General features: G+C 38.7%; 1 protein-coding gene across 1 annotated transcript; it reads left to right on the top strand.

The window, feature by feature from the left end:
* Positions 1-17,560: 17,560 nt before the first annotated feature.
* On the top strand, positions 17,561-46,151 carry LOC124711328 (ankyrin-3-like). Its single transcript, XM_047241351.1, has 8 exons — positions 17,561-17,629; positions 30,222-30,494; positions 37,015-37,140; positions 39,343-39,538; positions 40,397-40,640; positions 42,044-42,282; positions 42,827-43,036; positions 44,740-46,151. Exons 2-8 carry the CDS (start codon positions 30,241-30,243, stop codon positions 44,845-44,847), a joined length of 1,377 nt encoding a protein of 458 aa, XP_047097307.1. The 5' UTR covers positions 17,561-17,629; positions 30,222-30,240; the 3' UTR covers positions 44,848-46,151.
* The last annotated feature ends 25,938 nt before the right edge of the window (positions 46,152-72,089 follow it).

Genomic DNA, 72,089 nt, shown 5'->3' with positions numbered 1-72,089 from the left:
TAAACGAAACCATGCTCTCTTTTCCCCATACAGCATTCCTTGGCCATCACCAGTGCCTATTATTTTATTTTTCCTGTCACTAACACTTGAATTTCCAACTACTGAGATGGCATTGGTTGGAGGAGTTGATCTGATAGTCATTGTCTGTGGCAGTTTGCATGGTATATCTGTATTTAGCGCTGTGTTATTTGCTTGTTGTTCTGCAGAAGTTGTTGGGGTTTTCTTGTCCCTATGGCGAAAACGTCTTTTCCTAGAACTTACTACACGCCACTCTGTATTGGGTGAGAGTTTATTTTCTGAGGAATCTGCAGAGTTGTAGAGACTATTTTCGACTTTATTAACGCCAGATCCTGTTTTGTTGACCGATACATTGTTTACATCAAAACACTCGTTTGATTCCATGATATCAGTTTGATTACAATTTACGGTTGGAGATTTTTCGTCTGGAATGATCTGTTTTCCTTGTTGTAGAAAGGGATTTGGACAGTTTCTGTCACTACTTACATTATTACAGCATTCATCAGCGCCGTTTTCTCGATCACCAACAGTTGTTTTGGATGTGTGAGTCGGGTTGCACAGCACATTAACCACAATATGGTGTTTATCTGCCGCCAAATCCGTTTGTTTACCATTTGCAGCACCAATGTTCTCCTGCACAAATTCACTTACTTTGCTATAACCACTTTCCAAGGAGTCAGCATCGTTTACAATTGGTTTTTAACATATGTTTACGTTATATTTTGGAGACTGCAATTCTTCAATCTTAGAATCAGCACTGATAATTGTATCGAGCTTTTTATTCATTGATAGGTTATCTTCCGATATTATATTTGTTAACTTGAGTATATTTTGCAAGTATTCTAATAATTTTACGTCACCGTTCACTTCAATATCACTTTTGTGTTTCTGCACTTCAGGTTCATGTAAATTTTCGCTACTTAACCTCTTTCCGAAGGACACACAGTGAAACCTAATTCGGTCTTTAGAACACGCTACTGTACGAGCTTCACTGTTACTAACGCCTACACACTCGTTGTGAAAGGATTTATTACACCATAATCCACAAACTAGCACTATATCTGTCGTTTTAATAACTTTTTTGCACGCTTCACATGATTGAACAACATCACTTGCCACCATCTTGGCTGAAAATGTATGTTCATGTCATACCAGCTCGCCGTCATGCTGTTCAGAAAGTTATGAACCTCTTCTTTCACCTCGTCGTCGGAGCTGAATCACTTTCCGGCCAAATGTTCTTTTAACCTAGGGAACAGGTGATAGTCACTGGGTGCCAGGTCAGGACTTTAGGGTGGGTGGGTGGTCATGTTCCACTGAAACTGTTGCAGGAGAGCAACGGTTTGCCGAGCGATGTGTGGGCAAGTGTTGTCATGGAGAATGTGTACGCCCTTGCTCAACATTCCACTTCTCCGGTTCTGAATTGCCCGTTTTGAGTTTTTTCAGAGTCTAACAGTGCCTGTCAGCGTTAATTGTGGTCCCAGCGATTCAGCTCCGACGACGAGGTGAACGAAATGGTTCATAACTTGGCGGCGAGCTGGTGTGACATGGGCATACAAAAACTGCCACAGCGTCTACAAAAATGCATAGACAGACATGGTGATTATGTCGAAAAATAACTAAATGTTCAAGCTTTAAACTGATGTAAACCATTGCTGAAATAAACAGGTCTATGTACTTATAAAAAAAATAGGAGACCTTACTTTTGGGATTACCCTCATCTATTTGTTCCGTAACGGTATGTTTTTACAGACATAATGTGTAGAAAACAGAGAAAGAATGGTGGGGTTGGAATTTTTGTCAAAGAAGAAGTAAAATTCATCAGAATTTATTTATCTACATGTTACTCAGAACTGGATGGGTAATTTGGTTGTGTAAAACTAGAGAATCAAAATATAGGCGCAGTTAAGCTGTACAGGTTTCCAGGTGGAGATGTAAATTTGTTTATTGAAAAATGCGAGTTAATAGTTTAAAAAATCTTGAAAAATAAGTCAAGAATTGCTATATATGGCGATTTTAACATATAAATGGCAAGTAGAGATGGGTAAGTCACAAGGACATTTCTCAATATGCTAAGAACATTGGACTTATATTGTAAAATAACTGGCCTACATGTAAGAATGCCTGCATAGACAACATTATAGCGAATATCCAGAAGGAAAACTTATAGCCAGACTTGCAGGACGAGGTCTGGCAGATCATGTGCCTTTACTCCTCACACTGTATAACAGACGATTATTGAAATCTAACAACCTGAAGTGGTACTGGTAAGAAGGAAAAAGGAGAAGTACAGAAAAAGTGTTTATTGAGAGACTATGTCATACAAACAGGGACTTTGTATATAATTGCCAGTCAGGAAAAAAGGAGAAGAAATGGCCTTTGATAACTTTCTCCAGTGACAAAAATTAGATCTCCAAGTGTACCTAAAAATAAAAGATTGAACTGGTTTTCTGAAGAATTTGCAGAAATAGGAGGGAACATGGTCGTATCATATGCATAAGCAAGGCAGCACAGCAAATAATAAAATAAGGGAACACATCAAAATACACACATGCAGCCCTACTAGATCCTGAGGAATTAAATCTCTAAAACTCGGTGAAAGAAAAAGGAAAAGATATTAAAGCGACAAGTTCATTAACAATGATCCTAATTGATGCCCCACTGCCCAGCCACCAGGTAATTCAGTGGAGTACTATCACATCTGTTGATATTACAAAACCTGTTTGCAAATTTTCAAATTCTAAAGGTATGGACTGCTGTTGGTTGTCGAATTATGTCATTAAAAAGGCAGTACACTCAAGTCTCTAAACCATTAGTTTTTATTTTTAACAAATGTGTAGAATTTGGAGTATTTCTGGAATCACTCAAGGAATGAAAAGTTATCCGCTTTTAAAAAAGGAGACAAAAACCTTCCCCAAAGCTAAAGGGCAGTTTCAATTGTGCCAATATTTTCAAATATATTTGAGGAGCTGTTACTCACACAAATAAGCAGCTGATTTCCAATGTAACAGTCAGTTTGGTTTTTGCAAGAGGAGAAACACAACAGCAGTCATTTTGGAAATTGTAGATCAAATTTTAACAGCTCTTGGAGACAAAACATGGTATCGCTGCTATTATGTGACCTAAGCAAAGCATTTGATTGCATTTCTGTTGACATATTAATAAGGAAGCTGGAGTTTTATGGGGTGTGTGGTAACGTAGCTAATTGGCTGTGAGGCATTCATATTTAAGCAACAGAAAACAGTTTGTCTCAGTCAGAAACGTAGATTTCTCCTCAATGGAACTCAGCACAGGTGTTCCACAAGGGTCTATTCTGGAACCCTTCTTCCTCACTACAGCAGTCAATGATTTGCCTAGTAATATTATATGCAGATGATACAACACTACTTACCACAGTGGGGAATATCTGATTTGAATAGTATAACAAAAGAAATTCTAGCAGCTAATAAACTCATGTGTGATTCCATTAAAATCCAACAGCTCCTTATGGGAATGTCTAATGAAACAGAAAATAAATCAGTAAAAATTTAAGTATTTACATCGACTCCAAACTCCACTGGGAAGAACATATCAATCATGTATGTGGAAAAAATGTCTTGGGTATGAGGACACTCCCATCCCATCAAGAATATTTTTAAAATCCGAGAACAGTCCTACATATAATCTGTAAAACAGGACGCATGGAGCACTGTCCTCGTCTTTTTTTCTGGGCCCAGAGTACTCAAAATCATAATTTGATACTTAATTGTGTGTGCTCTATGTTAAAAATAATTCTTCAGAATTTGATGTTAGGAGGGAAACTCACGAACACAACACCAGAGCTAAGGCTAATCTAGATGTACCAATGCACAGATTAGCAAGAAGTAGAAATTCTCACAAAGTGAACTTACTAAAAATTTTTAACGAATCATCAGTCTGTGTTCAGTCTATGAATCGAAAGATTTATTTTAAAATAAATGGTACAGCTGGGTACTGGATCACCCACTTTACCATATTAAAGGATTCCTTGACATGTCTGAGGAGTTTCCTTTAGTCCCAACCACAGAAATGTATTAAATAAGCTCTGCTCGTATGGTTTTGAAGGCAAAGTACTATCTCTGATTTCGTCTTATCTGAACGAGAGAAAACAAATAGTACATTTTAACAGAAACAAATCAAACACACTGGATGTAACACGAGGTGTGCCACAAGGGTCCGTGCTTGGATCCTTGCTTTTCATAATTTATGTAAATGATTCGTCCAATATGATGCCTTGTAAGTCCATACTATATGCAGATGACACCACGTTTCTTACAGTAGATAGGGCTTTGGACATACTCAAGCACAAAAGTGCAGAACAACTCAGAATATCCAGTGTATGGTTCAGAGAAAGTGAATTACAAATTAACCACTCTAAAACTATTAACATTCTATTCAGCCTATGTAACAATGACAACTGTAGTTCCTCAGTTAAGCTTCTTGGCATTCATCTGGACCCAAAATTAACATGGGAAACTCACACCAATTATGTATGCAAAAAGTTATCCAGAGTCACCTATCTGCTAACTAAGCTCAGGACTTGTGTGACGGACGAGCTACTGCTAAATGCCTATTATGCCTTTTTTCATTGCCACCTCACGTATGCAGTGCTGTTATGGGGCAACGCCTCTGGGGCAAAAAGAATTTTTATTTGGCAGAAAAAGGCCATTAGGTGTATTGCTGGGGTGAGAAACCATGTATCATGTAGAGACTATTTCATAGAGTTAAAAATACTGACTCATCACTGTTTATTCTCAGTTGCTTAATGTACATAAAGGAAAACCAAGAAAGCTATAAACTGTGTGAGTCTGTACATAGCCATGACACACGCCAAAGGCAGATGATGGACATCCCAGTTACTAGAGTTTAAAAAACCCAAAACAGTTACACATACACAGGGATACAATTATTTAACATGCTACCACCTACAGGTAGCATGGAGAGCTGCATCAAACCAGTCTCAGGACTGAAGACCACAACAACAACAACCACCTACAACACACAGTGTATCACTGAATGTCTTCAAAAATATTACAAAAAGGTGGCTTGGACACAAAGCATTCTATACAATAGAAGAATTTAAAGTATGTAATAAAAATGATATAATCTATTAAAACTTCTGTATGACATGACCACCCTATTACATATTGTTCTTCTGAAGTTGTTATTGTACCATGCCATTGTGCTTTATTTACATAATGCATTTTCCCCAATGGTTAACATGTATTAAGCCTGTCTCATTTATATTTATTAAAATGTTTTTTTTAGCATGTGTATTGTGTTACACATACAGTATCTCCTTTTTTCATTCTGCATGACACATTTATGTTTAATGACTACTAAACATGTGCAGTATAAAACAAATTTACTCATTCAGAATGTTAAAAATGTATGACTTATTTTGTAATTATATAATGTATGTAAAATGATGACATCAATTGCATGAAAAATGCTTAAAGATGGATCAATAAATCAATCAATCATTCTAATGTATCATTATGTGTTATGTTTATATTTCATATAGTTATGCTTTGATATTTTGTATATTATGCACTGTATGCTCTATCTAGTTATTGTTGCACAATGTGTGTACCATACTACTTCATAGTCTGTGTTGCAGACACAAGCTCTTAGAAATCTTCCTGTAGCATGTTTTATTATTGTGGTGCTTGATATGTGTACTACAGTTAATTGACATTAGTTCATTTTATTATCATGTACCAGTATATGACACTACTTCCTATACTATACAACAATTAAAAAGCATATTTCATTGTAAATGATCAATGGTGAATAAAAATTGTCAGTCCATAATTCTTGTTTTGGGAGGGAGGAGATGGTAGTAACAAACTGCGACCTATTCCAGAACTGATCTATGGACCTGCACCTCGACCTAGCAGTACCAACTCCTGCACTGATCTAAAGATTACAGAGATGTGCACGGGAAAGGAGAGAGGGATAGGCACTTAGTGTGTCAGTGTGATTCACAACACTTATCCTAATAAATAATAAACAGTAGCTGATTGTCGCTCCAATTACTTTAACTGCAATTACTTTTTACTAACTTAAAAATAACAAATATTAACAAACATCCACAAAGAAAACAGTTGGACAAGCCTAAATTAATAAATATACTTGAAGGTGTTCACACTTCGTAGGCAGTAATCAGTCAGTCAGTCAGATTCATACTTTACTAACTGTCTAAGAATGATGTGCACGTGATGTATAACTGCATGAGGTTATTTTCTTAAGTGTAAAGCAACAATATCCAACTCCTTCAATGATTTACAAGAAAATTACAAACTCTATTAATCTTACAGTTACCTGTGGTGTCCAAGCCTGCTCAGTTCACCAGCTGCAGTTGTTTATGGTGTCCAAGCACAGTCAGTTCTCTCAGCTGTAACTGTTCTTGTCTATTGGTAAGTGCCAGGAACAATTGAAGACATCCTGGAACAAGTCTATTAACATACATCGTATACAAAACACACAGAGAGGAATATGATTTATTGACACTGATTTACTCTGATAATTGGAGGGTGCTTTTTAACTGTCAGGTTATTGAAAAATAGTGTTTGTCATCTTGTGAAAATTTTCTGAAGTAACTTCAAGGAATGGGTTCCATGGAAGGATTGCAGTGTTATACACTTATTCATGTACTCCTCCTATATACATTGTAAATTAGATTGATTTCAAAGACAATTATATCTTAAGAGTGCCTCTTTGATACAGCCATGTGCTGTGGAAACATTTATATTTTGTTGTGCCTCTATAGTGGCACAAATAGTTGTGAATCATAAAATTTTTGACCAGCCGATGAGAGACATGCACAATTCATTCAGGGAAGAGCAGAATGTGTTTGTGTATTCTCATTTATTGCAGCCAGTTCTCACCATAGCACTGTCTCTGAGCCAGAAAAGCACTGTGAAGCTATCCAAAGTCATGACCTCTCGACCATCACGCACAACAATCTGTCAGAAATCAATCCTAGGCATGTTCATCTCCCTTGATAGAATTGAAGTCAGCTAACTTTAGTGATCATATGTCTGCAGGGTGTTCCTCTAACAATTCTGAAATAATCTGGGAGTGATGGTATGGTGTATTGTATTATTGAAAGTACAGATTGTCCAGGTGTGCCTTAGGCAAGTAAATGGGTGAACCAGATCATACAGGTAGGTATCTGTATCCATTCTCATGTGAAAGAAGATGGCAGATGTACAAGTCACATTATCTCATTCTGGGTATTCATAATCATATGTGAATAACTCCACCATCTGCCTGAATGGTCTCTTGGTAGCAAGCAAGTTACATTGTCCCATGTTTTTCCTTGTATTTGTACCCTTCCATCAAACTCTATGGTGATCATCAGTTCCATTGACCTGTAGCCTTGCCTTGATCATCCACAACTCCAGTGACATTGGTGGACTGCTGGAGGTAGCATGCTCTGTGGTATGGAAAAGGCTCTTAAGCAGCACACTGGATGAAAGGTGGAAGTTGGAGAGAGCTCTAGGTCAATGAGCTGGCTGTGAGGTAGTGCAGAAGACTGTGATGCTGGCAGTAGCTCTGTGGGTGGCAGTGACAAGAGACCGGTGCAGGTGATGGGAGTGAGTAAGCACTGCAGGCTGGCTTAGTCACCTCCTTTTGAGGAGACACAATATGTGGACAACCTGTGAGGTGTAAGGCATTCATTAGCAAAGTTTGACAGCTGTTTCTATAGTGCACTGGAACTATGAACTTTGGTAGACTGTGTTGGTGTCACTGCTCATTAAAAATGTCATACAGTGCCTTCACTTAGGCACTGGATTTTGAATTTATGTCCGTGGGCATTTTCAACTATTTACTCACTAGTGTTAATCACACTTTGTGCTCTGTATGAATGGCTGCTTCCATATTTCTTCGGTAGAGACTGCAATTATGAAAGATGCTATTTTGGGAGGGTTACACATTTTGCCACCAAGTATGACATTTGTGAAAGAATCAGTTTGGATTCCTGTGTTTTGTCAATTGTACACATTTTAACTCCTAATTAGGTGCACAAATTGAAATCTATTTTACTTGAGTAAACTAATTTCATTTCTTTGTTTTTTGTAGAAGCCTGATAATCAGTGCACTTGTTTTCCATGCTACTGTGTGATAGGTTTGCTATTGCAAGCAGCCTGCAAGAGTTTTGTCTGCTCTTAACCAGCCAATGAGATGGTATATATTCTGTCTCTGATCCTGTAATGTTTATTTGTTGAGTTTCTAACGATTTGGATGACTAAGAGTGTGTGAAGTTGGATTGCAGCCTTCCCACTTCTCTTATACGAGTTGACTTACTTGGCATACACAGCCGATCTTCTTCTCTGGATAGCCAGCTTCTAGAATCTCTATAAACTTCTTCTCTCAAGAATGATGCTAGGTACAGGAACCTTAAAGATTCTCTCTCTACTTGCAAAATAATTAGGTACTTGAAGAATACTTTTCAACAACTATCAGAACATTTGAGCTTCATAAAGAACAAAATTAACACTTTGCATATAAACATTTGACTTCTTGTAAGCAAGTCATATTGTATCACATTAGAAACAGATTTAAGTACATTTTAGAAAAGAGTTGGCATAACAACCATAACTCTATTACAAACAAATCATGAAATACATCTCACCTCCAGCGAGTCCAAGATAAGAGTTTTTTTCAGAATTCTGAATCTCAGATGTTCATATTATTTATAACAATGGTCACTGATATGATTAACATGGAATAACCCAGAAGTTCCATAGTGCTTCCTAGCTCTTTCACTACAACTTCCATGGATCGACCGACAAGTACTTGTTGGTGCCGTTCGACCGCTGTATCTACAGTCTTCTCATGACAAACTTCAAACATGCACACACAAACATGTGACACACAGTAGGTATGATTCTATCATCCCACTCTCACATCTAAAATATCATGTGTTCAAGACGGTGGAAGTGTTTCTAGAGTTTACACCGAAATTCTCGAAGCACTACATATCTCCCCCCCCCCCCCCCCCCCCCCCTCTCCCCCTCAGATCGAACACGTGATATTTTATACAATAATTATGTACATTAATATCACACATAATAACATTTCACATTTTAACAATCACGAGGACTATAATTCTTTTTTCTTTTTTCTGCTATCTCTGCAATTGAAACTCCAGGTGTTCATGACACATGAGTAATCTACTTTCTGTTTTCATCTTTTTGTACTACCTTTCCTAAGCATGTACTAATTGTAGTATTTTTGTGTAGTTTGGAGGAACTCTGGGTAAAATGAAAGTGTTCTTTTGACAGTTGTAATCTTCCATAAAACGTAATAACGCTAGTTGTGCATAGAATTCAAACTTACCAGAATAATCCCTATAAAATGTGTGACTTCTGTCATGATAGTGTCCCCTTGTCCTAGGATCAGTACCTATGCCTTGTGTGTGGGTTGACCTTTGAGGGCACTTCCTCTTTCCGTTCTGGTAGGTACGCCCCTTTATATTTTTCAGGCTACAGGTCGTCCTATTTCCATGTAGGTATGCCTGCCCTTTACACTCAGTAAATGCCAGGTATGCCCCCCTTATTCTTTCTGAGTAGGCCCCATGGTTCATTACCCTAGTATACATTCCTGTGTATACTATAATTATTTTCTAGTAAAGCTACGAATCTATTTTACACTTCACATTCACTTTTACAATACATCATTTAATCCCTGGAGTCCTTCTCTACTTCTCAACACCTATACTCATAGTATATACTATGTCTACCTATAATTCAAGTCTCACTATCCTCTTATTCATCAATTTATCAGAGTATTTCACTGACTTGTCTTAAATAAGCATCATGATTAACTCCAGTCTTGCTTGCATTCTCTTTCATTACTCATGCCTCCTTCTTTTGTACATGCGATATGGAATATAAATAGGTGATGTAGAACCGTCATAGTGTTTATATACCTATATGTGTATGTTTCCCTATGTACACATATTCTTTCCACTACAATATCTGGCAGTTGTCATATCACGACAGGTTTCTACTCTGTAATTTTAATGTTTGTGTATAAATGTAATTTTGTGTGTATGCGGATGCCTGTGCATGTAGTCTGATTCTTTGGCCTTCTTATCTGAAGATGAGATGTAGGTTATTGGAAACCATGGAAACCAGGAAGGACTTCTGCGACAGAAGTAGATGAATATGGAAAGAGAGAAAAAATAGATAGGTCCTCACATGAGAAGTAAGAAAGGAAATAAATAGAAATGGTTGCTAAGATCGAAGAAGAGAAAGAAGATAGCCCCAAAGACAGGACACCCTTCCCGCCCCCCTTCCCGAGGATCCTCACCCCTCAGGTACGTGAGTGAGACACCGGAGGAGGTTTGGTGTTAAATCATCTCCTACATAATGGACATTCCCACCTTCACCCTTGAGGTCCCCAAAGGAAATATTAGCAACCCTATGGAAATGGAAAATGGTGAAGAATCAGGCACACTTGTTTGTAAGGGTTGTCTGAAAGGTGTGATGTGCGTATTGTGTTAGCCATGATTTGTGTGTTCTCATAAATCATGCTTTTATCCACAATACACACCCATTCCAAAACTGATAGAAACCCTCCTGTCTACATCATACCTCATAAAAGGTATAAAATATTATATATAAAATAGAAAATTATACACTACAGTCTAACAGTCATTCAGTTCATCATATTATATTATATTTTCCCTACATATAATACTTTTTTTCATTTTATTTCATTTAAATATCTCTTTACTATCTGTGATTCTCTTGGATTGTTTTTATCTTGTAGTCTTATTCAGTCTTCAAGCACTAAGAATACGTAATAGTTTAAGACTTTAAGAATAGACTACAGAGTAGTTTAAGATTTTAAAGGAATCCGGTGCGAAAAAACTATTTTGGAAGAAACACCAAAAACAACTCGAGACCCGACAGTCATCACTCTGCCTGTTAACTCAGAACGTTAAGGTCCCTGGGGGATCTCGTTGATCTGATATTAACTTCACTTGAGCAAGTGCAGACCAGTTCTTCTTGTTAAATTTTGTTTGTGCAAAGCAATCACCACTTCACTAGGTAACACAACATTAGGTGGAATTGTTAGTTTTTCTACTTGTTGCTGGATAAGTTTGACTTCTCTCCAGAGTTCATCTATGCCCTTCCTGGTATCAGTAAGGTCAGAAGAAGCCATAGGTGATGTATTCCCGGATGTTATTCTCTCAGTGACTTTTTGATCTATAATTTCTTCTACCTGTTCCTCCAGACTACTTACATTTTTCATATCAGAGTTTGCTGTCTTCTCTTTGAAGCTTCTTTCTACACTGTCTACTCATGTACCTGTAATTTGCAATTGAATCACAGGCATTAATTCACTATGCTTATCAATGTTCTCTTCCAAAGCATGCCATCCCTGCTTTACAGCATTAAACTTAGCATTACGTACATCCTCCAATGAGCCTAACTTTTCATTAATCTCTAATTCTACACTATTACATTTCCCCTCAGTGCTCAATTCTAATCTTTTTGTCAGATCCTGTAAATTATCCTTCTGTTTTTGATTGAAGTCAGTAAACATTTGCTTCACATGAATGTTTAAAGAATCAGTCAATCCCTTCTTTAAATCTAATTTCAGTTTTGGTACTTTACTATTTAGGGTATCAAATTCAGTCTTTAAAACCTCCATGCCTTCGCAAAGATTACTAAATTCTTTGGTCTGTGTGTCATGCCTTCGCAAAGATTACTAAATTCTTTGCTCTGTGTGTCAACTTTGGCATTGAACAAACCTAGATTTGTTGCTTGACTATTCAAGGTTTCACTTTGGTTATTTAGAACTTCACTCTGAGCATTTAAAGTTGTACTCTGATCATCTAATTTATCATTTAATTGAATATTTACTGAGTCTAATTTAAGACTTTGATTTTCTAATCAAGAATTCATTAAGCCTAATTGAATACTCTGAGCTTTAATTAGATTAAATAACTCAGACCAGTCAGGCCCTTCTTTGGTAATTTTCATAACCATGGCTGGTTCTGAAGTTTCTCCAATTTGCTGTATACTGTCCATGCTTCTATAGGCTTTAGCTCTTGTGAGCATTTAATACAAATTTCAGTTATACCAATTACACAGTAAAAGTTCACCCCACTGTATTTTATAACACTTCTTGCTAGAGTAATAAAGTTTTTATCTCAGGCTCACCCAGTGTTGCATTCTCACTGCATAAGTGGGAGGATGTGGCAGCAGGTCAGTACTGGTGAACAGAAGGTGGTACTGGTGGCGGTGGATGTAGGTTGGTTACCGCATCTGCATCCCTGCCACGTGTGTGAGAACTGTATACTCCCTGCACTGGATCTTCTTGGTCAAATCATTCCAGGCGTATCTCTTCTTAGTCTAATATGTCAAGATTTTCTCTCAGGTTTTTAACATTGTGACTTTCTTACATGTTCTCTTTTTTTACATTCACAAATTTTCTCCATCTGATACTTTGGGCTTAATTCAATTCCTTGGAATGATTCTTTCATCTCATTATGCTCGGTTGCTGTGGCAACATATGATATCTTCTTATCTCATTTTCATCTCAAAATCTGTGTTTTCTTCTGTCCTGTCACGGTCACCACATTCTAACGATTTAGTTGACTAAGAGTGTGTGAAGTTGGATTGCAGCCTTCCCACTTCTCTTATATGAATTGACTCACTTGGCGTACACAGCCGATCTACTTCTCTCGATAGCCGGCTTCTGGAATCTCTATGAACTTCTTCTCCGAAGAATGATGCTAGGTACAGGAATCGTAAAGACTCTCTCTCTACCTGCAAAATAATTAGATACTTGAAGAATACTTTTCAACAGCTATTGGTATATTTGAGCTTCATAAAGAACAAAATTCACACTTTGCATATAAACATTTGACTTCTTGTAAGTCACTCGTATTGTCTCACATTAGAAACAGATTTAAGTCCATTTTAGAAAAGAGTTGGCTTAACAACCATAACTCTATTACAAACAAAGTCCGAGTAGACAAAATTCTATCATCCCACTCTCACATCTAAAATATCATGTGCTCAAGATGGTGGAAAGCCGAGTGTTACTAGAATTTATGCTGAAATTCTCGAAGCACTACAAGTTGGATGTCCTGTCGTGGTGGTACATGGATTTTCTGGGCTTAAGTTTTCGAGACTATTTTACTGTTTTGTTCCTAATTACTGTTAACCAAATGCCAATGATCAATAGCTGTTTGTTGATGACAGCATATTGTTATTAGACTGTAAGCTACATGATGTTTTTATTTCCTCTAATGCACTACTATAAAGATGGTTAAAGTTCACCTTTTGTGGTCACCTATTGGTATTAGTTAACGACAAAAATATCTGGTGAATAGTTTAAGATTTTCTTTAATAACTTCATATTATGGGCAAGGACCGACTGAGATTTGTTTTGCTGTTGTAATGTCCTATATTGTTTGATGTACAATATGTTAATAGTTCCTGTTTGATTGTATCATTCTGTTTTACATTAATGTTATTTCTGCTGGTACTTGGTTCTGTGGTTTTTAGAGAATAATATATTTACTCTTTAATTGTGTGGAAGTTTTATCAGTGTATATTTTTTGAGTGCTAAGGAATGTCATAAAGTTTATTTAATAATTCTAAGATCCTGAGTGAACATTCTGCAGCTTTCCATTGGGGAAACACTGTTTCCTAGCCATCCTGCTCAGCTGGTATAAAATCTTAATAGAGAATGGTTTGAGATAGCAGTTTTCCTGCACCACATTAATCTGGATGACCTGTGATAAGTCAAATATATAGGTACTTGTATGGAACAGTTGCCTCCATACCCCATAGCAAAATTGTTTTACATGGTATGGCTGCCCACCATTAAATTTGTGATTTTTTGTACTGTGCCCTGTCTATTGGTCACTATAACCTGCAATAGTTGACCAAAACCTCTGTCACCAATGCAATGTTTCCCATGATGCCTGATTGATTGCAGCAGTTTTATCCAAATCAAGGTACTTTTTTAACACCCTCGATGCAATGAATGATGTCTGCAAGGCCATGGAGACACAGTCTACCATAATCTGGTTACCCACAGCGTGACCATAGTCAAATAAGATGGCATTTAAAATGACCACTGCTAAAAAATCAATAGGTAGTCTTAATTTACACTAGAAAACAATGTTAATGAAAACCTGTGTGACAAGAACTGCAAGAACAAAAAATGTGTTACATAGTCCTGACCCATTTTGAGACTCTTTCCAGCAGCAGGATCTCTTCAAATCTCCAGAGCATGAGGAAAAGCATAGACTTCTGATCATCCAATTCCTTTGACTATATTCAATGATTCTTAGCAGGATTCAAGCATTTTTGCATGCCAGTTGTGGCCATACATCTTATTACATAGGGTTTTACATTGTTTTTTCTAATCTTTAAAGGAGTATATTTCTTCTTAACAATTATTGAATTGTTCAAATACATATAGTGAGGCTATATATCACTCTATATTTGTTGGTGCCGAGTTGTCCAGGGGTCAATTTACTATACACATTATTAAATGTGGCACATTGGGAGAGGGAGGGAGGGAGGGGGGCTGAGGTCTCCATAGAGCGATATCTGCCACTAACTTCACAAGGCAGGCAGCATATACTACAGACATCCATTAGTAAATACTTACGGAGCAGAGGAAACCACTCACCAAAAAGCGGAAGCATTGAGCTGTCAACAGACACATACAATAAAGAAGAAAAACTTGTTAGCCTTCAGAATGAGTCCTTTATTGAGCTACAATACAGACACAAAACAGATACATATGAGCCTGTGCCTCTCCATAGTGCCAGCTGGACACTGGATTGTGCAGGCAGGTATCACCATGTAGGGGCACAGGCGCAGTTGTGTGCATGCATGTGCGTGTGGGTGGAGGGTGGTTGGGGGGTGGGGGGGGGGGGGGAGCTCACACATGTGCTGATACTCTAGTTTGAGGAAGAATCACCCCAAAAGCTAAGGTTTCCTTCTTGTTTGTGTGTGCCTGTCGGTGACTCAATGCTTCTACATTTTGGTTAGTGGTGTCCTTTACTCCTAAAGTATTTACATTCTACTAGAATTTTCCTGCTATAAACATGCATTAGTGTAGAACCCAAGGAACAGAAGATATACAGTGCTAAAAATCATTTAAATGATTTTATATAAGTTTAACAGAAGTACAAAATGCTAATATAAGATGCTACTGCAAACAGTATTGTTTCGTAACTAAGGGTGGCACCTATCTGAAATAAGTCAATAGCAGCTGACTTCTGTTGACATCTCTGCATTTGACTCCCTCCACAAAAGTGTCAACTTATTTTGTCCATACATTATGATATACCTGAGAATCTTCTTCTGTAGCTTAATTAACTTGTGAATAAGACGTGGACTGCAGCCCCCGTCTTATCACACTTAAGGAGCAAAGGAGACCACTCACCAAAAAGCAGAAAAAAGAAGAAAAACTTATTAGCCTTCAGAATGAATCCTTTCTTGAGCTACAACACAAATAGACACGCAAAACACATGCACATGGGCCTGTGCCCCTACACAGTGCTGGCTGGACACTGAATTGTGCAGGCAGGTGGCACTATGTTGGGGCACTGACACAGACAAGTGTGTGTATGTGCATGTGCATGTGTGTGTGTGTGTGTGGGAGGGGGGGGGGGGAGGGTTCACACATGTGTTGATACTTTAGCTTTAGGAAGGATCACCCTGAAAGCTAAGGTTTCCTTCTCTTTTGTGTGTGCCTGTCGATGACTTAATGCTTCTACTTTTCGGTTAGTGGTCTCCTTTACTCCTAAAGTATTTATGTTCTACCAGAATTTTCCTACTATAAATATGCATTAGTGTAGACCCCAAAGAACAGAATATATACAGTGGGAAGAATCATGTAAATGATTTTATATAAGTTTAACAGAAGTAGAAAATGCTATTATAAGATGCTACTGCAAACGATATTGTTAGGTAACTAAGTGTGGCACCTATCTGAAATAAGACAACAGCAGCTGACTTCTGTTGACATCTCTGCATCTGACTCCCTCCACAAAAGTGCCAACTAATTTTGTGCATACATTATGATATACCTGAGAATCTTCTTCTGCAGCTTAATTAACTTGTGAATAAGACTTGGGCTGCAGCCCCTGTCTTATTATGCAGTATGATATGTAGTGTGGGCAGATTGGGCTATAGTAAAACATATCTGCATTTACTGTCTCAAAGTGTATCCCAGTTAGAAATGTGCTAAAGCTTATTTTGAAGCAAATCACATGGGTGCAACCTTTACCTGTCTCATTTATATCAGTAATCTTCTACTTCCTCTGAAACAGAATCTAAAAACTAAGACAAATATAATCTGATAGTTATAAAAAATTTTCATATGACATTGGTGGTGGGAGACCACAAGGGGTAGGCTCGGCTGCCAACTTGGAAAAGTGTTATGCTTTGGTGCAATTGACAATTGCCCTTCTTGTAACATGATTGATATATCTCAAGTGTAACTGCTGAGTTTAGGAGACTGTGACATTTTGTATGCATATGGTTTGCTTGTTGCACTGTTTCCAATTGCAGACAGATTTTTTTTTCTTTTCAAAATTATGTCCCATCCTCTCTCATATGTAGAGAAACAGTTAATTACAGTCCTTTTGAGTCTCCATCTTTTGTGAGTGTAGTGCCATCTGCATGCATTATTATGCTTTAACTAGTACTAATGGTATGTTATTCAAAGATAAAATGATGAGAAGTTCTCCTAATACTTGTACCATAGGAACACTATATTTTTTCATTTGAAAATTTCGAGCATTCGCTTTCAATAGTACTATACATTTTACTCTGATCAAGAGTTCTTTGAGTTTGTAACAAATGACCCACACTTCTTATGAGAATGAACAATAAGGCATGCAGTGAGCTATTTTATTATTGTCTTGTGTACTTATTGTTATTTTTCTGTTTAATTATTTGTTATCTCTGCTGTTTACTTAACTAGGCAGTGAATTTAACTTAAAATTTCTCTGTTACATAATTATTTATTGTTGTTATCATTCATTTAACTATGCAGTATATTTTATCTTGTATTATTTTCTTGTACTCAGTGACATTTGTCTTGGTTTTTTTTCTGACTTTAACAACACCAGTTGCATATAAAGATGATTAAAGGTGTGCAAAGCATTTGTATTTGAAGGAAAATGATCCATCTCTCATTCAATGTAATACAACAATGCAAATATTTGTTCATCAACAATTATTTTAATAAACACAGTGCTACAACAATATATATGCATTATGTTGCCATGCTGTTAGGTAAGCTCACAAGTATTAAGGCATGCTGATTTTTGTGTATGATTTTGTGTGTGTGTGTGTATGTGTGTGTGTGTGTGTGTGTGTGTGTGTGAGTGTTTGCACACGCGCACGATTGCACATGTGGATACTGGGAAGCTGTCTTCGAGAGGAGGAGAGATGGAGGGGAAGAGGGAAGTCCATGTCACGTCTGCGTGTGCCTGCTCTATAAATACCTGGACCAGATGCGCAGCTGCCAGTTGCGTTGTCTGAGCTCTTGCAGTGAACTGTCTGTCATACTCCTGTCTGTAGCTAATTGCTGGGTAAGTTGATGTGACAGCTGAAGTGTGTGTTGGTTTTTGGATACTGTGGAAGCTGTATTTCTCAATACTAAGTTATAATCAAAGCTAGAAGACTGCTGTTATTTCACACAACATCATAGTTCTTTTTTGTGTTTTGGGGAAGTGATTCAGAAGTGGAAGACTATTTTTATGTTGTTGTAGTGAAATACAGAAGAAAAGTGATATGTGAAGACAACTGGAATGCATCTTAAAGGCAGTAAAACACATGCTGACGTTGTGTACTCTTGGCATATGCACACTACACTTTGTTCTTAGAGGTGTATGGATCAGGAGGGTCATTTAAAAACCATTTTTGCACAAGCATAAAAAGATGACATATAATCCTATTATGGACCATCATGTACACAGGCTACATAACACACCTGTACAACTATTTTGGACTTGCGTTTGTGTCTGCACATACATAGACAAATTTCAATACACACTGTTTACTCTAAAATGTCTTTCAGAGACATATTAGTTATATATGCTTGCATGCTCATTACAGATATCATTTGAGAGTCACAGCTCTTTCAAAAAGGTAGGGGGTGGGGGGCTGTCATGAACCATTTATACATTTATGTACTTCAGGTCTGTTTCTTCGTTCAAGGAGTTAAGCATCATACTTGAAGTGAAATGAAATAAAAGTATCACTGTTGGTAGTTCTTTAATATATCAGAACAAAAAATATGAAACCATTAGGTTTTTCAAACTGGGAATCAATGCTGAACCATGGACCTGACGTTTTGTGATACAATTCACATACTCTGGACAGCAAGATTTGTTTTTAATAGACCTGATGGAAATGTCACAAATAAAAAAATGTAAAATGACAGTCTGAACAAGTCTGAACTATAAAAATGGCTAGTAAATTGGAAATGAGATATTCATGAACCTGAAAATAAGTAAGTTGTGTAACAAAAACATAAAAAATAAATCAGCAGTGCTTGGCTGTGAGAGGCAATGCATCAGTTCTTTGTCCTCTCACTGTTCAGTGGCAGGGCTTCCCCAAGAGCATGACCTTGGTAGTTATTTGTGGAGCTTCCCTAACGTCTTGAGATGGCACAGAAATAGCCTCCAAGCACATGGCACTCAAGTTTTCTTTGACAGTTGCCAGACAAATGAACTGAACCAAAGTGGCCAGATATCATATTTAGCCAATGTTTATTTCTATATTATCTTGATTGTTGAGGTATTATATGTACTTCATTAAATCTGTATAGCATTATTAGCCATTGTAGCTTTTGTAATAGATGAAATTACTTCACAAGGCTCTTTCTTGTCTCACAAATTTTCCTAGGTGAATGATCTCCATTTCTCTTTTGAAGTATTGTAAAAGAAACAAGTTTCACTGAACTAACAATATGTAAGTGAAGAACACTATCAACTAAAGGAGAAATGCAAAAGTACTTCCATCAGTAAACCTAGCTGCCACTGACATCATAAAAGCTTATATATAAATGGTGCTGAACAATAATACCCAGAGCTGTGGTTACATACTGGACTTATATTCTGAAGGTTGGTTGGACTCCTACATGTCAAAGTCCCATGAGTCTCATATTTTCTGATTAAATAACTGCAGTAGATAGTACTGTGAGGTCATCACCAATACACTTCCTTTTCTTAGTATTTCCTCTCACCTGTAAAATTCATAAAATGTTAACACGCAAACAACATTCTCTATCAAGCGGACATGTCTCCATAAAATACATTCAGTCATCCATATTTCACTTATAACAAGAATCAATTGATTAATGACCACTGACTGAGGAAACTTTGCCGTGATAAGTATTCTGTTTTAGGACAGTAACAAAATTGAGGAGGACAGTAGTAAATACATTCATTGCAACAGTACTTTAAACAGTTCATCAGGCTGCAAACTCTACAAAAATTCCAACAATGAGAGACTTGTTTTTTACTCTTTCCAAATCCCTGAACATTCTTCATCAGGAATTAGGCAATGAACATAACACATGGAAACAAAATACAGAAAACAGTTTTTTCAAGTTGTTTTTATGGATCAAAGAGTTTCATGGTATGGGACTTTGTGCTGGAATCCATAGAATGTGTTGTATGTTTGTATGTAACCGGAATAGCAACAATTTCAGCAGGCATCTGCATTTCAGACACATCATTATCAGACTGAAAAATCTCCAATTAATTCTGCAATGCATCTAGGAAAGGAGGCTTTTAGATTTCTAATTTTTCTGCTCATACAGATATACTGGGAACAGTTTAGTGGGTGGATAATGTCACTTGGTGTTTGAGAAGTTATGTACAAAACATCAGAATTTGAGAAAGGAGAAGGCATGACTTGGATTTTCATTGGATTATTTATAATGTTGAGAAAATTACTAGTTTTGAATGCAACTCAGGGAGAAGAGGGAGGGCATGATGTGATGATACTTGCATGCTGCAATTACTTTTAAGTAGTATTTCATCAGGAAGTTGCACTGATGGCGTTTTGAACTGCTGATGGCACTTCTCAGCTATGCCGTGGATGCTTTCCAGCTGGCCGATGAGACCACAGACAGGTGGGCAGCAGCAAATGTACCAACATAACAGACACTTATTTTAAGAACAATGTCATTAACACTGCCAAGCTCATTGTGTAGGCCACTTCCTCGCACAAAAACCTGCAGAAATACATACACAGAGCTCATTAACTAAGTCAGTAGAGATACATTCTTAAGCATGTTATTACAATGCATAAATTTGTTAATGAAATAGTCTAGACATATATTGAAATATTTTTAAATTGTGAGTTTTTTACCTTGCAGAAAACATTTTACTCCATTAAACTTCAATGCAATTGTATATCCTGATATGTTTCACCAGCTTTTTAAAAACGTTGTAGTGGAAATTATAAAGTGCACAAATTCAGGAAAAAATCTATTGTGACAACCAAATAGCAGTAATATTTCCAAATGCATAAAATCCCGTAAATACGAAATAGGTGTCTATCTGCAGATAAAATCAAGTAAAATCACATGTCAGTGAGCCGACTGTCATTCAATATACAATTATTACAGACAGTAGGGTCATTATTCTCTGTATAACTGCTACTCACTTTTAGTATGAATGAATCGTTTTCAAATTATAAAAGTAAGTGCTTTTGTTAACTGTACCTTTCCACTTTTCATGACACAATTTTAAACATTTTTACATACATGGAGGAGGTGCACAGAAATAATAAAATAAACAGTCCACATATAAATAAATAATAAAATATGCATACATTGAAGTTTGATTACTTTCGCTAATGTGTTACGGATGTTATAACTACACTCACTTTGAGCAGTTTTCTTTGAGTGTTCATAAGTGTGTTGCTGAAGATGTGTAACATATCACTTGTTATTGGCACAGTCAGAAAATTTGTATGAATTAGAAATATCAATGATTCCTACACATTTATAAGAAAACAAGCCCTCTTCTTGTTTTTGATCATTTACTGGTAGTATTTTTCTAAATATTTTTCTTGGTAGCACTCTGTAAATGACTTTCTAATACAACATAATCATTCTTTCTACATTTAGAAAAGTGACAGGTTTTCTTGTAATTATGATTTACCATCTTCTGCTGCACTCGTTGCTGTTGTGATCCACTCAACATTTCCAGAGTACTATATTAACTAACACATATTTTTTAGAAAATATAAACTTATATAAAAGATTTCTGCACACCAATTAATAACTCCATGTAATATCGTGAACCATACTTTATGTGGTAATATAATTATCATATACTAAACTGTGGAATACAGGAGGAATGAGCAAGCAAAACACATTCTGCATGTAGGTTAAAGCGTTGCAGGAAGTACTCTGAAGTGAAAAGTAGAACTAATTTTCCTGAACAGCTTAGCATAAAATAATTTTATATCACTTCAATTGATTGTATTACCAGGCAACAATGTTAAACTTTCTTTAGTGGGAGTTCAAAACTACGTTTGATAGTAAAAGGAACTTAATTAGGAAGATAATTTTTCTTTTAACTCATTTCATATGCCCGAATCTCATCCTTCTTGATATGGTTCACTTAATGCAGGAGTTTGTGTGCATGTGTGTGTGTATGTGTATGTGTGTGTGTTTTCATGTTTATAAGGGTGGGGTAGGTATTACTCTTTTTATCTAAACCATTTAGTAACAGCCTGATTAGAAGCTTAAGTTGTGTTTGGTGATTTATTTTGAAGATGACTACTAGATAGCTCATAACAACTATCTTCTGAAACTGTTCTTGAATCACCTATGTGAGAATACTGAAATTTAAAATCAATTATTAAAAAACATCTCTTAAAATATTACAAACATTTGTATGTGATCAAACACAAATATTAACTCTTTTAGAACTATGTGCAAGTTGAATACATAGTAACAGAAAGAAAACTATTAAGATAACAGAAATAAACTGGCATCACATTAATGTATGGCTGGATAATAATTGGATAAAATGTCAAATTATTACTACAAGTTGAAATTTTCTCTGTGCTAATTTACAAAAATCAAGATTCAACAAAATACTTTTAAAAATTTACAAGATATACGTTTTCATCAGTTAAAATGGTAGAAAGTCCTTTGGAAATCTGTAGCTGTGCTGTTGTCAACCACTAAATCACAGTGAGTGTAAACTTAATGTAGCAGAGAATGCAGTGTTTAGCAGTTGATCCTATCATCCAAAGATGTAGTTGTGTGTCATAGGAAAATGCTGTACTCAGAGCCAAATCATGGTCTCCCTTTCTTTTATGTAATTGGAAGGATGTGGCTGTGGTCAATTGGTGGTCTATCACATTTTCTCTGTTATGGAGAACCACTTTTCATTCCACTGGCAAATGGTTCGATATGCAAGGAGACAAGTGTTGCTTGCAACTGCAGTCCCTCCAAGTGTCCTTGGCTATTGTATCAGCAACATTACTGCTCCCATATTCTATATATCCTGATTTTCATTACATCAGGTTTAGAATACCTGTTAGCATTGTCTGTTGCCCACTTTACAGGATTCTCTATCATTGCTTTTATTTTCTATTAAATCTCTTGATCTCAATGCTTCTACAACTCCTTCTTTCCAAGTTTTTCTAAGCCTTCCACATTTTCTGCAGTTCGGTGTTATACACAGGTTAGTTTTCTTAGGTAACATGGATTCATCTATCCTTTGGGCATGATGGTACCATATTAACTGTTTCCACTCCATGTCAGGTTTTAATAGCCCTTCTACATCAATTCATAATGGATCCTATTTGTTATGTATTTTGTGTTGTCTGTATATTCCCAGTGGTCATCTGAACACATCTATTTTGGTGAACTTCAACTTTCTCTCCTCATCCTTTGTATCTCTTCATGACTCTGCCCCATATGACAAGGAACTTGTAATTAGAATTTCATAGATAATGTATTTCCATTTCTTTGTTATTTCGCTACTCCCAAGGATTCCATTTAAACAAGTGATCAGTCTTCTAGCCTGAGTTATTCATTTCATAATTTCTTGATCATCTTTACTTATTCCTAAATATGGATAACGACTAGAAGCTGTAATTTACTCTGTAATGAGTTGGATTCTAGACAGTTCTGCCACTATTGCAAGATATTTTATTTTCTTCGCATTAAGTTGTAAAATCCATCATTTACATCTTCCTGAATTTTTTGTACCATATATTTTAGATCATCTTTTTCATTGGCAATCATAACTTCATCATCCACAAATTGCAGTGTAAAGCAGGTTTCTTCTACATTTTCTTTTCCATTAATTTAGAGATTTTGCTAAATACATTTCAGAGAGGGTTAAGGTACTGATACCAACATAAATACACTTCCTTTTTCAATTTTATTTGTTTAGGTAAGTGTTGTGAAAATTTTTCCTTGGTTTTCTAGAGCAGACTGAAAGGTTCCTATTCGAGGAGAAATTTCTCCCTGTGGCAATGTTCAGATCAATCAAATTCATCTTGGGTAGCATAAAATTCTATGTCACACATAAACTTATGAGAAACACAATGTTTGGGAGAGTAGCTTGGGGAAAGTAACAGAGTAGTCCTGGATGTTCCCCTTTTTGGACCAATTATGATGTGTCATGGTTAAGAACTGGTGTACCAGGATATTTAAAACACAATTAAAATAGGTTTATAAACACCTTTGGAAATATAACTTACTGTTTGCAGTGTTTGGCCAATGGCTTTGCCACAGTGGTAACATCGGTTCCCATCAGATCATCAAAACAAAGCACTGTCAGGCTTGCCTAGCACTTGGACGGGCCACTGTCCGAGTCTGCCAAGCACTGTTGCAAGCAGGATGCATTCAGATCTTGCAAGGCCAATTGAAGAGCTACTTGACTGACAAATTTAGGAGTTACTTGACTGATGAATAGCAGCTCTAGTCATGAAACCTGACAACAGACAGGAGAGCGGTGTGCTGACCACATGCCCCTCTCTGTCCACATCCAGTGACACCTGTTGGCTGAGGATGGCACGGTTGCTGGTTGGTACTGTTTGGCCTTCCGAGGCCTGTTCCGAAGGAGAGTTGATAATTGTAAACAGTGTTTTGTCACTTTCGAAATATATGTGAGTGATATCTCAGATCTGTATAAGGAATGCATTATGGAGCTCTGAGTCCAACTGGTTATACAGGATGTATCAAAAAGAATCATCTGATTTGGCACGTTTATTTTTCTGAAACTAATAAACCTATACAATGAATTTTGTTTTTTGATGAATGGGAAATTTAAAAAAAAAAATTCATATCTTTTCATAGGTGTTCAACATGCCCCACTTGTGATGCACGGCATATGTAAATGTGGTATTCAAATTGTTCCCACACTGCAGTGAGCATGTCTTGATTTACAGTTTCCACAGCTTTTGTTATGTGAGGTCTCAGTTCACTCACTGTTGTTGGTGATGGATGCACATAAACAGAGTCTTTTATGAACACCCACAAGATATAATCACATACAGTCAGGACCAGTGACCTTGGAGGCTGTAATGTACAGCTGAATCATTTGGCCCGGTGCAACCGGTCCATCATTCAATAATCCTGATTTAAAAATTCCTGCACTACTGCTACCTAGATGGAACCATGTAAAACTCTTAAGTTTGCTCTTTGCAACAATATGTTGTTCACACACATATCTCAAATAACATATGATTTTTTTTAAATTGGGTGATTCTTTTTGATACATGCTGTATTATATGTGATATGTATTTGAGAGCTACTCCTGATGATGATGGATTATGCTGTCAAAACAGAACTCTCAGAGTAGCCACCACATGGCTGAAACTGGCAATTCATCAGCCTAGATGGATCTACTGGTTCAGTAAGCATTGGATATTAACCTTGTCTCTTCAGAATGAACAGCATCAATCATCTTACAGCACATCTGTTTCCCATACATTATAAAGTACAATAATATTGAAAAAAAATTCCAAGATACCTTGTAAAAGTATGGTACTTGAGACCATTCAGCTCCAAATGTCAATTACCATAAATACTTCATAATTTCTAGTCCCCGTGTGTATCAGACATTTAAATCGTTTAGAAATGATAGCTGAGGTAATTTGTTACAAAAATAGTATCCAAAACCTTCTTTGAATGTATAAGATTTGAAATGGTGTCCCCTTCACCGAAGGTTCAACTAAATCAAGCTAAGTTTAAGAATTAAAAACTACATAAATCATGTCTTCTGGTGAAGCAATAAAACCTGCCTTTTCTGATGATTCTTTCAACATTTTAGTCGGCATATTATGGCTGAAAGAAAAGAAAATTGCATATAAATAAATAGTATTTGACATGACTCTGTGTTATGATTGAAATTTTTTGACTGTAATAGTGAAGAAAGTGATGTTTAGTATGTTTCTTTAAGGAAGAAGATTCTACTGCAAGAAGTGTTCAAATATAATACAATGAGCTTAATAATGAAACTAAATGATTAATGGAAAATATCATATAAAGATGTGAAACAAATACTAACAAAGAGATAGAGGGGCTGGCCAGTACTTACCTCAGCTCAGTACAGCCGATAGATACACATAAAACAGAACTGAAAATTTACATTCCTAGCTTTCGGAACAAATGTTCCTTCATTGGGGAGGAGAGAGGGGAAAGAAAGGGAAGAAGGGAAAGGAGATACAGTTACTCACAACCCAGGTTATGAAGCAACAGGGAAAGGAAAATGGGAGGGTAGCAAGGATGGAGGCATGGTTGTCAGAGGGAAGCCAAAGATATTCTACCCTTAAGTACTGTGCCAGCTTCAAACCAAAGAGGATGCATACAGAAGTAAAGAGGTATATAGTATAAAGATAAACACAACTATGTAGGATGAAAAGATGTTTGAATGGCTAAAGAGGAAAGGGAAAGAGGAGAAGACTGAAGAGTGAATGGGAGTGAGGTTGTTTAACGTAGGTTCAGTCCAGGGGGATGGCGGGATGAAAGAATGTGTTGGAGTGCAAGTTCCCATCTCTGCAGTTCAGAGGGACTGGTGTTGGGTGGGAGAAGCCAAATGGCACATACAGTGTAGCAGGTTCCTAGGTCCCTAGAATTATGCTGGAGGGCATGCTCCGCTACTGGGTATTGGGCATCTCCTAGGCGGACAGTTCGTCTGTGTCCGTTCATGCGCTCAGCCAGTTTAGTTTTTGTCATGCCGATGTAAAAGGCTGCGCAGTGCAGGCATGACAGTTGATAAATGACATGTGTAGTTTCACACATAGCCCTGCCTTGAATTGTGTATGTTTTACCAGTAGTGGGGCTGGAGTAGGTGGTTGTGGGGGGATGCATGGGGCAGGTTTTGCAGCGGGGTCAGTTACAGGGGTAGGAACCGCTGGGTAGAGAAGGTAGTCTGGGAATATTGTAGGGTTTAACAAGGATGTTACGGAGGTTAGGGGGGTGACGAAAGGCAACTCTGGGTGGTGTGGGGAGAATTTTGTCAAGGGATGATCTCATTTCAGGGGTTGACTTGAGAAAGTCATATCCCTGGCGGAGTAATTTGTTGATGTTTTCGAGGCCAGGATAATATTGAGTGACAAGGGGGATGCTTCTGTGTGGTCTGGGGGTAGGAACATTGTTGTTGGACGGGGAGGAATGTATTGCTCGGGAAATCTGTTTGTGGACAAGGTCTGCAGGATAGTTGCGAGAGAGGAAAGCACTGGTCGGGTTATTGGTGTAATTGTTGAGGGATTCGTCACTGCGAATTGTGTATGTTTTACCAGTAGCGGGGCTGGAGTAGGTGGTTGTGGGGGGATGCATGGGGCAGGTTTTGCAGCGGGGTCGGTTACAGGGGTAGGAACTGCTGGGTAGAGAAGGTAGTCTGGGAATATTGTAGAGTTTAACAAGGATGTTACGGAGGTTAGGGGGGCGACGAAAGGCAACTCTGGGTGGTGTGGGGAGAATTTTGTCAAGGGATGATTTCATTTCAGGGGTTGACTTGAGAACAGATTTCCCGAGCAATACATTCCTCCCTGTCCAACAACAATGTTCCTACCCCCAGACCACACAGAAGCATCCCCCTTGTCACTCAATATTATCCTGGCCTCAAAAACATCAACAAATTACTCCGCCAGGGGTATGACTTTCTCAAGTCAACCCCTGAAATGAGATCATCCCTTGACAAAATTCTCCCCACACCACCCAGAGTTGCCTTTCGTCTCCCCCCTAACCTCCGTAACATCCTTGTTAAACCCTACAATATTCCCAGACTACCTTCTCTACCCAGCGGTTCCTACCCCTGTAACCGACCCCGCTGCAAAACCTGCCTGATGCATCCCCCCACAACCACCCACTCCAGCCCCGCTACTGGTAAAACATACACAATTCAAGGCGGGGCTACGTGTGAAACTACACATGTCATTTATCAACTGTCATGCCTGCACTGCACAGCCTTTTACATCGGCATGACAACAACTAAACTGGCTGAGCGCATGAACGGACACAGACAAACTGTCCGCCTAGGAGATGCCCAATACCCAGTAGCGGAGCATGCCCTCCAGCATAATTCTAGGGACCTAGGAACCTGCTACACTGTATGTGCCATTTGGCTTCTCCCACCCAACACCAGTCCCTCTGAACTGTGGAGATGGGAACTTGCACTCCAACACATTCTTTCATCCCGCCATCCCCCTGGACTGAACCTACGTTAAACAACCTCACTCCCATTCACTCTTCAGTCTTCTCCTCTTTCCCTTTCCTCTTTAGCCATTCAAGCATCTTTTCATCCTACGTAGTTGTGTTTATCTTTATACTATATACCTCTTTACTTCTGTATGCATCCTCTTTGGTTTGAAGCTGGCACAGTACTTAAGGGTAGAATATCTTTGGCTTCCCTCTGACAACCATGCCTCCATCCTTGCTACCCTCCCATTTTCCTTTCCCTGTTGCTTCATAACCTGGGTTGTGAGTAACTGTATCTCCTTTCCCTTCTTCCCTTTCTTTCCCCTCTCTCCTCCCCAATGAAGGAACATTTGTTCCGAAAGCTAGGAATGTAAATTTTCAGTTCTGTTTTATGTGTATCTATCGGCTGTACTGAGCTGAGGTAAGTACTGGCCAGCCCCTCTATCTCTTTAATAATGAAACTGTAATTCAACCCAGAAGGGTTAACATTAGAAGGAAAAGGTGTATTTGTGAACCACATGTTGTGCATCTAAGTAGCCTTAGAGGCCTCATTGATGTTGAAGAACATTCTCCCGTGGATTTACTTGTGCAGGAAGGTTTACAGTACTGCTGCTGTCAGCAGGGTCAGGTTTTCAGGTGTGCAGTCTGCTGTAGGATTGATTTGAGGCTTTTGTGCTCCATAATCTCAACAAGATAACAGTTAAATAACTAATAGAAACACACAGCTTCCACTGCAGCCTGACTAGGTAATGAATTCTGGCAGATGGACTCGAAGAAGGGAAAGGGCTAGGGAGAAAAGGGCAGCAAGGGAACAGGAATGAAAAGTGTTCTTACCCTTATACAGGCAGAGGAAATCACAAGTGGTACACAAAGAGATAGGAGCCATGGTTTGGGGGACATGGGGCAGCAAGATAAACTGGAGGAAGAGGGAAAATAATGAGAGAACCATTTTTTTAAGTATGTTATCTAAAAACTTAGCTACAACTTTTGCCTTGTTTATGTGCCTGCCTGCCACTCATCTATATGGTGAGTGGTTATCTCTTCTTTTACTGTTGTTTAAAAACTATAAAGAGCTGAGTCAAAAATGTACTACTATCCTACACTTTAGAAAATGTTCAAAATTTACATATTAATCTAATCAATCCCAGGTGTTGTACTGCAAGCCACTCACAGAACTGATTCCAGTTCTTACATTTTGAATAGTCTGTTATGCCTGTGATTCTTCAGTTTCTGTCAGCATATTTGTTGACTGAACAGTCCACAGATGTACTGCCATCCCATAGTGTTCAAAAGGCACAATATTTCAGACATTCCGCCATCTTCAGGAGTGTTGACAAACTGACCTCCTCAAGGTGCACTGCCAACTTATATCCCTTCCTCCCTTGAGTTGTTCTTTATGCAGTCCACTACTAAAATATGCACCAGGGACTGGTGCATATTATCGACTGGCACTACTGGTATAATCTTATTAAGGTTTGGGAACCAGCATTGTGTCTCATTAGGAAGACACTCAGCAAACACAATATTCTAGTAGCAAAGGCAGACAGAGTATACCCACACCACAGCAATTGGACCACAGACATTGTCGCAGTTGCCTCTACAACTGGCGACACATGCTCTTGGGCACAGACAATGTACAGAATGTCTCAAAGGGAAAGGGGATTCAAGTTGGCCGTGCACCCCCAGGAGGTCAATTCATCAGTGGACCATTGGTACACCCATGGACTGTTCTGTAAGCTATATGTATATATCTTTAATATTCAAGGCAAAATGCAGTCATTTACTCCCTGTAGTCTCACAGTACATATGTAATTGAGTATTTGGTTGACTCAATTGGTATTACCATGAAAGCTTTTCTTCATTTCCTGGGATCTAGCCTTGTGCACAGAAATTATAGGCAGGAGTGAGTGGATTTGTTTTTCAGCCCTCGTGAATTATCCTAGATATCTTTATTTTAGTTGATGATGAAAGAGGTTTATAAAATTCAAGCATTTAATCAATTTCTTATTCTTAATCTCCCTGAAAATCTTTCAAACTTTTGCTCCCTCTGTCTGAAATAATTATACATTTCATCTTGAGAGATCAGTTTTGAATCTTTGCATCTGTAAATGTTAATGTAATGGAAAAACTTAGAAATTTAAAGGAAAAAATGGAAATCTATTTAAGCTTTGATTTAATGTGACACAGTATGTCAACGGGAGCTAAAATTAGGGCATTAAATATAAAGGAAGACAGAAGCAAAGTCCATATCCCAGAACTGAAATATGAAAGTGAAATGAGCTGAGTGAAATTAAATGAAAACATAAGGTGCTAATAACTCAAGGTTGATAGATGTGTATATTCCTTATAGAGGTACCTTCAATTTCTTACAGATTCGTATTCAGTTTGATTTTCTTTTAGTTCCTGTTTGCTGGAAAACTTATTTTAAATAGTTTTTAGTGTATATTCACAGTTGCCTCTAGCATCATGAGTAATTCAGTTGCTTCACCAAACAGGTGGTGAGCATTTGCAGCAATGAGGACAGAATGCCTTCAGCGCGAGCTGGCAGACAGCATCGTGCGGATGGAACCTCTGGATGAAATACGACTGTTGCTAGCTGGAGGAGCCAAGGCAAATGAGCCAGTTACTGCCCAGGGTCTGCGACCACTGCACTATGCAGTGTGGCAAAGGTATTCTGGAGCTGCTACTCTGTTACTGGTGCGAGGTGGAGATGTCAACGCCCGGGATGAATGTGGTTATTCAGCTCTGCATTTAGCTGCTGAGCATGGGTTAGTATAGGGAAACATACATTATTATCAGCATTAATAATAAATTCTTTTAGTCTATACCATATGCTGTAAATGTTAAACTGATGAGCCAAAACATTATGGCCACTTGCATAATAGCTTGTTTGTCCATCTTTGGAATGAAATATATCACTGATTCTACATATCACGGATCCAATGGTTTGTTGGTAGGTTTGTGGAGGTATGAGACATTCAATATCCATGCACAGGTTGTGTAATTTGCATAAATAATGGGCTGTTGATTTGCATATGTGGTGGTGGCACCCGACAGTGACCCAAATGGGTTCCGTAGGATTTACATCAGGCGAACTCTGTCGGTGAGACATCAAGTTCACTATAATGCTCCTCAAGCCACTGTGGCTCAGAAATGGCTCAGAGACATGGACAGTTACCTACCCGGTGATCAAAAAGTCAGTATAAATTTGAAAGCTGAATAAATCACGGAATAATGTAGATACAGGAGTAAAAATTGACAAACATGCTTGGAATGACATGGGGTTTTATTAGAACCAAAAAAATACAAACGTTCAAAAAGTGTCCGACAGATGGCGCTTCATCTGATCAGAATAGCAATAATTAGCATAACAAAGTAAGACAAAGCAAAGATGATGTTCTTTACAGGAAATGCTCAATATGTCCACCATCATTCCTCAACAGCAGCTGTAGTTGAGGAATAATGTTGTGAACAGCACTGTAAAGTATGTCCAGAGTTATGGTGAGGCATTGGCATCGGATGTTGTCTTTCAGCATCCCTAGAGATGTCAGTCAATCACGATACACTTGCGACTTCAGGTAACCTCAAAGCCAATAATCACGCAGACTGAGGTCTGGGAACCTGGGAGGCCAAGCATGATGAAAGTGGCAGCTGAGCACACGATCATCACCAAATGACGCACGCAAGAGATCTTTCATGCGTCTAGCAATATGGGGTGGTTCTAATAAAAACCCATGTCATTCCAAGCATGTGTGTCAATTTTTACCTCTCTGTCTACATTATTCCGTGGTTTATTAAGTTTTCAAATTTATACTGACCTTTTGATCACCCAGTATACCTCTGAAAGATGAAATTGCTGTTGGGAAAGACATCAAATGTGAAGGGGCGCATGTGGTTCACAGCTGTCAGCGTGTCTTCAGTTTTTAGAACAGGTCAAACACATGTGCAGGAGAATGTCTCCCACAGCATAATACTCCTCCCATCAGCCTGCATCCATGGCACCCTGCAAGTTTTGAGCTGCTGTTCAGCTCAATGTTGGTATTTGTGGAGATGACCATTGACCAGGTGTAGCAAAAATGTGATTACCCAAAGAGCCAACACATTTCCATTGATCAATGGGCAAATCCCTATGGTTCCATGTCCCCTGCAATCATAATTTATGTCATTGAGTCAATATGTGAATATGTAGAGGTGATCTACTGGGGAGCTCCATGTTCAACAATGTACAATAAATGGTATGTTCTGAAACACTTGTGTGTGCACCAGCAGAGATGCCACAGATCATCCATCCTACTTTAAGGAGCAGACAAATCTCTGAACCTCACATTCTGTGAAGAGTAGCTGAAGTCTAACCATTTAGCGGCTAGTGCTAGTTGCACTGTCCTATCTCATTCCGTAGATGCTCACAACATTAGCGCAATTGATGAGCTCTGCTGTTTTTAAGATACTCATTTGGAGGATCTGCATAATAATAATCTGCCCTTTCTTTAAGTCACTTATCCCAATGTATTTCCCAATTTCCAGTGTATATCTTTGTTAGGATGGTTACCCAACTGTGTCTGCTCCACTTATACAATTTTGTTACCATGTCATGCACCTGCAATGTCACCAGGCAGCATCCAACCTCGTGGTGGGCAGTGGCCATAATGTTTTTGCTTGTCAGTGTATAACACTAGTTCAGAGGATATATATGCAGGACATCATCTATTATATGTGTAAGTAGTTGTAAATAGTCATAAATATAAAGATAAAATAGGGCTAAATGCAGAAAAACGTCTGCCTATTTGAGCAATGAACTACAAAAAACCGATAGTCTTCAGTTTTTGCCTCTGAAGATAGATCACAACCACAGATTTATTGTTTCATCTTAATTTGGATACATTTGCTGCATACAGTATTACAGACATATACAATCTAAAAGAGAAGAAATCAATTTATTCACCATGTTTCCATTATAAATGGGTTGTCCAATCAATGAAGAGAAATTAGGGGAAAAAAATTCATGTAAACACAAATTTTTGTACAATGATAGGGGAGTGCCGTGAACAACATACTAGAAGTCCCCACCTGTGATGTGTGAACATTTGGATGGGATTTGGGTGGTGTGGCTTTTAAAGGTCACTTTCTTATGTCTTTCTTGAATAACTGAAAAGCATCTTCTAGATAAATTTTTCCCTGACATAAAATTTAACTACATGAAACTTCCTACCAAAAAAAATTCTATTGATTTTTTCTCTAGGGGTAATGTTTTCTCTAGGGGTAATGTGTGGTCTCAGCTCTCTGAGACTGCTGATGTGTGTGCAAGTTGCATTTATGTGAGTGTGTGCATGTGTGTATGTGTGTTTACTGCTGACAAAGGCCTTAATGGTCGAAAGCTTTAATTGTGTGAATCTTTTTATTGTGCCTATCGCGACTCAGCATCTCCATTATATGGTGAGCAGCAACTTTCCTTCTCTGGTATTGTTACATTCCATTCTGGATTTTCCATTGTTTGTTTTTTGCATTAGTATTATTAGTAACTCAGTGCACAGTGCAGAAAGTAAATGTGACCTGGGCATGTTTCCACATTGTGTCATCAGTGATTCGTAAGGTGTTCTGCAAATGGTCAATACAACTGTGTGAAACACCCTATAGTTGGCTCTTGTGACTTAGTGGAGTAGGTGGAGTGGGAAATCACCTTCTCGCTCTTCAGTTTGCAGACCTATAAGTAAGGAAAGTCACTTATACTTCTACCCTTCACCCCTACCTCCCTCTAACCTATTAGATGTCCTTAATATGATTCTATTGCACTTAGATGTGATACACACATTCAATATTTGTTCTTAACTCACTTCATTTAACAGTAATCATTAATTTTATATCATCAAAACATTATTTTTAATAGTATGTAATTTTCTATCCCATGAAACATGGATACTATTAGTCCTAGAGAAAAAATTAATAGGATCCTTTTTTAGGAAATCTAACTTGATTTAAATTTGTACTGAGTTCCCCTATTTGTCCTTTTTTGATCTTTGATGAATGGTTTAGGGTTGCAGAATCATTTCTAGAGGAAAGCAGGCATTCAGGGACAATAAACGGTTTAGTCACATTAATGTGAGCACCACACTATGTTTGATGTCAACATGCAATAACCACGCACAGATGTCTGGTGATGGCACTAGCAGTGTAGGTTATACAATGCATGTCAGGGGGCTTCAGAAAACAATGCCATTCTTGCAATGTGTCACGGCGCAATTTATCTGATGTACAAGAGGTCTTGATCATAGGCATTCGGGGCAAGGCTGGAAGAATTTCCAAAACAGCTGTGTTTGTACACTGTTCGTGTACAGTCATATACTGTGCATGGCAAAATGGCACTATTCAAAACATACTGAGGCAACTGTGCTGCAACATGAGCCATAAATGACAGGCATGAATGATGGCTGCAGACATGTGTATGGGCGAACAGACATTCAACTGTTGAGCAACTCCCTACCAAGATGAACCTAGAGGCTACCAACAGTGTTTCCTTAGTGGCCATTCAGCGAATGTTGCTGTGCATGGGCCTCTGCAGCAGCTGCCTAGTTCATGCACCCATGTTGAGTGCTATTTATCAGTGACAAAGGCTGGACTGTGCATGCCGCTATTGCAACTGGACATCCAGTGAGAGGCAACAGGTAACCTTTTCAGATGAATCATGTTTCATGGTTTATCAGGCAGATGGTCAGAGGCATGTATGGTGTGAAACATCTGAAAGCAAACACCCTGCAACAGTCGGTGGAAGGGTCCAGGCCGGAGGAGGGAGTGATATGATCTGGAGTGATCTCATCATTCTGGAAGGCACAATGGATCAAAGGAAGTATGCATCTATCCTTGGTGTCTATGTCCACCCCTATATGCAGGTTTTTTTCCTTGGTGTGATGGCATCTACCAACAGGACGATGCAATGTGTCGCACAGCCCGCAGTGTACATACGTGGTTCGAAGAGCATGAAAATGAGTTTACTGTACTCCACTGGCTACCAGACTCCCTATACTTAAACCTAATTGAGAATCTGTGGTACCACCTCAATTGAGCTGTACATACCATGGATCCTCAACTCAGAAACTTAGCACAACTGGCCATGGCACTAAAGTCAGCTTGATTCCACATCCCTGTCAGTATCTTCCAGAACCTCAGTGGCTCTCTTCCTGCACATCTCACAGTGGTATGTGCTACAAAGGTTGGTTATTCAAACTTTTGACAGGTGGTCACATAATGTGATTGTACAGAGTATATCTGAGTACAAAAGAATGTTTTAAGAATTGTATGTGATGTTATTTGTGGAACATCCTGCAGAGACATCGCAAAAAATGTGGTATTTTGACAGTTGTTTCGCTATACATGTATTATGGCTATTCTGTGGTCTTATCAACATTTCTTTTGTCTCAAAAAGTAATTAAAAGCGTGAGTGTATATTAGGATAAAAATAACTTCTTACAAAGACTAAGTGTTTAATTTTAGAACATAAAGAAGCCACATTCTAGGATATACATGTATTCAACAACCTGCTAAAGCGTGTTACATGTCTTGTAGTTTTAGGTATAGGGCTGTTTTTAAAGCAACTGTGTTTTGTGTGATCCATTTAAATGAACAAACTGGAATATCATAAATAATTTTCTTCTAATGTAAGTTCATTAAACATTGGAGAAGGCTTATAAACAGTTTGCTCATTCATTTTCAATGGTTTGTTGGTTCAAATGGCTCTGAGCACTATGCGACTTAACTTCTGAGGTCATCAGTCATCTAGAACTTAGAAGCAGTTAAACCTAACTAACCTAAGGACATCACACACATCCATGCCCGAGGCAGGATTCGAACCTGCGACCGTAGCGGTCGCTCGGTTCCAGACTGTAGCATCTAGAACCACACGACCACTCCGGACGGCAATGGTTTGTATATGAGCGACTGAATTCAGAGACAAATTTACTGAGAAGTTGATTCATGTTGGGGACATCCCAAAACAGCAACCATATATGAAAATGCAAAGGAAGTGCAAGGTATAGTATTGGATAATGAGCAAATTAATGTGCAAATAGATGATGCCACAGGCATATTAGATGAAAGACTGTGACACTTTTTACCTGGAGAGTTAACCATTGGGTAGTTTTGCACAAAGTGTCATATTTGTTGAATGCTGGTCGAAACTAAATACATAAGTGGATTTTTCAGCATTCCAACTGAATTTCTACACCAATTTTATTACTGTGGTATTAATTTATACCGGAAATGAAACAGAAATTGAAGTAGTGGATGGAACCCCCTGAGCTGTGTGCAAAACGAGATGAAGTCAATTTCATGTGCCAGAGAGGTTAACCAATGGTTTTTGAGATGCTAAAAGGGTTCTTCTGAATGAATGCTGCGTGAAGGATAAAACTATAGCTAGTTAATGCCACACAAGTTTTCTGGACCAATTGAATGAAAAATATTTGAGAAGAAGCCTGGGTTGCAAAAATTTAATAAGTTAATTTAAAAAAAATAATTTAAATTTTTCACTAAGACCTTGATCTCAACCAAAAAGAAGTTTTGACAGTGGGAAAAACTAAGGAATCTGAATTATGAACAGTTGAAAAATCTGTCTGGGACACTACTATTACATATTAAAAAAATTGTGTCTAAAATGTTATCACAATGAGAAGGATATGGCTGCTGTACATGGGTATTTGCACACCATCAAGAATCAAAATGCAGAGGTGGAATTTACTAGCTGGAAAAATGTTTGATGATGTGCATGAACCAAGGAGACTTTCAACAAAGAAGTGCACTGTTTACATAATAAACACATTCTTTCGCTGACAGACCAATTATACTTCTTCTCTCCTTCATAAACGCAAATGAAATACTATATTGTCACTACAACTTACATAAATGTGTAACACTGAAGAAAGAGCAGCCAAAAACTGTTTAATTGTTTGTTAAATAATTTAAAATTAGGAATTTTTATTTTACATTACCATTAATGTCGTTGTTGGGAACTAAAGGCAAGATAGGAAAAGTGCCATAATTTCCAAAGATCTGACAGACTGATCAGAATCATCATAAGACATACAGTAAACTAAAAAAGTAGCATCTGCATGCAGTCATTTAGTAATGAGTATACCTGAAGGACAAGTTTCACATTTTGCTGTATGCGTGTTAAAAAACATGCGTGTTAACACTTTTAGATAGAACAAAATTTTCACTGTGGGAATTATATTGACAATGGAATTTTGATGTTTCTTGTACCACTAGATAGCTGTACACTTACCTCACATTTGTGTCCAATAGATACACAGAACTGGTATCATTACTGCTGCAGCAAGGAGCTCGCGTCGACTACCGTGAGCCTACTGATGATCCTTTCCCACGCACCACTCTCTGCGATGAGCCTCTGCGTCTTGCCATCCGTAACAGGTAGAACTAATATTATATGACCTAAATTAGTCTTCAACTAAGTACTGTATTGTATTTTGTAATATTGTGAGAATGTATGAAAGTATATCCATATTAAAATAGTCACAATATAGCCAATAATCCCTCACCTTTCTCCCAGTATTTTGTTTAGTTTCAGTTTGTAATTAATCATAGCTACTTACAAGTTTAAAATTGAATATCCCATTTTTTATCATCGTTACCTTTCATATTGTTTTTTTTTTTGCAATAATTACTTTGTAATTTGAAAAAATTATCTATTTGGACACAAATATTTCTGTTTTTATGGTTGTATATATTCCAAAACATTTACATAATTAATTTTCAAATAAAAGTTGTGCCATGATTTCTTATGTTTTCCCAGTGTTACTGATTAATAGTGTACTTCTGGTTGCTCAGCTGAGCTGTTGTTTCCATATTATGCACTATATTTCAAGGACCAATCCAGCCATATTCTTCAAGTGTTGCAAGTTGTGCCACTATGTGTATGCATTGCTTTGACTCCAATCAGATTAGGGAGTTGAAGTCACAATCAGTTATAAATAGTGGTGTGAGAGCAACAGTAGTTCACAATCTGGTTGTAATCAGATAGCAAGTGCATATAACAGCACAACTCACAGCACCTTAAGAAGATGACTGGGTTGGTTGTCAAAACATTGTGCACACTTATAAAATGGAAAACAAATCTGCTGAACACCTAGAAGTATGCCATCAAGTTTGTGGCAGCAAAATTGAGACTAATTTCTATCTGAGTATTTAGTTATGCAACATCAATAGTTTGCTGCATTTGCTAAGCACCTTTTGGCTCCTGAGCACAGAAAAATCTTTGTAAAACTTGTAAAAAAGAAGTTCTCATGAATAATCATCATGAACATATGAAGCAATAGAAAGATCTCAAATGTTCATTTCGAAGGCTCCTCTTAAATCATTCGTATAAATGGCTACTTCAGTTTTGAATGGAAGTTAGAGAACTTTATGACTAATAGTATGGAAAAATCTGAGGGATCTCTCTTAAATTATTAAAGTGTGTCAAATGCTTTAAGGGCACATCAAAATTAAGGGAGCTGCACATTCCACATTGATGTAGCATTCCCAGTGATATGAGACAGCTGGTGAGCACATTTTCATCCCTCCCCAGGTGAAAATTCCTTCGTTGTGGATATAAAAGTGAATCTTATGAATGATCCTGTGTTAATTATTCATCCCAAGGTTCCTGTTGTGATTGACACTAAGTTGCAGTTAGTTTTACACACTACATGTTATTTCAAGTAATGTGATTTTTTTCAGAAATATTGTATATGTGAGAAAAGACAGTTATGTTGAAGTTTATTGATGATCTGATGAAGAAGTTAGCATCTGCAAGGGCGTATGAATCCTTGCAAGGTGGTGCATTCATAAGCCATTTGAGACAAAACCTGTACTCTGATAATGTCAGGCCTTTCAGTCAAAGGGGTTTTGTTCTGCAGTTAATTAGCCCAATGTAAGCACTCTTTCTTGCCAGCACCACTGTCAAGAGAACCAGCAATCAGTTGAAGTACCCCTATGTGGCACCTCTGAAATTGGTCATTATGCTGACTGACATTTTAAGAAATGAACAGAGAACAACCGAGAGGGTCATATTCTTAATTCAGACCCCAAAAACTTATATTTTTATAATGAGCACTTTCATGTGATACAGTTAGGTAAACAAATCAACTAAACTATTGGAAAACATGCTATTTTAAATTATAAAATTCTTTAATTATGGAAGGGCAACATGTTACTTCATTGCCACAGCTGTAAAGGACTGTTTTTACAAAAACATAACTATTCTTCATTGCCAACTGTATTTATCAACAATTGTGAAAGAAGCAGCTTACTTTCTCCCCACTTGGCTGCCACATTTGCTTTTACACTCATTTGCGTGCATGTATCAGATACCAATTATAGAGAACTTCATTTTTATGTACAAAAATGCTATAAACAAAGTCAAAAATATGATAATCATTGTAAGCTGTTTAGCACCAGTTAATTTATTTTTTGATAAGCTTTAATATTTTATAGTTGTTTTGACGTATTACACACAATCTAATTGTATTCAATAATCTTTCCCCAAAATAAGCATGCACAGTGTTTTTTGTGTTTTCAGTACATATAATGCATAAGCTGACTGATTTCCAGACTTTCATTGTAATGAAATTACAGACATGCAGATGTGGCACGGATTTTGCTAGAACATGGAGCTGATCCCAACAAGCGTTACTTCTTTGGTTCTGAGATAAATCTCGTATCACCACTTGATGTTGAATTTATGCAGCTTCTATTGTCTTTTGGTGCTAATCCAGACTCACGAGATCGTGCTGGCCTAACTCCACTTATGAAAGCTGCTCGTTTGCCACAGGTTGGTGTGTATTATATTGTGTTATCACTTTAACATCAATACATCTGTGCTGGAATCATAAACATAGCCCGTGTTTTGTAGTGCATATTGAAGTTTCTGGAAGCACTACTAGAATTATCTGTGAGGATGGAATGTAGCAATTGAAAGTGGTCTGATGCATGATTACCTAAGGAAAACAGAAGAACCTACTTTGATAAAATTACATACTGGTTCACATGTTTTGTGGCTGTCCAGGATTTATGATCTTATGTAGTCTATCCAAAAAAATAGATGAGCTTGAGAAAAAATATGTTTGAATTATAATAGTAGTCTTATTTTTCTAGAAAGATTATTTCCTACACTGTTATGAAGAATTCAAAGACTCCATATGGTCAGCTAATAAGAAAAATGTGTTGCTGGTGAGACACCGGAGTTTTTAGCATTCTTAATCTGAAAGTGACTCTTGAAACAGAATATCACATAATTTTATTTTGTAGTATGGTTGTTTAATCAAAACTAAATTTCAAAATTAGCTAGCTGTAAATACCATATGCTTATCACTCACTTCTGCATAATAAATATGTTATTGATTTTTAGAGTGTTACTTCAAAGAATAACCTGGAATTCAACTATAAGTTAAAGATTTGAGATTTTATTTTTTGTTTGAAGGAATAAAAGAGTGTTGGATTTTAATGTCTCATTAACACTAAGATCATTGGAGGGAGCTAAGTTTTGTTTGCAAGCTTCTCAAATTAATATTCTTAATTTAAAATATTGACCTTGGGTAAATCCAGAGTTTCACACATTTTAGGCTCTAAACTTCACTAATAAATAAATGAGAGACTGTCACTCAGGAGCAGCATTCACTCTTGCTTCCAGGGAATGGAGTCTGTATTGTTACTCCTGTCATTTGGAGCTAATGTAAATGCAATGACGGATGAACGACATGATTATCGTACAGTTCTCCACTATGCTGTGCTCTCAGGAAATGTGGCTACAGTAAATCTTCTACTGAAACAAGGAGCTCGAGCATCATTTCCTCCAGAGTACCAGAAACCAACTCCTTTGGATCTGGCCATTCTAAGAGGTGATCCAGAGCTTGTCCGAATTCTCCTTGAAGCAGGTAATTATTTTTCTGGACTATGTACAAAGCCTCTAATTTGAATTTTTTAATAAATAATATTCAGAAATGGGTCTTCGGTATTTATGAGTATTAGAATGAATAATATAAACATAGAAGGTTTAGTAATTCAGAAATAACTGGTATGCCAACTTCCTCCAGAAATTTCACTTTATCATGTATTTTCCTATCCAGTTTCATCATAGAAGTTGTGTCTTGTGTTAATTTTCAATTTTTTATTCTGCTTCCTTGAGGCTCCTCTCTGTTTTGTTTACTTTCATATTTTCCATCAATCTTCTTTGAAAAGGATATTTTTTGTAACACTTTAAATGGTTGCGGAAATCCTGTCTCTCTTATGTCTTTGTGATATACAGTAATAATTTGGATTACATCTTAGTTTTAATGTGTTACTAAAGCATCCCATACTGTGTGAATTTATAAAGAATGTGTGTATGACCCATAAATGACTATAATGACACATATTTATTTGATAAGGGTCTGATTCCAATTAATGTTCTCTCAGAAGACTAAAATGTATTGGTAGTATTAAAATACTAGTGTTGTTTATATTTACAGACATTCTCTCTTAGTTCCTGCTACAATGTTTATCTTCTTCTTCTTCTCCTCCTCCTCCTCTTCTGCCTTTTGCAGATTAGGCCTTTCAGCCTGTTCTGGCCTCAGTTCAACAACCAAATATGCTTCATCTATTTCTATTAGGCATCATCAGGACCTGTAAAAATAAATAAAAGTGATGACATGTTTTTTTATGAGGTATATTTGCTTGTGATTTATCACTGTATTTTTCCTGGTGGTATATTTATGTTCTCCTGCTATTTACATTATTTACTATTATAGGATTGTGGTTTAGCAGTTAATTATCTGTCTTCTGTTCTTTTGATGTGCACATTCACTCTTTTGTAAGCACTCAATGAACATCATGTAGTGCTTACACAAGAGACAGTACATGAACAAAAATATTAGTAGACATAAAATTAAATGCTAAAACACACTGTTATGTTTTGTAAATAGTGTAAATAGTAAGATAACCTAAATGTGCTGACAAGAAACATTACACATTCAACAGTGTAAATAGGAAGACACCCTAAGTGTACTGACAAAAAACATTACGCAACTCAACAAAAATATGTTGTTGTGTAGTTAAACAACTATACCTTTTATTCTTTTTGTAGAACACTGATAATGCCTAACATAACATGGTAAAATATACGTGCTTGAAAACAATAAATATTCAGTTGCTAAACATGAATACTGTAAAATTAATCTTTATCTACATGATAAACACAATCAAGATACTTGCACCTCTTCCTATTTCTTACTGTTCTTTGATAGGAGGCATTTTTTCCATTGAATAACATTCTGAATGCAGTGTTGTCATATTGTTACAGGAGCAGAGGTGAATGCCAGTTCTCCCATAATTGGTTCCCCTCTGCATGTTGCATGTGCGGAAAACATACCACACCGAGAAGAGCTTTTGCGTCTGCTGTTGACAGCAGGTGCAGATCCTAATTTGTTGGTTGAAAGTGATGGTGGGTCAAGTTTAAGGCCTGTGCTGTCTGAATATGTCGCTTCATCAGAGCATGTGTCTCCTGAGATAGTTGCACTACTGCTCAGATATGGGGCCAAGGTTTGTATTAAAATATATTTGATTATTAATATGATATGTTTCATTGTATGGTAATACTGCCCTGCTTATGAAGATTTATCCTTCCCAAGATGGTTGATTTCAACAGTTCTTCCATGACTCAAGCTGTCAGGATGCTTCTCTCAACTTCAGCAGCTCTGAACTGCACCGATGAAAAATATTTCTGTTGCAATCTCCAAGACCACAAAATCCCCTTGGCCTGAATCTTCTCTAGCCCCAGTTCTCCTTTGTCTCTGTCCTCTTTCAGGCATCAAACTACTCCTTATCAATTGTCTTCCTCCATTTCAATTCCCCTTGATGCCTTCCAACCTCATTTCTTATTTTATTTGTTATTTTTAATTTATTTTATCCTTCCAGAGATTACTTTCTGTCACCTTTAATTTCCTCCCAAATCTTTTTTTTATATGCAAACTCCCCCTGTTACTTCTGGTACATAATCATAACTAACTAACATCAAAGTATTAAATATTTTTTGTGATTATTTGAGGAAAGGATCATGATCAGTATTCTTCTGTTCACAATGCAGGTTGTGATGAAGACACAGTTTCGAGACCCCCGTGGAATACTGAACTCTCTACACAACCTGTCCAAATCACCTCCAGGACTGTTCTTTCAGCTAGCATCAGCAGCAGAGAGCTTTGATCCATGTATGATAAAGCGATCAGCAGCCCTTACAGAGGAACAAAAAGAATTTCTCATCAGCTTGGCCAGGAGTCCACTCCCACTTCTTAGTCAGGTCAGTAAACAAAAGCAACGTTATTGTACCTTGTACAGAAAATTGTTGGGAAAAAAATTAAAATTAATGTGCCTTAGTAATTGAGATAATCACAAGTTCTGCTTAATTTAGAAGTGTGCTGAATACTGCTTATATTGTGTTATTGTGAAATACTCTTACTGTGAATCATTTTAAACATTTCCAATATTGGCAGGTGTAACCTCGTAAAAGTACGTTGAGATCATATATTCAATTTTCTATTGGTACCATGCTTGTTGCACTCACAAGTTGCTGAGCCACAGAAATTATCTGAATGCATGTTTCTCTAGTGTATGTTGGTGACTTGCTCCAAGTGCCATATGTTGTAAAGGTCTTACACAACATTGCCAGTTGGTAACAACTATTTTTTATTACTGTTATTTTTTCCTATATAATCAATCTTCTGTGAGTAATATATACCACTGCTCTTAACAGAGCTATCTGATTAGCCATTTAATGTAACTTAATCATTTCATGCACCAGCCCTCTTGTCATTGGCAGACAAATCATCTCAGTGTCAAATTCTCTGAAATGACTCGTACAGTCATTCTCTACAATTGCTTGCCAAGCATTCTGCTCAATGATTGTTACTCCTTATGATGTTAAACACAGGCAAAAGCCCCTTCATTGTAGCCTGAGATGTAGTTTTTACTTATTCTCACAATGCTCCAATGCTGTTGCTCAGTATTCTCATATGGATGAGCTGTACTAACACTAATTTTTATGGTAGCAAATGGATCAACCTTATTTGCTGAACCAGTATAAAAAAATGCAGATTACTAGGGAAGTGAGTGTCCTCATGAGAGGATATTATGCAGTAGCCAGCTGGAGCCCGCCATTCCAATTGATGTGGTTTTTCAAAAGTCATATTTTCCATGATTCCCTGATGATCAAGTCTCAAAAGTTGGATATATGGCACACAATTTTCTGTTTGTTATTCTCCATTAAATGACTTGTGGAAATAACAATATTCCACAATAGTGGATTTACTGGTTTGAAAGAGGTGAGTATTCTGTAGATTCATAACACACCCCTGAACTGTGCATTTGGTTCACCCTACATAAGACTTGACAAAGCCATGTGAAATCCTGTAAATTTCTGTGTCACATTGTGAAAAGCCATTCTCACTGAATCAGCAAGCACCAGTGTTTTAGTTGGAGGATAAAGGATTGTTTCAAAATGTTTCCTCATAAGTGTACTTATTTTACTGGAAACATACCCTATGTATGATATGGAATCTGTCATCTAGTGGTCCCCATCTTCGTCCTTTTTCTATCATGTATACAGCTGTAGTGTTCTCTGTATTTGATAAAAGTATATCAGTTTTCCTTTAATAAAATTCAGACATGTCACAACTCCAATTGCAGGCTGTTTGTTACATTCACATTTTATGTTAAAAATGACATTCATTGTATACAAATCGACTGGGGAAGGATTGAGATGTAAATGTATTTAAATCAGACTGATATTAATTTTGTTTCTATAGTTTTGAGGATACTTAAGCTGTTTGGTGAATCATTTTGGCAGTAATGTAAATTTGTGTGGAAAATGCCAAAAATTCATGTCCAGTTTGGCCAGTGCACCAGACAAATAGTAATTAACCTGGCACACAAAGAGATAATGAATTCTAATTTTTTTATACAATCCTGAATGAATCTCATATTATGAAATGATTTTGGTTGCAGGCACGACTGTTTCTAAGGAGGTGGCTGGGGAAAAGGCTGCCAGAGGTCGTACCGCAACTTCCACTGCCAAGTGTGCTTGTCGGCTACCTGTTGTATGAGTGGCCTTAATACCACAAATGCAACTCAGGTGGCCTCCAGGATGTACATTCAAGCTACTCAGCCTGTGATCAAAATATGTTTTTTCTACTGTATTTGTACTTTAGTAGCTGATTGTTTTATATCCATGAAAATTTGTAGATTCTATATAGTGTTTCTTAAAGAAAAAACAATTTTTTACTGTTTATCACTATAGATGTGTGAACCACAATAAGGCAAAAGCTTCCTTAGTTCAGAATAGTTTTCAACGTCAAGCAAGAATAATGTAATCTGCAAATGTAATATGAATTACCATGAGAAAGCATGTAATGCCTTTAGGCCTGGCACTAGGATTGATAAGGCTCAGAGCACTTATAAGTGAGTGGTGCCCAAATTTATTTCATTATAAATAAACATTTAATTTGCTTAACAGTTTCTGATGTGAGCACATACTGGAAGTTAAATACGAAATTGTCCTTTCACTTGAATTCTTTTCTACCATAAATCTCTCTTTAACTTCTTGTTAATAATCTGTCTCTCATTTCTTCCTCTTTACCATTATCCATTTCCTTTAATCTTCTTCTTTCTTTAAATTATGTAAATAGGGCACCACAGAACATTTATAGAGCATAGAAAAAAACAATGAGACAGAAAATAAACACATCAATTGAACTGTGCTTGTGTCTATCCTGAATTCATCATGTGACATTGATCACATAATATAAGTTTCACCTTGTAAGGAATTGCATGCAATTTAGACAGAAAACATTTTCAATATGTGCATTGCGATAACTGCATGTTTATGAAGAAAGAGAAATTATTTGTTGTTATGTTGGTGGTTATTGGTATTTGTGTGACTTAAAATTATTTCTACATCTTTGATTAAAAAACATTCTACACATGTTTACAGTGCCACAAGTATGCTCTTAAGAAAAGAATTATCAGTTTCTTGTTATACTTTTCAAATATCATTCATTATGAGCAGATGTTTATGAGTATACAATTATTTGAAAAGATGTCTCCAGCTGTTGATTAAATAATTGTATCTGCACATTTCTGGAGATTTATATGTATACCAGTCTGTTGGTTATCTCTGCATATGGAGGTAGATACTGAAAAATGACTGAAGTAATTGTTGATTATTGTGATTATTTTTGTAGGTTTTAGAATTGTATATTTTTATACCTTTGCTATGGTGTTGAGATATGATGCAAAATATATCAGCCACTAGGCTCATTAAGTAATCTCTTTGTGTCACATTGTTCAAACAACATGCAGTATTTCTGAAGTATTACAACTTTTTATCTAAAGCTTAAAATAAATTTATTATGATGAAACATTTTGTCTTTTTTCAAAAGAAAGTCAGTTCCAGATTCCCTAATCCTGCAACCCCTAACAGAATTTCAGCAGCATCTAAGAATACCAATGCACAAGACAACATTGACAAATTTGTCTAACAACTACAGAAAAAATTAATGTATTTAATTGTGAAATTATGGCAGACTCACAGTTCTCTGTGTATTTGTCTTACTTTGCAACAATTTCACAGTGCATCATCGAGCTTGAAGTTTTTGCACCTTGTAAAAAATTTCATGGGTGGGATCACATGAGTGCTTTATTTTAGGACAATGGAGGAAACCTGGTTAACCCATATCTGTGGTGACTGGGGGGAAAGGGAGCGGGGCAGGGAGGGGGGGGGGGGGGGGGGGGGGGGGGGGGAGGGGGGCAGGACTGGAATTGATCTGCAAAACAAGTGAACAGGCAGAAAAGTCAGGAACATTATCTCTTACAATACTTCTCTCATAATGCTTTATGGATACCACAATCGAAGTAATTGCAGTTTTACAGAAGACATACTGATTCATACAAAATATGGTTCACATCAGAGAATAAGGACTGACAAATCACACAATTAATTTTTTTTTTTTTATTACTGGCCATGCTATCTCTTCCTATCTTCCTATGGTTATTCTGTTCAAAGTATGCCAAAGAGGTGGGTGGGGGATCTTCTTCCAACCTATGTGCATTCTACTTCCAGTGTTGTGTTGTGAGAGAAAACTTCCAAACTGAACTCCACTCTTCACATACAAACAACCAGAAATTCTAGTGTTTTGTGAGAAGCAACTAATTGTCCCATCATATGATCATATTATCTGCTTTCTCACATCTTAAAGATTCATATACATTCACATTTTATGTGACAATGTGTTTTCTTGGCGTCCAAAAGAGAATGAGCAAGTTAAATTTTCTTTCAGTGCTTGTCATTGAGCATTTTTACAGCAGGATGGTTTGAGAACCACTCCAAACACAAGGAGGTGCACTGTATGCCCCACTTCCAATCTCAGTCTTCCCTTCCAAATCATCTGGTATCAGTCCCATTGAGCAAATGTGGGATGTCATTGAGCAATATGCGAAGTCTGACATTGCTGGGGTGCCTATAGATCAGAATATCTCCTCGTTGCTATGGACATCTTGTGGAAACCAAGACATGATGCACCACTAGTGTGATTGGACTGAAAGTCATGCTACTAAGTAGGTGCCTCTGATTTAATTCCTCATAATAATATGTTTTATAAGTCTCATAACCAGAAACCTTTACCCACTTTTTATGTAGTAATTATGAATGGCTGTCTCATATTATCATCTTATTCTTCACTTTTACAGTTTCCCAAAAGTTCCACTACTGTTTACTCCAATTTGTAGGTCATACGTCATAGTCATAGAGAAAAAAACAAAAATACAATGGTATAGAAATCAAGAGCCTAGCCAGACTCTTAGTTGGCAGGGTGTGATGGGGTGGTAAGTCATATCAATTTCTTGAACAAGGGAGGTGGATGGGAGGGGTTCAAAGAAATGATGCACAATTACTTAAAAATTAAAATTAAAAACTATCAAAAATTGAGTTTTTTCTCTAAACATAGTAAGCCTATTATTTTATAATAGATACTACTGCCTACAGTGTACAGACCTGTTGACTGTATGGTTTGTAAGAGATTTGTGCTCCTTATATTTGCTTGTAGGCCACAAAATAATACAAATGATGTCATTACTTCATCCAAGATAACTACTTTTTTCAGGTCTCCTCACCTGAGCAAAGGCCTGAAAAACAACAATGTGAAAACCATTGCCGGTGAACTTCCATTAGTCTACCACACAGTAGCACACAATCTAAGCTATAGCAGCTTGGACTGTGCAATCAAACTATCTTGCAAGTGAACTAGAGCTGAAATGATCATAATGAATGTATTGGTTCTCAAACAGTGTGAACGATTTTTTGAAGTTTTAAATGACCGCAAAAAGTGTAGCATGTTCTTTCCCTTAAAAACAGAAGTTTCCAGTCACCTAAATAGGAAAATGTTTCCAGTTGGAACAGAATATTTTGACCCCTTTAGTGAAATTCAAAACAAATTGTTGGATTTCGTAGAACACGTGGATGAAACTGCAATGGTTTTCCATAGGTTGTTAAAATACTCACTGAAGTCAAATAATTTGAATGTCAGTAATATGTCATCATATAATTGCCTATATAAATTATGGCAAGCAGTGTTCAGTCGTGGAACTATTAGGTAATGAGAATGAAAAAGTCCTCAAAGCCAGTTGTTTTAACTGTATGCTCCATAAAGCCATGAAACACACATGCAATTGTTTAGAATATGTACATGTTGAAATGATAGTATTAAAAACATAGTCACTTTTCCTGTTCTGCCAAATGAAGGGAAATGTTAAAATCATTTTTTGAATTTGTTGATGTTGAATGGGCTGAAATCCTGCAACATGTAAATGCTAGATGGTTATCTCTCACACCTGCTGTAGAAAGGCTTTTATAAAAATTGTGAGCCCTTAAAAAGCTATTTTAAAAGCATAGATGATTCAGACTTTCCCACAGTTTTGAAAAAGTACTTTTGCAACTAAAATACAGAGGTAGACAATTATTCAGGCTTATATTAGTTTCTTTGTGAATATTGAAAATGTTTTCATTCAAAAAGGAAAATATTCAAATCTTGGTATTATGGAATCCTATGAAGCTGTGAATTTACTAATTAGTAAAATTAAACAGAGAAAAGAAGACAGATTTTTTGGTAGTGGTACCCATAAATTATTAGCCACTGTTCTTTATTCAAATTTGAACTTACTAGTGAGAACAACTTCCATGAATTCTGTGATTCTTTAAATTCTTATTTAGTTAACAAATTTGATGACAGTTTAAAGTGTTTAATCCCACAACACTTAAAAAGGAAATTAACAATCAATGACATGCACGAAGTTGTGGAATGTGTCAAGCTGGATTGGGAGAAAGTGTAGAGCGAAGTCACCATGTCTTTGTGCGTCCTGTGGTGCAAGCTGCTTTACGATATGGAGCTTGTACGGATACCATTTAAGAATGGTTAGAAGCACCTTCCGTTCAGTGGATCACAGGGTATTCAACTGTCGTGACACAGCACGCGCACTGCCTGACGATCGGGAATTGCGCGCAGTGTTGTCTGCCATAGCAACAGCGATTTCATCAACCACCTGTAGTGCAACCGGGGCATCAGCCTCGTCCTGGAGCGATGCCCAGTTCTCCTGCTGTTTCGAACATCTTCATCATACTCTGCACAGCAGGTGGAGAAAGAGGACCCTTCTGTAATCCTTTGAGCCAGTGATATTCTCGCAGTGCAGCTGCACCATTTCTTTTGTTTTCATAATAGAGCTTCACCAATAATGCCTTTTGTCCAAGCTCATGTTGACACATCAACAAGTGCAGTGCGGCTGGTCAGCTGTATGAGACTATGAATCACGATGACTGATCACGGCACATGCTGGCCATAGTTGGAACTGGACTGTGCCGCTGTGTCGCATGAAATCTTGCACCCCATACTCTGGAAATTAATGCTACCAAGTCTGGTACTCATACAGTAATTATTTTCCGTGTTATAACGTGTTAAATAGGAAAAGTTTAATTATAACCACCCAGTATATATTTTGTGGCCATGGTGTTTATCTGTGGTACTCTCCCAAACACTGCAAGAATTTTCGACCAGATTCCTCATTTTACCAACTAAATTTTTTTTCGTAAGTCTGAACATCATCACATCATCAGCACTTCGGCCCAGTTTCAGTGTCACAGTCATTCAGTATATTAAGTGGACCAGCGTCACTGGTGTCAACATCACTGTTGTCCTGACCCTTGTCAAAATTAAATGAATAACGTCATCACTAACACTAAGTTGAAAAATGTACAGAAACTGCACCTGATAGGAGTGTTGCAAGACCCAAGCCACGTTCTCTAAGGTCTAAAAGAAAACCTTACTCACTGGCAGGGCCGGCTCCAGGGTTTTGCCGCGTCGCGCGAAAATTTCAAACGCACCCTTCCCCTCCCCATCTTTGCATTTTCAGCAAAAATCGCCCTTTTCACTACGTCTTTAATCCATGAAATTTTACTGTCACATATCACACTTACTCATACGTCTTTTTGACGTGAAAACTTTTTTAAGACCAGAGCCACGATGGGGCAGCAAACAGTGATACACACAGTAGTGAAAAGTTTACAGTGTAATGCATTTTGAGTTACAACTCCGAAATTACTTATGTCAATCAGTAATGATTTATGTCACTTGCAGAGCATCGAATTAAAATCTGTTTAGTTTTTTCGTTCCCTGACCAGAGGGGAGCGTGCGTTTCAGTGGGAGGAATATCGTGACCGCCCTTTACTTTCTGTTTCAAGAAGAATTCTCTTTGTTCACCAGTACCACCTTCATGTTAAAGGATGCTGATGACTAAGCTGTTTGGCGACCAATAATTTTAAATCCATCCATCCTACATAATGACCGCTGCGGAGAGAATACCACGCAGAAACTACAGTACTCTCAGTACTTCCAAGCTCACAGTTTACGTTTCGTACCGATTACTTGGTGTGCTGTAAATGACGCGCGGGTGCGACAGGTTTCGTGAAGGCACCCATTTACACAGGCATTTATCTTCACATGCGGTACATATTCGCAGTACACCATAAAGACATTGAACCAAATGGACACCTGTTTACTGGGCCCCAAACGACTGTTCACTGCAGAGCTGAACGGTGGTAGATGGCATACGTTGGCAGAAGTTGCAAAACGCACAAAATTACGTCAACAATTTCCGAATTATGTTAACGAGTTCCGAGTAGAAGTGTGGGTCTCGGGGAACAAGAAAAAGACTATCGTATATGAACTAGCATCTCCAACGACGGGTTTTCACAAGCCTTTGACATTTGGCAACGTATTCGCTGTTAGAAGAAACAAATGTAGGCCTACCCTACAACAAATCTTTATTAAGTTCATGAATGTAAAAGCACAAATACATAAATAAATCAAAACTAAATTAATCATTAAGGTATGTTTACACACCTACATTACCGTATTACACAGATATTTTTCTTGCTTTGGCATCAGTGAACTCCTGTATGACTTCGCTGAAATCCAAACATTCAGCTAGCTCATGTTAGGTCGACACTGTTTTCAGCCCACACAGTCGTGCCTGCCTCATTGTTGATACCACATATGTTTTAACCCCAGCAATACAAACTTAGCCGGCCAGTGTGGCCATGCGGTTCTAGGCGCTTCAGTTTGGAACCGCGTGACCGCTATGGTCGCAGGTTCGAATCCTGCCTCGGGCATGGATGTGTATGATGTTCTTAGGTTAGTTAGGTTTAAGTAGTTCTAAGTTCTAGGGGACTGATGACCACAGATGTTAAGTCCCATAGTGCTCAGAGCCATTTGAACCATTTGAATACAAACTTATTTTCCAAAGCGCATACTACCAATGGGGGTGGTGGTACTTTATGTCCACCACAAAAATTTAAAAAAAACGTCGTTATCTGTTGTTAATTTTTACCAACAACGTTCTTTCTATATACGCACTGAGGTGTGATAAGGCTCCAAGATCTGAAAATAGCTTTCAACACAATCTTTCAGTACCAAAACATTTTCCGCAATGAGTACATAAAGAGAAGGGGTACTTTATGACTACCACAAAAAATTAAGAAAAATAGAGATTTCGATAACTGACGTTAAGCTTTATTCACAACATACTGTTTAAAGATACATGGATGTGTAAGAAGGGTCCTAAAATTGAAAATATCGATATGGCATTTGTTGCGAAAATCACATTTACTGCTAAAATTTGAATTTTTGGGTTACATTTAAATGAAAACTTTAAAACAATTACGGAATCTGGTATAAGACATCATTAAAAACAATAAATATTTTTTTCAACATTTTAAAATATGAAGTACATGACTAGATTACGATATTTTCAAAAGGTGGGAATACAGTATTGCGACGTTTAATCAGCTTACACTTTCAAAAAACTTCTTTCTCCACTTGCCACTATCATCGATTGTGTTAACGGAATTCTTAATACTAGACTCAACGTTGGGTGCGAAGTCATTCTCTTGTAGGAATTCCAAAGTACCAGAAACAACCATTTGACGGCGTGAGACCTGTAGCAACCAGCGCAGCTGAGTACTGCATTGTCGACGATATTTCGGTGCATTTGTTGTTCGAAATGAAAGATAATAGGACAGCGTGTGACTTACATATAGGTGCTTTATTTTTCAGAAAAAAGTGCATAAATTGCCAGAGACTAAAAATGCATCCGCAGTACATAAAGGAAAAATGTCTATCGTTGGGTATCGAGGAGGCGTTCTTTCCGACATGCGCCGACGATTATTTAGGGCTAAAAAAATCAATTTTGAAAGCACTATCATTTATTATAGCGAAAAGTTAAATCCCAAATAAACTGTGAAATACGACGAAACTGGATAAACAGTTCCTGCAGTGCAGTTTAGTTGCTTCATCTTCAAAATAGGGTTTGATATCTTTCTTCCGTTCAAATAGTTCAAATGGCTCTGAGCACTATGGGACTTAACTTCTGAGTTCATCAGTCCGTAGCGGTCACGCGGTTCCAGACTGAAGCGCCTAGAACCGCTCAGCCACAGCGGCCGGCTTTCTTCCGTATGTTCTTAATATTGATCTCTATTGATTATGGTTGCAACATCGATAAAGAAGAGGGAATGAGGGAAAACTTAAACTAAGTTAGAGGAAAAGCAGAAAAAATTAATTTAGAGGAACGTGGCAAGAAGAATAGCAATGTAAGTGGTACTAATGGCAGATCGAAGGAGAGGAAGTGGTAGGGGAGGGTTGCCATCCATCTTTCCACAAGTAAACGCCGCCTCACCAGAATATACCGATTCAAAAGGCTATGCCATGTGACGGGAAGTTCATATTTTACTTTTTTTCATTTATTTTGCTACATCCGGGAAGTGCAGAATTACAAAGACTGGAGGTGTGAGTAGAAAAACACGTTTTTCTCTCAACTGAAGTTCACACAAGATGTGACTATAAACATGTGCCAGACGGAATTGTACTCTGAGGCCCTATCATAATTCCACAACATTGTCACTTCAAGTGCGTATATGTCTGTAGTTACTAGCGGTGAGTTCAAACACTTGGTGAGACTGCAGCCTGATGTAGCACTGCCGTCCGTTCTTTGTTGGCGAACAGGTCCAACGGCTTGCGAACAGGACCTTCGGCTTCGCTGATTTTCCGTGTATTAGCGCATCAGTTGGGGGTAAGTTGTGCTGCTGGGACACAATTTATTTTTCTTTTCGCTTTGGAGGATATGGTCGTAATTTATATGAACAGAAGTCCGCCAGCCAGCCGCCACTAGGGGGGGGATTCCGTGCCTGTGAAGGCTTGGTTTTGTTGGGGTTCTGTACCTGTGAAGCCCTAGTTTTTATGTTTTTCTTTTGGTGTCTGATTGTGTGAGCGAGTAGCATCCGGGAGTGATTGCAGAATTCCCATACAGATGCTGTCCATCCCTCCCCGCATTCTCTTCTCGGTTTTGCCATTTATCCCAATCGCCCAGTGTGGTGTGACTGGGGAGGCAGGCGTCTCTTGTGTGGCGGCCTCCACCCTCTCCTGAGGGGAGACCTAATTGGCGCTGAAGGTGAACGGCACCCCATCATTTCCCTGCTGTTCAGGCGATGTGGGGGCAGACAGGTATTGACGCGTCAACCGATTGCTTTGCAGCAGTTTTGCCGGCACAATGCAGATGTGCAAGGGCCGTGGACGCTGGCTGCATTCTTCTTTGGTCTGTGCTTTTCGGCTTCCTCCTCGTGGGAACAGTGTGCGGCCCGGTCCCAGTGGCGGCGGCATTCGCCAGCTGGATTTCATCCATGCCTATCATCAAGGCAGTCACGAATTGCTCTGAGAGTGTCTGATTGCCCACGCCATCCTTTGTGGGTCGCTGGATGCTCTGTTGTCGGCGTCGCCGATTCTGGGGTCGGCGTTCGTAGTGTCGATGGTTGAGCAGGGGCAGGAGGTCCAGCCTTCCTTCTGCGCCTGCGTCTGGACTTCCTTGCGCAGCGCCAGCCCAATATGTATGGGCAGCCACGAAAGCTGGCTGCGCCTTTGCGCCACAGTTGTGGGAGGGGCGGCTCGTGGCTGGGAGCAGGTGCGCACTTTGCGCATGCCTTGGCATTACAGCAATGTTTCACTACGTGGCCCAGTTGCTGGCAGTGGAGGCATTGCTCAGTCTTTTCCATGTTCAGGAACATTCGTGCGATTTTGACTTCAAACCGTATCAGCCTCCGGACACAGAGGTGCCTTCGTTCTTCTTGTGCGAGGAGGGTCTACAAACAGGTAGACTGGTGGCCGTTTCCCATTTGTCAGCCCATACTATACAATCCGAGCTTGCTCAGCACCCCAATGACATCCCGTGTTGATGCGAGCCAGGGAAGGCCACTTATAGTCACCCTCGCAGTCTCGCGCCACCTGAGGCCCCCGATCGCATTCTCGGTGACTAGGTGTTCAGGCAGAAGCTCCTCGGCCTTTGGGGGCAAAGAACAATGATAATAAACTACCGTCGCCATCCTTGCGCAGTAATCTCCACATGTCACCTCAATGATGATGGCTTCCAAGTCAGTCCACGTCCTGTCCCCTGTGTATTTCACACGTAGGACAGGAGTTGTAGTGTTACTGGAGGTGGTAGGTTCTTTCGAGGCAGTTTCACAGGTAGTGGCAACCTCATCTCTGGAGACTAACATTCGAATTGCGGCCTTGTAAGGCATCTCTACCCAGTCTGTGGACGTCTTGGCTTGCCACTTCCATTGGGGTTTTCCATGCTCTTATTGTTTGGCATAGCAATCTTCGTTTGTGGAAAGACGAGTGTTTGCTTACATGACAATTGCTCATTCTGTGTAACTCACTGTGCCAGAGCTCCTCATTCAGCAGGTGGTGCGTGCAGCACAGGCGGCATCGGCGACTATTCTGCAGGGAACTATGACACGACATGACAAACAGCCTCTTTTGTTCCCAGCTGGCAAGTGAGCGCACTGCTGCCTGCGCAAGACTGACTGCCGTCCCTTTTTATTACTTTTTTCTTTTTTTTTTTTTTTTTTTTTTTTTGTTACGGTAGGTATGGGTACTGCGTCACCAGTGGATCTCAGCACACTGAAGGTATGATGGCGGGACTTGAAGTCCCATACCGCCCTCCTACGGTGGAAGTTCAAGATAGCAGACTACACAGGTACTGATATTGGTGCTCGTATTATGGATTCCACATAATGAGTGACTGTATCAAGGCTGACACTTTATTAGTGGCCATAACCAGGCTATTGTTAGCCATGGTCCTGATTCGTCGAGTATGGTAAGAGGAACAGGATGGCGGTGCCAGTGCTAAGGAGTCATGGTGCCAGCATGGGTCAAGCCAGAGACCGTGTCGTGCAAGGCATCCACTTTATCACAGAGATGCCTTGCCTTCTCTAGAATGGACATCTTTAGAGTTACCATGTTTGTTTCCTCATGGAGGGTAATAATCCTCGTGAGAGGAGGGGCATGCAGGCTCCACTGAAGCACCTTACTCTGCAAGTGCTGGAGGGTATGCATCCCAGAGGCACTAATCGTGGCCCACACAGAGGAGCCATAGATGAGAGAAGGGTGGACACGGCCCGGTACAGCTGCAGCTTGGTTTCTAAGTTCAGTTCCCTGTTGTTGAAGGGTGCATACAACGCTTTTATCAGTTTCTTTCCTTTTTATGTGACGTATTCTGCATGGCGATATAAAAGCAGTTTTTTATTCATTCAGATACCTAGATATTTGATATTCAGGGACAATGGGAGCCGGCCGGGATGGTCGAGCGGTTCTAGGCGCTTCAGTCTGGAACCGCGCGACCGCTACAGTCGCAGGTTCGAATCCTGCCTCGGGCATGGATGTGTGTGATGTCCTTAAGTTAGTTAGGTTTAAGTAGTTCTAAGTTCTAGAGGACTGATGTCCTCAGATGTTAAGTCCCATAGTGCTCAGAGCCATTTGAACCATTTGGACCATGGGATCTGGACGCCTGTAACAGTGATGTTGTGGTGGAGGACTGTGCACCGTTTGGTGAAGTACGACTGCCGTATTTTTGGCAGCATTGAGGCAAACTGCCCCACGGTGGCGTGACATGGCGTGATCGGTCCGTAGTTGGTAGGTTGCTATTATCCGTTTGTACGCTGGGGTTACCGCAGAAGAGGCTTAGGGATAGTCGCGCCTGCGCTGTTAAGAGGCGGTGTTGCCGCCGCCTACGGCCCAAGCTGAACGCCGTCTGATTTCTGGCCTCGAAACGCTGTGCAGCACGGTGCAGTCATTGATGATACTGCGTATTTATAACAAAGTTTTTTTGTTATCAATACTGCTATAAGAGAAATTAGTTAACATCGAGTATAGATTTAAGTGTCAGCAAGTAGTTTCGGGGAGTATTTGTATGGAGTGTAGCCATACATGGAAGTGAAACATGGACGATTAATAGTTCGAACACGAAGAGAATAGAAGCTTTCGAAATGTGGTGCTACAGAAGAATGCTGAAGATTAGATGGGTGGATCACATAACTAATGACGAGATATTGAACAAAATTGGGGAGAAGAGGAGTTTGTGGCACAACTTGACTAGAAGAAGGGATCGGTTGGTAGGACATGTTCTGAGGCATCAAGGGATCACCAATTTAGTATTGGAGGGCAGCGTGGAGGGTAAAAACCGTAGAGGGAGACCAAGAGATGAATACACTAAGCAGTAGGTACAGGGAGATGAAGTAGCTTGCACGGGATAGAGTAGCATGGAGTGCTGCATCAAACCAGTCTCAGGACTGAAGACCACAACAGCAACAGCTGCTGTAAGTGTTTAGCGTTGCTGTACTGGAGCTGTTAGGCTATTATATTCTATCATTTATTCTTATTTCTTTATTATGGACTTTTCCGCTTCCGTAGGGACTTTCAAGTTGATGTAGGTACATTTCAAATGTTTTGTCGGTGTGTGATACATATTTAGGTGGCAACAGTTGCCGCTAGCAAGTGTTGCTGTTTTGAAAGACGCACATGCCCTAGCGCTTCATTTGTCACCTGTTTCAAAATACCGTAGATGACGCAAGATTTTATGTAAGATTTGTATTTCCAGCTTTTTCTCACATACATTCATTTATGCAGAACTTTCACTGTCTTATTTAACTCATCCTTTTGGAACCATATTAAAATTTAAGATTTTGCCTGCCCCAAAAGTCTCCTGCTCTTTGCGGTGGCATGGTTCGCGATTCTCCACCCCCCCAACCCACCTCCACTCCTAGAGCCGGCCCTGCTCACTGGAACCCAGTTCGTAAAGTGAGTAAACAACAATTAGCTAAAATTTCACAACGATAGTACTTTATCATGAATGAAAAGTTGAGAGAATACTAAAGATACTAGATCACTAGAATCCACCAGCAACGAAAAGTAGAGAAAAATATATCGTTGAGGGTCCCAAGAACGTAGATGATCTAGTGCTTTGAAACGTATCTGAGATCGCCATATTACTCCCACGTCCTAATTTATATTGCTTGCTCAGGAATGGCTTCACCCAGGAATTTATTTATTTTTGCACTTGGAGGGGAAACTTAAATGTCTTGACTAATAAAACTGCGACCATAAAACTTGGTCATGGCGTTTTTCCTTCGCTGTACACTGAGGCGACAAAAGTCATGAGACTCTTCCCAGTATAGTGTAGGACCTTCGTTTGCCGGACATAGTGCAGCAATTCGATGTGGCATGGACTCAAGAAGTCGTTGCAACTCTCCAGCAGAAATATTGAGCCATGCTGTCTCTATAGCGGTCCACAATTGCGAAAGTTTTGCCCGTGCAGGATTTTGTGCACTAACAGACCTCTCGATTATGTCACATAAATGTTCGATGGGCTTCATGTCAGGCGATCTTGGTGGCCAAACCGTTCGCTTGAACTGCCCAGAAAGTTCTACAAATTAATCATGAACAATTGTGATCTCGTGATATGGGGCACTGTAATCTATAAAAATTCCATCCTTGTTTGGTTGCAAATTGTCTCCAGCTAACCGAGCAAGACCGATTCCAGTCAATGATCGGTTCATTTAGACAAGAGGACGCAGTCCATTCCATGTAAACACAGTCAACTTGAACCCTACCATCAGCTCCTACCAACTGAAATCGTGAATCATCTGACCAGGTCACGGATTTCCAGTCGACTAGGATCCAAGCCATATAGTAACGAGCCCAGGAGAGGCGCTGCAGTCGATGTTTTTCTGTTAGCAAAGGCATTTGTGTCGATCGTCTGCTACCATAGCCTGTTAACTCCAAATTCCGCCGCACTGTCCTAACGGATACGGTCACCGTACGTCCCACATTGATTTCTGCGGTAATTTCGCCCATTGTTGCTTGTCTGATGGCACTGACACCTCTACTCAAACGCCGTTGCTCTCGGTCATTAAGTTAAGGCCGCCAGCCACTGCGTTATCCATGGTTAGAGGTACACAAAAATTCGTGGCACACTCTTGACACTGTGCATCTCGAAATATTGAATTCTCTAACGATTTCCGAAACTGAATGTCCTATGCGTCTAATTCCAACTATCATTCCATGTTCAAAGTCCGTTAAGTCACATCGTGCGACTATAATCACATTGGAAACCCCGTCACATGAATCATCTGGGCATAATGACAGCTCCACCAATGCACTGCCCTCTTATACTTTTTTTAAGTGATACCACCGCCATCTGTATAGGCTCATATCGCTATTCCACGATTTGTCACCTTAGTGTATATTCACCATTCATTGTGACACATCTTTCGTAACGATGTATGATGCAGCGACATTGACTGTAGAAGTCGTGCATTTGGCCGTTCAGGAAATGTTGCATCTCTAAAATCATCTCGTCGTCATTCTTGAAAATGCCTGCGATGCGATATTAACAATATTTCATATTAACAATGTCCCGAAGGCTTTTTGAACAGGGTATACGGCACGTATGATATTTAATTATAAAAAATCGTAAAAAGAGTGACATTCTTGTGAATTGGCTTCTCCTGAGCTAAACAGCAGAAATGGGCACCCTGGACCCATAAAGTACCATAGCAACGACACTGTAGAGACGTCTAATGGATTGCTGTATAGTTAAGCGTCTCCATTTCTGTCTATACCGGGCGTGATTGCACGACTAAGTGAACCAAATTTCGCTCGAAGCTTACTAAGAAATGACGGGTAGGCCCTACTTCTAAAACACACTTTTGTCGACTGCTATCGATTTTTGTGGTCTTGTCAAGTTTTAGGGAAGTAATGTGTCGCTACCTTCACATGCGACTCGTCTTCCAAAAGACGAAAACCGAATTTCAGAAACGGTTTTTCCCCGTTGTGTATGTAAGTTAAGGTTTGAAGCGGATTTGTTAGCCCAATTAAATATGGCGTCTCAAAAATAGTTGTTCCAGTTTCTGATTTAGTCAGCACAATTGTTGTTTCTCTTCTCTTAAATATAAGAGGTAGACAGTTTCATGGTGAGTCTAATTTTTCTGCTTCTTCTTCACTGCATAAGTCAACTCGCCCATATTAGTCGAATATTTTGAAAACAAGACGTAACCTGACAGTCAAAGTAGGTTTCAAGAACGATTGTGCGTTTATATGGGAGCGAAAATCGATTGTGGAAGTGGAAAACTACAAGCTAGAAACAGATTTCCAGGATCGATTTTCCAGTGTTTCCACGCCATTCAGAAACGGTATTCTAAAATCGATTTACGAAATCTGGTTTTGGGAGGCACATGTAAACATAGTTTTGTGTGTACGGATCGACTGGTAGACCCACTGAAATCGACACACATTCGAAAAATATCAAGTAAATATTTGTGCCAAGCTAGAATATAATCGCAATTGCTGCTCGTTTTGTTTGCTGCAGTTTAATCTTTCGTTTTTTAATCAGACTGAAGTCACAAAACTGAAAAAAAACTCACTCTTGAGAGAGAACGGTCTTATAAGTAAATAACATCGAATATTGCAGAATATACTTCTATTACATTAATAAGAAAGTCGCAAAATCTCAAAGAAATAAAAAGATATAAGGAAATTGGTTATAGGAGGACGCTGTAAATGAACATTATAAAAGAAAACGCATAGCTCTCCAAGATCTGAAATGAAGTAGAAATTATAACATCTGTGAAATATTTTCGCTATGGTTTTGTTTTGAAACAATGGCCAGCTTTCGCAGATTTTTTTTCCTTTTGTTCCACTTCCTGCCATCTCTCCTGTCTGCATGAAAAGCAGAAGGTGAAATCATTATTCGATGTAGAACTCCGATTAATTATATATAATTCAAAGCTCAATTTGCTTTGTTTAGTATTAATAATATTTCTGTTCCAACATTCGTTTTAAATGTCAATTTTAAACCCACTTCCAACATCAAGATAATTCCATCTTTTCTTCTTGGTGATCATATAAAACAAATAACAATTAATCATTTACCAAAGAGAGAAGGGATTGTAATGGCAACACCATAACATGACTTGTAAATGTCTTACACTGTTTCTTTTACGTTTCTTGTACAATATATATTTGGAACCATGAAAATTGCTACTATGGAAATGAAAGATTTCACTCCATGGAATGAAAAATAGAAGAATTTTTAAGAAAAAAGTTAACAGGAACTGTGATGGGAATCACAACATGTCACTACTTAAGGTAAGGACAGAAGAATTATTTTCCTTATCCTAAAGTGCGTAGAGCTTTCGACATTGATATTTTCGTTCATTTTAAATGAAAAAAAATTCTTAACTATATGTAACGTAAAGTTTATCATACAACAATTTTTGCTGGACACAAGATGGATGCTCTTGTAAGATAATTCATGTAATGGCAGAAGATACTTTTTCATGTCATAATTTTAAACTTTTTTGCTTAAGTTTCATGTTACGATAAAATAGGAAAGAACAAGAATGGCTACAGAAGAAAGTAATAGCTTAAAATTTAACACTGAACGATGTGACTTCGCTAACACGGAAGTTGAAAATTCAAGCAGCGCAGAACACAATCTAGGAATGTGCTCTCAAAGTGATGCAAATGTTTCAACCGATAATCTTTTATGCGTATGTGATGCTCACCTACACAGTTCTTTATGTAAACTCACTGTTCAGCATGATGGTGCTTCACAAGCAGTAAGTGTTCGAATGGATGATACTTCATGTGAACCAAATGTGCAAATAAATTATCAACCAACTGATCCGATTCCACTGCTACTACAAAGTCTTCTAGCATTGGAAGAAAACATAAATGGTCTTAGAATTGAACATCAAACGTACTTCAGCTATTTATCAACACAAAAGAAAAGAATTGTCAGCTGATTTACAAAAACAGTCCAATGATAAATTTGTACCACACTCTATTGTCGTCATGAAGGTTTTCAAAGGTGTGCTAACCCAATCGTGGATAAATTTGTACCACACTCTATTGTCGTCATGAAGGTTTTCAAAGGTGTGCTAACCCAATCGTGGACTGCAGAACAAAATGTCGGCTTTGCAACAAGATACATCCAGAATGATGGCTCCCTTTATGCGACGGACATGGCAGAAATTTACCAAACATACAAACAATTTGAAAGAGCATTTCTATCTAAGTGCTGGTCAAGATGGCTTCAGGAAAGACTAAGGAAACAAGTATTAAAACACTGAGTCCTTCCGTACTAAACATACTAGTTTCCATAGATATTAGCCTATTTCTCATGAATATGTGTTAAGAATTCTGAAAGGAAGTTGCTTACAGACATTCGTGAGAAATTAGAACATGTCAAGGACGATGACTTAGAACATTTTGTATCAGTTCTAGCTTCCATGGACTTGATACATGAATACGAAGGGTTCAGTAATAATAACAGCAACACCTACAATAACGTGCTGCCACCATACCAACTGTCCGCACATAGTAACTCCTTAGTTTGAACCGAACAACATGTGACGTCACGCCCATCGCCACCCGGGAATGTCGCTCAATATGCAACTACTGCCGGCCGAACTTGAATCACAACAGCAGGATAAAATACAATAATCGGTATCATTCTGGTTACCAAGGTAATGGAGGCAGACAGTTATATGGGAACAACAGTAAAAGTTACTAGAATTCGCATAATATGAATCTGAACCAAAGAAATGTCAGTAGTACTCACCTGCTGAACAATGTTATATATATAATGGTCCACCTGATTGTAACTAGCAGAATCATGGCTTGTCAGAATATTTGAAGTGAAAAATGTGCGGCAGCCAACAAACAATAATGAAGCTTCATCAAACTACTTCTGACCTCATAAAGCCTTTGATGATGGTCATCACTTCACAGGGTGAGGGCAATCAAGGAATCACATAAAACTGTTGAGTCAGAATGAGATGAACTGAGTGTAGATGAACACACATGTTCTAATAACACACAGGTGCCCGTTCAGGCTTCACTTGGTGCCATAGTTGAAAAAATTTCTACCTTTAGTTTTTTAGACACAGTTGCTTCTGTTAACTTTATGTCACATAACTTGTTCAATAATATTCAAGTGTGTGAATTCCTAAGGGACCAAACTACTGAGGTCATCGGTCCCTAGACTTCCAAACTTATTAAACTAACTTATGCTAAGAACAACTGACAAACCCATGACCGAGGGAGGACTCAGCGGGAGAGGTCCCGCAGTCCAATAACATGCGCCTCAAACCGCACGACCACTCCACAGGCTCAATAAGATTAAAGTGATGAACAAAGAGCTGTGTAACTGGTGCTTTAGGTGCAAAGTCGCAACATGTCAAATGTCAAACACAAGTAGATGTCATAATAGGACTCAAAGTATTGTTACGGCCATTCTTAATTTTGAAAGGTCTCCTAGTAGAATGCTAGGCATGGAGTTTTTTTAATAAAATGATCTAAAATTAGACTTTTCGTTGGATAAATGCTATTTATGTACCAAATGCAAAAATATCATAGTTGATATAACGCAAACCCCAGTATATAGCAAGTATCACCAAGGAATTAAGGTAAAATTATAAAAATGGAAGGCTGCACCTGTGAATTATTCTCCAAGCTTCTTACGAATGAGAGCAACAAAACCTACATCCATGACAAAGTAATGGAATGAATCTGTCTCAGTTCAGAGCAACAACAAAAACTAAGTAAGATACTTAAGAAGATTTACATGTATTTGACGAGAAATCAGGTGTAATAAATACCTATCTGTACTGTATGAACATGATGCCATTTGATATGTTTTACCAAAAATCCTGGTCCATTACGTGGGTGAAATGAGAGGCTGTTGGTAGAGAAATAAAATGAATGTTTTGTTGGAATGTCATTGAACCATCTAATGTCCTGTACTGTAGTCCTTTATTGGCAATAAATAAACCAATGACCAATTTCATTTAGTCCTGAATGCAGGTGCCATTAACAAAATAATTGTGCCAGTTCACACACAACCTAAAAGTTTAGACACGTTGTTGCATATATTTCACAGTGTGAAATTTTTAACTAGCATCAATCTTAGATATTCCTACTGGCGGGTCCTATAATCCAAAAAAGCTAGAAAGTATACAGGTTCTCTCCATGCTGGCAGGAGCTACTATTTCTTTGTATTACCATTTGGACTCAAAGTATTTATTTCATTTATTTACTTAACATGGTTTGATTAAGGCTATCAGGCCCTTTCTTACTTTGGACTGGGGAATGTAAGTTCTGGAGTGTTCACTGCTGCTCTAGATACAGTTCTAGGAACAGACATGCTGGATAAGGTTACACAGTATGTAGGCAAGATTATAATTTTTACCACTACATGGGAGGAGCATCATGATTTATTTGACAGGACATTGTGTAAATTTTCACAGGCTGGTGTCACAGCCAACCTCCAAAAATCTAAGTCTGGTGTAGAAGAAATTAAATTTTTAGGACACATTATCTCTCATTCAGGAAGCAAAATTAATGTGATTAACAATTTCCCAGCTACTAAGACAAAGCGATAGCTAAAGGCTTTCATTGGTCTCTGGTCATTTTTCCATATTTTGTACCAGATCAACTGCTCAATAGCCCAGAACTATAAAATTTATTAACACTTAGCATGTGGCTGACATAATATTATAGCGCTTGCAGGAAATGTGAATATGTAGTATTATGTCACACCAGTGATGATGACTTTCTGTGGTTATGAACGTATTTTTTCGGCTCCTAGAATCATCTGTGATGCCTGCAGGCTTTGTAGATGATGATAGTGGTATCACTTCAACATGTCATGGTTTCTCAAACCTCTATTATTGTCTCTTGCTTCGTAGGTATTAGGTGACGTTCGAGTTCTATATGTTTCGCGCATTTTCTGTGCTTTTCTTTTGTTTTGTTGTTCAAAATGTGCAGTGAGGAGGAGAAACTGTTGGAGAAAATGATTTACAAACCCTTGACGGATCTATAGATGATGTAATCGAAGCATATGATGACGATGCATATTACATAGCATCTGAAAATATAGCAATTCTCTGCTTTTGTGAAAATGAGTTGCTGCATCCATTTATCATATTATTTTCACAGACTGTGTTGTTATGAAGGATTCCCCTTCAGGTATGTCAGGAAATGAATGTGAGCGCAAGGGTCTACTGAATGTGTTGTTGGACTGCAAATCTCTCCATGTTTCAATTTTCATCACACTGTACTCCAGTACAAAAGCAAAATTTTGCTTTGATCTTGTGTTATTTGTGTGTCTTTAGATGTAAATTGGTTGTAAAATAATCATAAACAGAAAGATAACATATTTGCTCATATCTCTGAATATCAGAATTCCTTTTCAGTTTTTTCTGTGATGATTACTGTTTCATCTGTGTGTTCAAGATTTAACACTAGCGATACCAAAATATGTTTATTTAAAGTAGAAAGTCTTGTAAACCTAAATAGTTTTGAAATTCCAACTACATATTTGTACTCTCAGACGTTTTAGTCACTCCATAGAAAATGGCAGCTACCTATGAGACCAGCACTGTAAGTGCAGTAGGGTGCTGGACAGACAAATGTCAGTCAGATTTTTATTAATTAAAAAAAATTCTTTGGCAAATTCTGAAATCTTGTGTCATCCCTGCATGAACCTAGATTTCTGAATTGGCATGAATTCATGTTTGTCTGGACTCGGAGTCTGTCTGTTTCAAATGCCTGAAATAAATATGATTATTTTTGCAAGTAGAAGACTTTCAGAGTGTGGTTGTGTGTATTTGGCTACTGAACTGGAAGCTTTAGCTGTAATATGGCCATGTAAGATATTTAACTATGATATTTATGGCAGACACATTAAGCTATTGTGTGATCAGTAGGCACTGATCTTTTTATTAACCTGCAGATTACTTTATGCTAGAACAATTGTATGGGCAGCTTTTCTTCAAGAATATGGTTTTGAGATAATGCGCATAAAAGACAGAGATAATACATTAGCAGACTTTTGTCACGTCTACCACAACGTCTGACTGATCTTGTTGACTTATCCGAAAAAATGATTAATTACAGAATTCTCTTAATGAAAGACACATATTGTACGCAATACTAACCAGCCACATGTGGTAACATGACCACGCCACAAGATGCAAATCCCTGATGGTAGAAAGTCAACATCCATCTGTGCAACTCATGCAACACATCAAAATAATAAACAACGTATTGTTTTACAGATGTAATACTCAAAATAATAACTTGTGTGTGTGTGTGTGTGTGTGTGTGTGTGTGTGTGTGTGTGTGCATGTACCTGAAGCCTGCTGAAGGACTTTAGTTTGACATACACGTTATATTTGGGGGTACTATGGTGCATTAAAATGTCTAAGAAAAGTGAACCTTGTTATTTTCCTAATGTGCAAAGATATGTAGAACAGTTGTTGAAAACATGTTGGATCTCTAAGGGAGCAGAATTTACAAATGCGTGCTACTGCACAGAACTACACCCCATATTACCAGTTCAACTTCTGCAAGTAGCACCTTTCGATGTTGCTGGCCCAGTAATCTCTGCACGAGGTGGAGTTAAGTACTTAGTAGGCCTTTATGGTCTTTTTTCGAAATATGTCAAGCTGTATGCAATAAAGATTAGAAGAGTGCCTTTCGCCATGAGGAGAAATTTTACGGACTACATGCCGACAGTTGGTACACCTGTCATGTTACTAACAGATAATGCTTCAAACTGTACATGAAAAAAATGGAAAGATTTCCTGCAGGATTGTAACATCAAACACATTTTGATATCAAAATTTCATTCACAAAGTGACACAATTTAGCATACACTCTAAGGAAAAATAAAAAAGGGATGAACCACGAAGGAATTATCTAAATGGGACGGAAATCAGCAGGTGTGATGTACATGTACAGACAAACAAATGATTAAAATTTCAAGAAAACTGGATGATGTATTCAAGAGAAAGAGCTTCAAAAACTTAGCAAGTCAACAAAGCGTTGGTCTGCCTCTGGCCCTTATGGAAGCAGTTATTCGCTTTGGCATTGATTGATAGAGATGTTTGATGTCCTCATGGCAACGTACCATATTCTGTCTAGCTCACGCGTTTGTTCGTTAAAATCATGAGCTGGTTGGAGGGCCCTGTCCATAATGCCCCAAACGTTTTCAACTGGGGAGGGACACAGCGAACTTGGTGGCCAAGGTAGGTTTTGGCAAGCATGAAGACAAGAAGTAGAAACTCTAACCATGTATGAGCAGGCACTGTCTTGGTGAAATGCAAGCGCAGGGTGGTTGCCATCAGGGCAGCAAAACGGGATATAGAATTCCGTCGATGTGCTGATGTGCTACGAGGGTGACACAGATGACAACCAAAGGGATCCTGCTATGAAAAGAAATTGCACCCCAGATCGTCATCCCTGAATGTCAGGCCTTATGGCAGGTGACAATCACGAGGATACCCCATTGCTGTTTGGGGCGTCTCCAGATACGTCTTTGACCTGGAATCTCATTCACCGGAGTAGAATTTTCTTCAGTGATGAGTTGAACTGAGTCCCAATGACCAGCGAACACATGTCTGGAGACGCCCCAGACACTGGTAGGGTATCGACTGATGCCCGCCTTACGGCCAGACGATCAGAAATGCTGATCTGGGGTGCCATTCGTTTTCATAGCAGTACCTCTTTGGTTGCTGTCCGTGGCACTCTTACAGCATAGCGGTGCATCGACGATATTCTTTGCCCCGTTTTCTTGCCCTTCATGGCAAACAATCGTGGGCTTACATTTCACCAATATGATGCCACCCCCTCCTCCCACACGTGGCGAGAGTTTCTACTGCTGCCTTTGTGCTTGCCGATCCCTACTTAGGGCAGAAAGGTCGCCAGATATCTCTCCCACTGAGAACGTTTCGAATATTATGGGTAGGGCCCTCCAACCAGCCCAGGATTTTGTCAATCGAGCACCCCAACTGGACAGAATTTGGCACAATATCCCTCAGGAGGACATCCAACAGCTCTGTCAATCAAGGACAACAACTACTTGCACGAGTGTCAGAGACGGACCAACAAGTTATTGACTTGTTCAGTTTGTGAAACTCTTTTTCTTGAATAAACCACAAATTTTTCCGATATTGTAATCATTTGTTCGTCTGTACTTGTATATCACATCTATCTATTTCTATCCCATTTGGGTAATTCCTTCGTGGAGCGTCGTTTCTTTTGTGTTAGAGTGTATTTTGAGAACGTGTGCGAGTACACAACATATATGTTGCGTGGAATTTATTGAACCATTTGAGGACATAGTAAATAACTTACCAATTTACACAGCCCTCTTACACCCTTCAGTCTCTTAATGATCAATAGAGAAACCCACTGCCACGCCTCCTAAAAGAACAATTAACGGCAGTAGAAAAGGCGAGGAATACATAGACTGTACTCACAGAGTCGCTACAATTCGAAATAATGCCTATGACAAAATGTTAGGGCTTGTACAGGAATGTTCAGTTGGAGAAACCATGTAGCTAAAATCACATCCGAAATCTTCAACCTTACAATAAAGAAATAGTAAATGGCGACTGCTGTACACAGAACCATATAAGAGTGTCTGGATCCTACATAGAGAATGCTACCTTTTGGCTATTCCGTAAACAAACAAAATTAAAAGACTTTGCAGTCACATAGACTTTAAAATGTATCTGTCCAAGTAGTAGCGATGATTGTATTCCTTTGCATTGAAAAAATGTAAAATATAAAAATATTTAATTAACAACACATATGAAATATGCTCTAATCAACTTCATATCTGAATAGTTTTACTATAGTGTACTAACATATACACATAGAAGTACTAACTTTTGCTAATGGAAAAGTAGTGATCACTTTAAAAAAGCCACTACTTTAGGTCACAGCAAAGAAAATAAGAGTCTCTTTTCAGGCTATATTCTAGTTTCATATTACTGTGCTTCTTTGTCTTTAAAACGCGTAAGTGCCACATATGAACATATTGTACGTCAAGTAGATCCTCTTGCAGTATATATGTAAAGTTATCTTCTTTCTGATTAATCTAGTTACAAAGAAACACATTTGTTTCCAAATTCGGGCAAAACATTTTAGAGTGTGATGCAGCATTCGCTCTAAATAAATTTGTGGAACGAATATTGCATGAAACTTTTGTCATAATCTAGCTGTCTCACATCAGCGAACACTCCCATAATCGGCATGTTTCCTCTCCACTCAAAATCATTTTCACTAATGATAGTATCCTGTGGGTAAATTAAAAATAATGTAAATTCAGAACATAAATGACCATTTTCTTAAATTAAATTCTAGTTGCAGTAAGACAGATTACACTGCATTCCTTCATCTTGCGTTTGTAGTTCCATACCCGCAAACCACCGAAATTACTGAGTCAGTTCGTGCACGACGATGCACGGTACTAATACGTTCCAAAAGGCCGCACTCAGAAAAGGCGATTTTTCAGGGTCAAATATCATGTTCTATCGATCACATAGATAATGGGTCAAGTGTTTTGGATAGCGCTTGGCCTAGCGGCCATTCGTGTACCTTTTGGAAGACGGGCATACTGTAGCTATCCTAAAGTACAGAGTCAAAATTTAGGCAGTACACACTATCTCCAGTGCAGGTAAATTGGTTCTTTTGCAATAATTGTGGTCTAGGACAGGCCTCAGGCGGTTTATGGCTCTGAGCACTATGCGACTTAACTTCTGAGGTCATCAGTCGCCTAGAACTTAGAACTAATTAAACCTAACTAACCTAAGGACATCACACACATCCATGCCCGAGGCAGGATTCGAACCTGCGCCCGTAGCGGTAGCTCGGCTCCAGACTGTAGCGCCTAGAACCACATGGCCACAACGGCCGGCTCAGGCGGTTTATAGAAGCACCATTTGTTCATAGGCAGTTCCTGAGAAAATCCATGATTTTTAAATACAGAAGTACCAATTGCGGAGATGGCCACTTCCAAAGTTTCTACTCATGGCAAATCGTCGAAATTTTTATCGTGTGTTCTTAGGACGATGTTCTACGTGAACCGCGAAACTTTTGTCGATATCACTATCTGTTACCGAGATCCAGAGGTTCAAATTTACCTTACTTACGGACGTAAAATATGCACGTAACACCAGGCCTGAGGCGCGAATGGAGTTTCAACTGACGTAGGGAACGCATGGCAGGGCTTCTGGAGTCATCGAGAGCGTTATTAGGTCATCAAACAATGTTTTTAGTCGCCATTTCAGCTGGATATTATTCGACGTTGCCACCTGCCGGCGTAAGTACTTTAAAAATTATTTTGTAAGATGAAATTCTTTGTACCTACAAATCAAACACCGCATTTTCTGGTAAACTGTTGTTGTAGCCTAAAAATGTACTGCAGTTTTATGTACAATAGTGTGAAGTGAACTTGCATTGGATTGGAGACGGTTTTGTGTTAATCTTATACACTGAAGCGTCAAAGAAACAGGTATAGGCATGCGTATTCAAATTGAGTTATGCAAATAGGCAGAATACGGCGCTGCGATAGGCAGCGCCTAAATAAGACTAGTTCAAAAAATGGTTCAAATGGCTCTGAGCACATTCAGCTATTTAATTTAGTGTAGCTTTCCAGGGATTTCACCGCAGCCTGAAAAACTTTTGGGCTGATGTTAAAAAAATGGCTCTGAGCACTATGGGACTCAACTTCTGAGATCATCAGTCCCCTAGAGCTTAGAACTACTTAAACCTAACTAACCCAAGGACATCACACACATCCATGCCCGAGGCAGGATTCGAACCTGCGCCCGTAGCGGTTGCGCGGCTCCAGACTGTACCGCCTAGAACCGCTCGGCCACTCCAGCCGGCAAATAAGACTAGTGTCTGGCGCAGTTGGTAGATCGGTTACTGCCGCTACAATGGCAGGTTCTCAAGATTTAAGTGAATTTGAACGTGGTGCTATAGTCGGCGCACGAGTGATGGGACACAGGTAGCAATGAAGAGGAGATTTTCCCGTGCGACCATTTCCCGAGTGTATCGTGAATATCAGGAATCCGGTGAAACATCAAATCTCCGACATTGCTGCAGGCGGAAGAAGATCCTGCAAGAACGGTAGCAACGAAGACTAAAGAGAATGGTTCAACGTGACAGATGTGCAACCATTTCGCAAATTGCTCCAGATTTCAGTGCTGGGCCATCAGCAAGTGTCACCATGCGAACCATTCAACGAAATATCATCGATATGGACTTTCGGAGCCGAAGGCCCACTAATGTACCCTTGATGACCGCACGACACAAAGCTTTAAGCCTCGCCCGGGCCCGTCAACCCCGACATTGGACTATTGATGACTGGAAACATGTTGCCTGGTCGGACGAGACTGGTTTCAAATTGTCTCGAGCGGATTGACATGTTCGGGTATGGAGACAACCTCATGAATCCATGAACCCTGCATGTCAGCAGGGAAGCTGGTGGACCTCTGATGCGTCTAGATACGACTCTGTATGTAAGTAACCTGTCTGATCACCTGCATCCATTCATGTCCGTTATGCATTCCGACGGACTTGCGCAACTCCAGCAGGACAATGTGACACCCACACGTCCAGAATCGCTACAAAGTGGCTCCATGAACACTCTTCTGAGTTTCAACACTTCCGCTGGCCACCAAACTCCCCAGATATCAACATTATTGTGCGTTGTTCTTGCCACTCGGCTTGGCCCGCTGTGAGGCACTGGCACCACCATGTCTTGCAACGTGCTGTTCAGAAGAGATCTCCCTCCCTCTCCCCCCCCCCCCCTCCTCCTACTGGACAGCCCTGCAGGATTCATGGTGTCAATTCCCTCCAGCACTACTTCAAATATTAGCCGAGGCACTTTTGCGTGCTCGTGGGAGCCCTACACCATATTATGGAGGTGTACCAGTTTCTTTGGCTCTTCTGTGTATTATGCTTACTTATTTCTTGTTTACATGTGTCAAAGTATGTAAATGTATCGTAGGATATAAATAAATTCTCAAACCTTTACTGACCTACAGAATTCGTTTTATAATGTGTATAAGGAGCACACTCTGCTGTAACAGGGAAAAGAAGGGAATCAGCTGAAAAATCCTCCAGTCAGAGTACAAAAAAGGCAAATATGCTCCTCTTTAAAAGACTCGACAGGAAAATGGGGAACCTTCTGCCTTAGTCCTCACACCGCCTACCACAACAAAAAATTTTGGCATGTGAACATATTTGCGCTTCTTTGTGCTGCAAGATAGGTGGGCGAGAAAGAGAGAGGAGACAGACATGGTGGTAGGGAGAAAATGACAGCGATAGAGAAAGAGAGATGGGTAGGACAATAACAGTGGGGAGCTAAAGAGAGAGGAGATAGTGATGGTCAGTGGGAGACAGGGCCAATAGAAGAGGAAGACACATAGATGGAAATAGTACCAGTGGGACAGTGGGAGCAAACGAGAGAGGAGATGGTGTAAATGGAAAACAGAGAAGACCATACATAGGTTTGGGGGGAGGGCGGATGGCTCTGGACCCTCCCGCTCCCCAGACTGCCAGACT

Source organism: Schistocerca piceifrons, chromosome 8, assembly GCF_021461385.2.
Source record: "Schistocerca piceifrons isolate TAMUIC-IGC-003096 chromosome 8, iqSchPice1.1, whole genome shotgun sequence".
NCBI lineage: Eukaryota > Metazoa > Arthropoda > Insecta > Orthoptera > Acrididae > Schistocerca > Schistocerca piceifrons.
Note: the sequence above shows the minus strand (reverse complement) of the source record. Positions and strands in the feature narration are given on the sequence as shown.

Excerpts from the sequence above, each read along its gene's own strand:
- LOC124711328 (XM_047241351.1), top strand. The coding sequence starts at position 30,241 with ATGAGGACAGAATGCCTTCAGCGCGAGCTGGCAGACAGCATCGTGCGG. Across the intron at positions 30,495-37,014 it reads CATTTAGCTGCTGAGCATGG|ATACACAGAACTGGTATCAT; the intron begins GTTAGTATAGGG and ends TGTGTCCAATAG. Across the intron at positions 43,037-44,739 it reads CACTCCCACTTCTTAGTCAG|GCACGACTGTTTCTAAGGAG; the intron begins GTCAGTAAACAA and ends TTTTGGTTGCAG.